Source organism: Mesoplodon bidens, assembly GCF_964165515.1.
Source record: "Mesoplodon bidens genome assembly, chromosome: 4".
NCBI classification, from domain to species: domain Eukaryota; kingdom Metazoa; phylum Chordata; class Mammalia; order Artiodactyla; family Ziphiidae; genus Mesoplodon; species Mesoplodon bidens.
Window position 1 is genome coordinate 154,519,109 of NC_138160.1, and position 72,089 is coordinate 154,591,197.

General features: G+C 40.2%; 1 protein-coding gene across 1 annotated transcript; it reads left to right on the forward strand.

Moving 5' to 3' along the window:
- Positions 1 to 16,786: 16,786 nt before the first annotated feature.
- Positions 16,787 to 38,166, forward strand: LOC308616434 (uncharacterized protein; the record flags this gene model as incomplete). Its single annotated transcript, XM_081232676.1, has 4 exons — positions 16,787 to 17,011; positions 22,043 to 22,169; positions 23,103 to 23,237; positions 35,702 to 38,166. The coding sequence occupies 4 exons, from the start codon at positions 16,787 to 16,789 to the stop codon at positions 37,264 to 37,266; spliced, it is 2,052 nt and encodes a 683-aa protein (XP_081088802.1). The 3' UTR covers positions 37,267 to 38,166.
- Between the last annotated feature and the right edge of the window lie 33,923 nt (positions 38,167 to 72,089).

Consider the following 72,089-nt stretch of genomic DNA (forward strand, 5'->3'; position numbering starts at 1 on the left):
TATTCTCTGGATATTGTAGCCTAGTAGATATTCTTAGTGTTCTGCCTGTAATATCTTGTCTCCTTGTGCTTGAGGGCAGAAAGCTAGGCTTTATATGAACTTTCTATCACATTGTCAATTGGCCTTCAAGTAGATGACTTTGTTCTCGGCATTGACCTTTTGTCACTTGAATATTGAAAGCTGGCTATGTCTAACTTATGAACTCTGATTCCAAATGAATCTGGTTTTCTAGATTAACTTTTCATTTGTGAGCCACACAGAGGTACACAGTGTATGGCCAAGCCCACCGTCAAAACAGGCCAACTTTTATTCATTCTAAACTTCAGGCATATCCTCTTGCTCATCAAAAACGACTGGTTCAGGTTCATCATGATTTCTAAATGTGAGATACAACTGATATAAAGGCACAAACTTGCCCCTGTATTGTGGGTGGATATATTTGCCAAGAAGGATGTGAGGTTATCTTTGTTGCATGAAAGTAGCTGCAGATGTCCCTTAAGAATTCAGACTTGATGATGCAGATCAAATCCCACAATACAAAGCCATGATTACAACACAAACTCCCTATAGAACCTAAAAAGACCAAAGAACTGCCTAGTGATCCAGTTGTTTCAAGAAATTTCTATCGTAAACAAATTCAGCTTATATCCTTAAAAATTGTCATAATGAAGCCAAAAGTAGTCTCAAGAAATCATATCTAATATAATATTTTGGTAAAGAAATCATTCAAAGCCAAATAGGTAAATAAATTACTCTGACTTTACTACATGAAGTGGGGAGGAGAGGATCAGGAAGGAGGGAACAGGGACATGGTATAATACTGATGACATTTATATGGTCAGGCCACTCAGGATAGGGGTTCTCTTCCTCTCTGAACATCCCCTGCTCAACCACTGCCTGCTTCCCCTATACCCTACTCACACGACTGAACTTCCTACATGCTTGCCCCAGGCCCAGGCTACTGATTGTCCTTATCAAAGGGGTAGTATGGGTCCTGGTAACTAATGCGCCAAACTGATGTAATTCCCTCTATAACTGGCAATCTACACTCCTTACCATCCATTAAGCCACTGATGTCTCTGTTGCTGACTCCAGGCTTCTTCTTTGGTCTTAAACTGGGCAAATGTAGGCCTTATAGGCCTGCTGGGTGCAGCCCAACAGTTGGCAGAGCCAGCCAGGAGAACAAGGAAACTCCAGTGAGCACTGAGATGTTGGGAAATACAGGATGGGGAATGGAATGTTGCAGGGGTTGTCCACTAGCTTGTGGGGCCTGAAGGTTGTGGGTTTTATCCCGGGGTGGCCGGCCATTCACACGTGGGGTCCAAAAGTTGAGGGGGTAATCCTGAAAGTTGCAGGGGTAGTACTGCAGTGGATGTCTACTAGTATGTGGGACCCTGTAGTGGCTGTGCATGATGAATGGGGGCTGCCAAGAGATCTGGAGAACAATGGCCCCTCATGGCTCTGCTATTGTATCAAAGTGAGCCTTCTGTTATTGGTTAAGCTAGCTCTCTGGAAGGAATTGGTATTTCTCTTCCTGTACCTTTGAGATGTATATGATCTACCTGGGTTCTCAGGAACTTTAATCTAATCATATGTGATCTCTAAGAGTACATGAACAAAAAGGAGCAAGGTTTTTAGAAATCTTTATTAGAATAATTATGCTTTGGGAAAGTCTATCTAAAATAGTCTCTCAAGATTTTTGTAACTTGAAACTAAACTAAGTTACATGAAGAGAATTCATTGACTAAGTCATTTCAAAAAAGGTAAAATAATGGAACATTAATTCCTGGGCAGGTCTAAGTTTAACTACTTTTGCCTGCTTAGGAGAATAAGACTAAAGCATTAAGCTTTCCAATCAGGAAATGCACAATTGTTTCTTGGTTTTTGCGAGAGATTAAGGTTTTTAAGGGTTAAGATTATAATCAGTCATAATTCTAGTTACTATAACCAAGATGCTTTATCGCATACATTGTGATAATATGTTTAACTGTGACTTTTTAAGTCTTTTGTCTTTTGTAGACAGTTATTGTTGTACTCTGATGCTTTTGCAAAAGTGCTTCATCTTCCAGATTCATAGGAACGACCTTTTGACAATAACAGGTCTCTGATAAATTTCAGATTACAGTTCAGAACTGGGTAAGAACTTAAATAATCCTAAAGGAAAACCTGATGGCTTCTTAAAAAGTTAATGGAAGGATTGGTTACTGAGTGAACTGGTGAATATGGTTATAATATTTATGGGTTTTGTCTGGAAAGTTTTGATCTGTGTTTTCCAGATAGAGGGATGCCCTTCCCCTCAAGTTAGTTGTGACTTACAGCAATTGGGTAAACTACTTCTGAGGGTAGAATTGAAACATTTTTCTTTTCTCTCTGCCCAGTCCCTCCAAAAACTGGGACTCTTGGTTTCTGAGCAGCCTTATCAGGTGAATGGGAAAGACTGTCTCCTGGCATGTGCAGGAATCTTGATATTTGGGATACCTCTAGAAGACAGAAATCCACTGAGGTGGAGGCTTATGGCCGTCTTTTGTCATGGTGTTCCTGACCTTGAGAGGCCTTTGGGGAATTCAGTCTGAGACTTCTGAGGACTTCTACCTCAGCCAGTTTGAAGGAGCTGATATGATCAATTACACACAAACTAGTTTTGATTTGCTGTGTTTGGTGGAGATGAGGGTTATTTCAGAGAGAAAAAAGACTATATTTTAGGGGATGTTAAATTCTAGTTCTGTTAGGTAAGGTCTGTATTTATGACGGTTATTGTGTCTGATGTTATTGCCCTGATGTTCTGAATGGAAAGAAAATTATCTAGCGAAATTTTCGCAGATTATGACTACTCATGAAACGTGACACTGCTTGCTTTAAGTCTGCTGCTAATAGCACATGTGCAATGCTTGTGTGACAATTGAGTGTAAGTGATAAAACGTATAGCATATATAGTGTTTCCTCATTAACATATCTCTGAGCCTGTTCCTGAGATCAGCTTAGTTTTCCTCCAATGTGAATGAATAGGTGAATATAAAGGAGACCTAACAGCGAGGGACATGATCTGAACCTGAGGTAGGAGCCAGCACCCCAGCATTGAGGGATAGATATTTTGAGCATCATTGCTTTCTATCAAGATTTGCAATCAAAAGGGGAAATGATGGAAAATATGCACATATTCAGGCATTGGGGAAGTCAGAGGGCTTATGCATGTTTTAACTTAAATTTTACCACCCATTTATGATAAAAATCCTGCAGAAAGTAGGCATAGAGGGAACTTTCCTCAACATAATAAAGGCCATATATGACTAACCCACAGCCAACATCGTCCTCAATGGTGAAAAACTGAAACCATTTCCCTAAGATTAGGAACAAGACAAGGTTGCCAACTCTCACCACTCTTATTCAACATAGTTTTAGAAGTTTTAGCCACAGCAATCAGAGAAGAAAACGAAATAAAAGGAATCCAAATCAGAAAAGAAGAAGTAAAGCTGTCACTGTTTGCAGATGATAATGTACTCTACATAGAGAATCCTAAAGATGCTACCAGAAAACTACTAGAGCTAAACAATGAATTTGGTAAAGTAGCAGGATACAAAATTAATGCACAGAAATCTCTGGCATTCCTATACACTAATGATGAAAAATCTGAAAGTGAAATTAAGAAAACACTCCCATTTACCATTGCAACAAAAAGAAAAAAATATCTAGGAATAAACTTACCTAAGGAGACAAAAGACCTGTATGCAGAAAATTATAAGACACTGATGAAAGAAATTAAAGTTGATACAAATAGATGGAGAGATATACCCATGTTCTTGGATTGGAAGAACCAACATTGTGAAAATGACTCTTCCACCCAAAGCAATCTACAGATTCAATGAAATCCCTATCAAACTACCACTGGCATTTTTCACAGAACTAGAATAAAAAAATTCACAATTTGTATGGAAACACAAAAGACCCCGAATAGCCAAAGCAATCTTAAGAATGAAAAACGGAGCTGGAGGAATCTGGTTCCCTGACTTCAGACTATACAACAAAGCTACAGTAATCAAGACAGCATGGTACTGGAACAAAACAGAAATATAGATCAATGGAACAGGATAGAAAGACAAGAGATAAACTCACACACATATGGTCAACCTATCTTTGATAAAGGAGGCAGGAATGTACAGTGGAGAAAGGACAGCCTCTTCAATAATTGGTGCTGGGGAAACTGGACAGGTACATGTAAAAGTATGAGATTAGAACACTCCCTAACACCATACACAAAAATAAGCTCAAAATGGATTAAAGATCTAAATGTAAGGCGAGAAACTATCAAACTCTTAGAGGAAAACATAGGCAGAACACTCTATGACATAAATCACAGCAAGATCCTTTTGGACCCACCTCCTAGAGAAATGGAAATAAAAACAAAAATAAACAAATGGGACCTAATGAAACTTCAAAACTTTGCACAGCAAAGGAAGCCATAAATAAGACAACTCTCAGAATGGGAGAAAATATTTGCAAATGAAGCAACTTTTTCAGTTGGATTAATCTCCAAAATTTACAAGCAGCTCATGCAGCTCAATAACCAAAAAGCAAACAACCCAATCCAAAAATGGGCAGAAGACCTGAATCGACATTTCTCCAAAGACATACAGATTGCCAACAAACACATGAAAGAATGTTCAACATCATTAATCATTAGAGATATGCAAATCAAAACTACAATGAGGTATCATCTCACTCTGGTCAGAATGGCCATCATCAAAAAGTCTAGAAACAATAAATGCTGGAGAGGGTGTGGAGAAAAGGGAACACTCTTACACTGCTTGTGGGAATATAAATTGATACAGCCACTATGGAGAACAGTACGTAGCTTCCTTAAAAAACTACAAATAGAACTACCATATGACCCAGCAATCCCACTACTGGACATATACCCTGAGAAAACCGTAATTCAAAAAGAGTCATGTACCAAAATGTTCATTGTAGCTCTATTTACAATAGCCAGGAGATGGCAACAACCTAAGTGTCCATCATCAGATGAATAGATAAAGAAGATGTGGTACATATATACAATGGAATATTACTCAGCCATAAAAAGAAATGAAATTGACTTATTTGTAGTGAGGTGCATGGATCTAGAGTCTGTCATACAGAGTGAAGTAAGTCAGAAAGAGAAAGACAAATACCGTATGCTAACACATATATATGGAATCTAAGAAAAAAAAGTCATGAAGAACGTAGGGGTCAGATGGGAATAAAGACACAGACCTACTAGAGAATGGACTTGAGGATATGGGGAGTGGGAAGGGTAAGCTGTGACAAAGCGAGAGAGTGGCATGGACATATATACACTACCAAATATAAAATAGATAGTGGGAAGCAGCCTCATAGCACAAGGAAGTCAGCTCGGTGGTCTGTGACCACCTAGAGCGGTCGGATAGGGAGGGTGGGAGGGAGGGAGATGCAAGAGGGAAGAGATATGGGAACATGTGTATATGTATAACTGATTCTTTTTGTTATAAAGCAGAAACTAACACACTATTGTAAAGCAATTATAATCCAATAAAGATGTAAAAAAAAAAAACTAAACATAGAATTATGATATGACCCAGCAATCCCACTACTGGGCACATACCCTGAGAAAACCATATTCAAAAAGACACATGCACCACACCCCAATGTTCAATGCAGCACTATTTACAATAGCCAGGTCATGGAAGCCACCTAAATGCCCATTGACAGATGAATGGATAAAGAACATGTGGTACATATATACAATGGAATATTACTCAGCCAGAAAAAGGAACGTAATTGGGTCATTTGTTGAGACATGGATGAATCTAGAGACTGTCATACAGAGTGAAGTAAGTCAGAAAGAGAAAAACAAATATCGCATATTAACGCATGTATGTGGAACCTAGAAAAATGGTACAGATGGACTGGTTTGCAGGGCAGAAATTGAGACACATGTGGAGAACAGATGTATGGACACTAGGGGAGGAAAGTGGCAGTGGGCAGGGTTGAGGTGACGAATTGGGAGATTGGGATTGACATGTATACACTGATGAGTATGAAATGGATGACTAATAAGAACCTGCAGTATATAAAAAAAATAGTGAGGGAAGCTGTGTATGTGGATAAGGTAGGAGGTATATGGGAGCTCTCTGTACCTTCTGCTCAGTTTTTCTGTGAAGCTAACACTGATTTAAAAAAGTAAAGTCTACTAAAAATGTTGGTAAAACTGGTTTGGGAGAGAAGATAAAACATCCAATTTAAAACATACTAAGTTTGAGATGCCTAAAAGAGACACTTGCTGTGAGGGTGAAAGAGATACTGTTAACTCTGTCAAATAACACTGTTTGGTGTGTTAAATACTGTCATACTATTATTTGGTAGAAAATTTCCTATAAAAATTCTATGGATACTAAAATGTTATTTTGATCAAAAAATCACCTAATTATTTAATAAATAAATTGGTTGTTAATGGCCCATTTTACAATATAAGTCCTGGTGACCAGGTATATACTAACCTGTCTTCTTTTCTGTATTAAAAAAGCTAACAAGCACATTATTGTACTATAGTTTTGCAAGATGTTGCCACTGGGGAAATGGTAAAGTATACACAGGAGCCCTGTGTGTTATTTCTGACAACTGCATGTCAATCAGTAATGATCTCAAAATACAGTTTAATGAAAAAAAAATTAACCAAAGAACAAGGGGATGGGTGATAGGTAATAAGATAAGGAAATCCTTTCTCTTTCTCTGTGAAAGAATTTGACCTTGGAATAGCATTTTAGCTCTGTTCCCCTGGTAACCACCCAAGAAAGTATGTCAACTGTGTTTCTGAACAATCTTATTTATGTTTCTGACTGCCTTGGTAACATGCTCAAAAGATTCATCAGCTGCATGATGAGGCAACATTGCTTAAGATAAAAATGACTCCTGATTGGTAAAGTGTATTTACACTGGGCAAGTCCCTTGCAGGAACCTTGGAAACTCAGCTGTTCTCATAGGCTGTTACAAGATACATTAGATCTGATAGGGCCTAGGGCTTCAAAGCCATCATGAGTCTTGCTTCCTTGTACCTGAGCTATCATTTGAAACATCTGAGGAGACAGCTGCTGAATAGTTGTATGCACCTCTGGAAAGACCACTCCCACTGAAGGGAAATATCTGACAAAGACCAGCTGGCACACTGCACTCCTTGTATCTATTCAAAACATAAATGAAACAATAAAATGGTGTGAAGCCAGCTGAAATTATGGCTGCTGGGCCAGAAGATACTTCTGGATACTTGGAGGATGTGGAGGATAATGGCCCCAAAGTTACACCTATCTAATCTTAGCTATATATTCTTGGATAGAAGGTATAAGATCTAAATTTTTCTGTATGTTAAGATGCATGGGTACGTTTATTAATCATAATTTTTTACCTTTACCTCTTGGGACAGAAAATGCTCACTTCAACTTAAAGACTATTCTCAGATTTGTCCTTCTGTGTGGGCCATTGTTACCTGGTGTCTGGAGGCCTTGAGAACACACAGAATCACATGCCTTATGAGCATAGTGCTTTAGACACAGGAGGAAATCTGTAAGGGGTATCTTGAAATCTTTACAAAATATATTCTGTGCTAGCAAGAGATTAATATGCCACAATTTGCTAAGTCACATTTCTTGGGCTGATGTATTGCTGAGCCAAGAAATGAAAGAAAGTGTTAATGTAATGTCATAAATGATGTGAATGAGAATAGAATAAGTGTGGATTACTTGTTAGAACTGGATCAATTTTAAATGTTTCAAAATATGTGCTCCTTAAACCTAGCCAATGATTTTAGTCCTATAGCACAAGATTAGATTTGGGTTTCAATGTTATTAATTGGTATAGGTATAATGATATGCAGTACTGATTACACATGCATGTTGTTATGTATTAGACAATTCATTAATTAAACCTCTTATAGGAAAAATTTTAAAGATGATGTAAGGATTCGAACCATGGGGATGACGTGCAGTGTGACCCCTGAAGTCTACTGGTGGTAGAGCAAGCAGTGTGCTTCCAAGTGGGGTCATCTGAAGACACAAAGCTATGCCACAGGTCTGGTACACAGCTGAGCAACGATGAACATAGCATATATCGAGAATGTAGAGTCTGTGCTCAGGATAAATTTCTTCTTTTTAATTAATTTATTTTATTTAATTTATTTTTGGCTGTGCTGGGTCTTCGTTGCTGTGTGCAGGCTTTCTCTAGTTGCAGCGACTGGGGGCTACTCTTCGTGGCAGTGCGCTGGCTTCTCATTGTGGTGGTTTCTCTCGTTGTGGAGAACAGGCTCTAGGCATGTGGGCTTCAGTAGTTGTGGTTTGTGGGCTCTAGAGTGCAGGCTCAGTAGTTGTGGCGCACAGATTTAGTTGCTCCGTGGCCTGTGGGATCTTCCCGGACAGGGCTGGAACCCGTGTCCCTTGCATTGGCAGGCGGATTCTTAACCACTGTGCTACCAGGGAAGCCCAGGATAAAAGTTCTTAACAGCATGAAACAACTGAACTGAGTTTTATATCAGTTTTGATATGAATTTTATCAATCTGAGTTTGACGAAATTCAGGGAGTCCTTTCAGAGGCATTCCCTACCTACAGAACCATTGTTTGACACACCTAAATTCACCAAGGAATATTTAGGAGCAGTTACTGTGACCAAAAGGCTAAGGGATAGTTTAAAGCATCTAGAGGTTTAGTAAAATTTAATTTATGTTTGGGAGAATAAGAAAAATAGCTCTGATGGAGGACATCCCACATCACTGCAATTCCTGACTCCCTTCAGATCTGCTTGTATCCTTTGGTACCAAGTAAATCATATTTCACAGAGACCTTGAAAACTGTGATAGTGACTTGAAAGAGACTTGAGCTGATACTTCACAAAAGAACATAGACAAGTGGCCCATGAGCACCTGAAAAGGGTCTCAAAATCATTAGTCTTCTGGGAAATACGAATTGAAAGTACAATGAGATGCCATTATGCACTCAGTAAAAGGCTAAAAGGAAAGTGATGACAGTGCCAAGTGTTAGTGAACATGTGGGAACTCTCCTGCATTGCTCCTGGGAGTGTAAAATGAGAAAACCACTTTGGAAAGCTAGTTAATAGTTTGTTATAAAGTTAAACGTCACCTACTGTTATGGACTGAATGTTTGTGTTCCTCCCAAAATGCATATGTTGAAGTCCTAACCCCCAGTGGATGGCATTTGAAAATGAGGCTTTTGGGAAGTAATCAGGGCTAGTTGAGGTCATGAGGGTGGGGCCCTCATGATGGGATTACGGCCCTTATAAGAAGAGACACTAGGGAGCTTGCTCTCTCTCTCTTTCCTGCACTCACAAAGAGATCATGTGAGCACACAGCAAGATGGCAGCTGCCTACAAGCCAAGAGAAGAGGCCTGAGAATAAACCCTACCTTGCTGGTGCCTTAACCTTACACTTCTCAGATCAGACTTCCCAGGACTTTTTAGCCTCAAGAACAGTGAGAAATAAATTTCTGTTGTTTAAACCACCCAGTCTGTGTATTTTGTTATGGCAGCCCAAGCAGAGTAATACACCTACCCCACAACCAGTTGTTCTAGCCTTAGGTATTTACTCAAGAGAAATAAATCGATGCCCACCAAAAGACCTGTGCACCAATGTTCGTGGCAGCTTTATTCATAATAACTTAGAAACAATCCAAGCGTGCATCAACAGGTGAATGCATAAATACTGTTGTACATTTGTGCAATGAAATACTACACAGTGGGACTTCCCTGGTGGTCTAGTGGTTAAGAATCCACCTTACAATGCGGGAGATGTGGGTTTGATCCCTGGATGGAGAACTAAGATTCCACATTCAGCAGGGCAACTAAGCCCGTGCAGTGCAACTACTGAGCCTGCACGCCACAACTAAGAGAGCTTGCACACAGCAACTAGAGAGGAGCCCACATACCACAATGAAGAGCCCACATGCCACATCTAAGACCCAATGAAGCAAAAAATAAAATTAATGAAATAAATACTTTTAAAAGAATGTAAATTCTATTGATATTGGGTATTTTTTAAAAAAGAAAAAATACTACACAGTAATGAAAAGAAGTATCGATACACAGACCATAATAAATTAATCTCATAAATAATATGTTGAGGGAGAGAAGTGAGACACAAAAAAGTACATACTATAAGATTCCATTTATATGAAGTTTTAGAACTGGCAAAACTAATATACAGCAAAAGATATCAGAAGAGTGGTTGCTTCTGGGTGGGTGGTTTTGAGTGGGAAGTAGTTTGAGGGAACTTTCTGGGATAATGAGAATGTTCCATGTTTTATTTGGGGTCAAACAAATTTATCAAATTTGACGAAAATGTACACTTACAAATCTGCATTTAAAAAAGAGAATAAATGAAAAGACAAGAAGCTTCATTAACATGACTGTTTCAAGTTGTTGTTTTGGCCAGTTTGTGATATTGTGATTTATAATAAGAAATATATATATATGATCTTCAACCAGTTTCTGGCACAGAGCTCCCAAAACCCTTGGGACTTCCTAAGTGGTAAGAGAGATAAATGTGTCTTTTGATATTCATAACAAGCTCTTGTCAACCACACCAGACCTTATGTTAATGAATTAATTTTTGGAAAACACCTAAAGATGGGGGCAGGTTGTCAGGGAACAACCCATGTTATTAGAGGGTTGAAGTAGCCCCATCCCTGCTCCCCAATATCAAGGGAGGGAAGAGGGGCTGGAGAGCTGGAGATTGAGTTCAATCATCAATGACCAATGATTTCATCAATCATGCCTATGTAATGAAGCCTCTATAAAATCTCAAAATGACTGGGGTTCAGAGCGTCCAGGTTGGTGAACTTGTGGAGGTGCTGGGAGAGAGGTGCTGAGAGAGAGCAAGAAAACTCTGCATCCTTTCCCCATACCTTGTCCTATGCCTCTCTTCCATTGGGCTGTTTCTGTATTATATCCTTTTATAGTAAACTGGTGATTTGGTAAGCAAAATGTTTTCCTGAATTCTGTGAGCAGCTGTAGAAAATTAATCAAACTTGAGGAGGGGGGTGCATAAACCCCTGATTTATAGCCAGTAGGCCAGAGTCACAGGTAACAACCTGAACTTGAGATTGGTGTCTGAAGTGGGGGTGGAATTTGGGGTGGTGGACAATCTTGTACGACTGAAGCCTTAACTTGTGGCATCTGATATCATCTCCAGGTAGCCTGTGTCACAATTGAGTTAACAGCTTGGTGGTGTTAGAAAAAATACAGGTTGGACATTTAATGCGCCCTCCTGTGGATGAATATGGAGCAGAGCTGAAGACAAAGTTGACGTCAGTGAGTAAGCCCAGTAAGTTTCTCTGGTTGGCATCCATTTTGAAATACTTTTCACATCATCTCTTGCAGAACGGTGCTTGCTTTAAAAAAAAAAGGTGTGGGCTTCCCTGGTGGCGCAGTGGTTGAGAGTCCGCCTGCCGATGCAGGGGACACGGGTTCGTGCCCCGGTCCGGGAAGATCCCACATGCCACGGAGTGGCTGGGCCCGTGAGCCATGGCTGCTGAGCCTGTGCGTCCGGAGCCTGTGCGTCCGGAGCCTGAGCGTCCGGAGCCTGTGCTCCGCAACGGGAGAGGCCACAACAGTGAGAGGCCCGCATACCGCAAAAAAAAAAAAAAAAAAAAAAAAAAGGTGTGTGTGTGTGTGTGGTGTGTGTGTGTGGCATTTTAATCATTCAATATTTTCTTTACCAGCGCCTTAATTGCATTGTTCTCACCATACACTCTTTCTTGAAAGCAGTACATTATTTGACAGTTTGTTGACTAGATGAGAAGGGACAGTGAAACTACCACGACTCTCAAATTGTAGAAGTATCTGGTCTCAGAGACTGCTAAGGGCCTATATACCCCATTTCTAACAGAAATGTGACTAACGACAGGGAAGCCCCATGTGTGGGGTCTTTCATTAATCAGAAAAGAAGTCTTCCTAGAAAAGATTCGTTTCAGTAGTCCTAGACTGTGGTACTCCAGAGAGTTTGACACCATTGGGCACTGAACCATTTTAAGAGTCCTCTGGTGAGTGGGAAGAGGGTTATTTGAAGGGAATGAAAATAGGAGAGAACCTTCCTTGCTCAAGAGAACACAAATGGAAATTGTGGCCTAGACATTCATTCCCTTACAACTATCAGTAACTATGCACTCTTGGGAAAGTCTTAATTAACCACAGGTACCTGCAAACTCTAGAAAAACTCATGAAAAGGTACATCAGCATGTACAGAGTATGTACAGCAGCATTTTTTCCAAGATTTTTATTGTGGTAAAATACACATAAAATTTACCATCTTAACCATTTTCAAGTGTACAGTTCAGTGGTATTAAATATATCCACAGTCTTGTGCAACCATCACCACCATCCATCTCCAGAACTCTTCATCTTGTAAATCTAAAACTCTGTACCAATTAAATAATAATTCCCCACAGCACCTCCCCCCAGCCCCAGGCAACCACCATTCTGCTTTCTGTTTCCATGATTCTGACTATTCAAATAACCTCATATAAGTAGAATAATAGAGTATTTGTCTTTCTGTGACTGGTTTATTACAGCAGCATGTTTTTTAAAGCTACTATTACTCTTACTTGAAAATGAAAAACAAACAAATAAATTTTGAGATAGTCTATCATGAGTCATTTGGTTAACGAGAGAGAAAGGATTTTGTTTAACCTTGTTTTCTGTTTCATGTTTCTTGTTCTGCTTCTCTTCTCTGGCCTTCTCGTATGTTACTTAAACATTTTTTAGACTTCCCCCTTGATTTATATAGTCTTCTTCAGTATATCATTTTGTATAATTTTTTAGTGATTCCTCTAGGTATACACACATAACTTAGCAAAGTACAGAAACCTCAATTCCACTGAGGTCCCTCTGTCTCCCCACTTTTTAAAATATAATTGTCTTAAGTCTTTCCTCTGTATACATTGGGCACCAATCGTGCTATCATTTTACTTCAACCATCACTTCTCTTTTAAGAAACTCATAGTTAGGAGAGTCAATTTTAGTTTTCCCTATTTTTACCCCTTCTGATGTTCTTTTTTTTTCTCTCTACAGTTCCAAGACTTCTTCTGTTATCATTTACTTTGTTTAGAATACTTCCTTTAGTTATTCTTTAAGGGTAGTTCTGCTAGCAATGAATACTCTTGGTTATCCTTTGTCTGAGAATGTCTTTATTTCCCTTTTACTCCTGAATTGTATTTTCACCAGATATAGAATTCATGGTTGACAGTTCCTTTTCTTTCCATTTGAGAAAAACATGCTGCTTCCTTTGGCTTCCACAGTTCAGATGAGTGGGGGGTGGTTTCCCACTGGTGTTTGGTTACAGTAAGGTGGGTATTACCAAAAAAGTTCTCTGTGTTAGGCCACCATTTTCCCCAGTTTCAACTAAGGGAAATAGGCTTTTCTTAGAGTTTTGTTTTTTTCTTGTCTGGGTCTGTTGTCGGTTCTGGCTTGTAAGCTTCTGCAACACCCTAGCTGAGACATACAGGAGGTGATAAGGAAAACAAGGGAATTTACCACATGTCCTTCCCTGGCTCTAAAGTTCTCAGTTTGCCTTCTTCCTTCCACATTTCAGTCTTCCTGTGCTTGTTTGTTGTGTTATGTCCATGGATTTTTAATTGTAAAAGGGATGACATGGGAGGAATGGGGCTACTCCATTTTGGGTCAAACCCCAGGTATGGAGTTTTCCTCAACATTTTATTATGAAAATTTTCAAATACAATGTAAAGTTGAAAGAATTTTACAGTGAACGCCCATATACCATCACCTAGATTCTACTAATAACATATTACTAAATTTGTTTTATCACGGTTCCTAAAAGATAAAACTCGGAAACAACACAAATGTCCGTTGACAGTATAATAAGTAAAGCTACCTGCAATAATGGGGATAAATCTGACAAAATGTTTGGAGAACAAAGCACACAAAAAATATGACTATATGACTCTATTTTATAAAGTTAAAAACAAGTAAAACTATTACGTAAGGATGTATGAGTAGGTAGTAAAACCATAAAGAAAAGCACAAAAAGGTCTATCTCAAAAGTCATGATAGTAGCTGATTAGTGATTAGGAAGAAGGTACTGAGTGTTAGTAGGGGGCTACCTCTCAAGTTGGATAGATGTTTACAGGGGTGATCTCTTTATAATCATGTGTTACACTGGATTATATGTTCTAATTGGCTTTCTGTATGTATATTTCACATTTTTAAAAGTATGAGAAATATGATTCTATTTTTGTTTCATACTCACAAATGTGTATATGCACATACAACAGCATATATGAATAGCATATAAACATGTAACCAATGTTTCTGATGGATTTATTTCTTTATTACATGTTTCTTCATTCCATACACTGTGTGTAAATTTTTTTAACAATGAATGCATTATTTTCATAGACAGGATAAACAACAAAGCACTTTTCTCTTTAAAAAATTGTGCATATACAGTATTTCAAAATGATACCAAAAGTTTTAACATTTCAATAGGAAATGGGCAAAGTACATATACAGGCAATTAATATATCTGCATGGTTCAATAAATATGATATTATATTTAATTTCAAATTAAATATAAAAATTTTGCTCTATTAAATAAAAAAAGAGCATTTTTTAAATCGTTAAAAAGAAAAAACCCAGAGTGGGCATGGGTGTCAGAAACTGCTTATGGAAATATAAATTGTAAAATCTTCCTGGAAGGCAACTAGGCAATGTACTTAGAATTCTACCAGTCCTTGATCCAGCAATTCAACTTCAGGGAATTTAAACTAAAAAGTAATTTTCGGGCTTCCCTGGTGGCGCAGTGGTTGAGAGTCCGCCTGCTGATGCAGGGGACACGGGTTCATGCCCTGGTCTGGGAAGATCCCACATGCCGCAGAGTGGCTAGGCCCGTGAGCCATGGCCACTTAGCCTGCGCGTCCGGAGCCTGTGCTCCGCAACGGGAGAGGCCACAATAGTGAGAGGCCCGTGTACCGCAAAAAAAAAAAAAAAAAGAAACGAATTTTCGAGCTTCCCTGGTGGAGCAGTGGTTGAGAATCTGCCTGCCAACGCAGGGGACACGGGTTCGAGCCCTGGTCTGGGAGGATCCCACATGCCACGGAGCGACGGGGACCTTGAGCCACAACTACTGAGCCTGTGCGTCTGGAGCCTGTGCTCTGCAACAAGAGAGGCCGAGATAGTGAGAGGCCCGCGCACCGCAATGAAGAGTGGTCCCCGCTCACCGCAAGTAGAGAAAGCCCTCGCACAGAAACAAAGACCCAACACAGCCATAAATAAATAAATAAATAAATAAATAAATAAATAAATAAATAAACATAATTTTAAAAGATATAGCTACAAGGATATTAATGGAGCAAAAAACTAGAAAAAATATAACTAACAGTAGGGGTAAAATATTAGGTAAATACATTTAAATAAATAAGTTTAAATATGTTTAACAAAAGAATTTATTTAAATGCAATGGTTTGTACTGAAGTCACTGAAAACACTACTGACGGATAATATTTATTGGCAAGTTCAAATATTCAAGGCATATTCTTAAGTGGGGAAAAAACCCACACATAATTGTAACCAACATAGGTTACAATTGCTATCTGCAATATTCCATTTTGTTAAAAACAGATTGGTGTGACTATCAGAGAGATTAATATGGAGTTCAAAGGGCTGCTAAAAGATGTTCACCAAAATGTTAACCATTTATTTTTGTGTGGTGGCATCAAGTGCATCTTTCTTTATTTTATTTATCAAACTTTCTAAATGGGCCATGTGTTTCTTTACCAAAATAAAAATTTGTTGGTTTCTCGGTGCCTGAAATGGCCCTCCTCTCCTGCACTGCCTCTGACTCTTCCCTCCATTCTCACTCTCTCAGTGAGGCCTGCGAGGAGCCACCCTACTCACTTTCCCAAATGAGCCCCAAATCCCCACCACACTGCTCTTCTTTCACTTTTTCCCATAACACTTATCTCCTAAAATGTTATATAATGATATTCATGGCTTATTGTCTGCTCTCTACCTCCTTCCCCCACCCCCACCTCCAAAAACTCTTCTCCAGAGCAATGATCTCTCCTTTGCCCACTGAGGTATTTCAAATCCTTTACAATGGGGCTTGGCACATAGCAGGTGATCCATACATTTTTTTTCGAATATAAGTTTCTTTCTTTATTTTTGGCTGCGTTGGGTCTTCGTTGCTGCTCACAGGCTTTCTCTAGTTGTGGTGTGAGGGGGGCTACTCTTCGTTGAGGTTCGTGGGCTTCTCATTGAGGTGGCTTCTCTTTCTTGCCGAGCATGGGCTCTAGGTGCACAGGCTTCAGTAGTTGTGGCACATGGGCTCAGTAGCTCTGGCTCACCAGCTCTAAAGCACAGGCTCAGTAGTTCTGGAACACAGGTTTAGTTGCTCCAAGGCATGTGGGGTCTTCTGGGACCAGGACTCGAACCCGTGTTCCGTGCATTGGCAGGCGGATTCTCAACCACTTAGTCACCAGGGAAGTCCTCCATACACTCTTGTTGAAAGACTTACGGGGAAATAGGTTTGTTCTTGGCGGTTGTCTACTTGCCTTGCTCTCATTTATGCAGATGCAGAGCTACAAGTGACTGCCCTGTAGGAACCTCGGTTTCCTCCTGGAAGAACCGGGAACCCAGGAGCCAGCAGCCCAAGGAGCTCGACCACGAACCCAGAATGGGGTCTGGACAAGTGATAGGCTCAGCCAGGGCTCTCCTCGCAGACAAGCTCGAAGAACTACATTTCCCAGAATCTTTTGTTCTCGCATGGACTACATTTCCCAGAGGGGCACGCGACTGTCCCTGCCCCGCCCCTCCCGGAGTTACGTGGGGCGTCGGGCGTCGGGCGTTGGCCGTTGGCTTGAGCTGATTACCCGCCAGAGGTCCGCCAGGGCGGCACCGCGTGGAGTCCCCACCGGAAGTTTCTGTCCGGCCGTGGCAGTTCCGGAGCCTCCAGCCTGCGGCCCGCGGAACCCCCGATGCCTGGGCGAGGTGAGCGGCGGGGGGTACGCAGGATGCGGGAGGGAGGACCGGGCTTCGGGAGGATCCGTCGCCGGGGCATGGGGCACAGGCCCAAGAGACGCGAGCCGGGTCTTTGTGGGCGCCGGCGGGCCGAGAGCCGGGCACCCCTGGCTCTGTTCGCCTGCCACCCCCAGCCATCCCACTGACGTGCCCCTGAACGAGACAGGTCGGGCACTTCGTCCCCATTGGCTGGACCCAGCCACCCTCCTGCTTCTTCCCGACCAGTTCCCAGCGCGCTACCTGCTCAGCGCCTGCCGGCATTTGAATTTGTTTCGGGCTGGCAGTGAACGTGAGAAAATTATTTCCTCCCCTTACCATCACCCCTGCACTCCCGAGTGACAGGCTTGTTTTACGCGAGAAGTGAGTCGCCAGCTTCTCCCAGTGGCAGAGCCAGGACTGGACCCAGGTCTTTGGTTTAATGTGCCCTTTCCTCAAGACAGCAGCCCCTCCCCGCCATAGGAGAGCTGATGTTTTCCCTTTTCAAAGCAGCTTTCTCTAGAAATCTGGCAATTGTTTCCTTGACAGGAGGGGGAGGAATTGGGTGGGAATGCTTGAGGTGGAGAAAAGTTGTCACATGCACGCAGGGAGGTTAGAGCAGGTGCTCTGGAGCCCGCGGTGCTTGGAACCCTGGTGCCACCCTCCCTGGCTGTGTGGACTGGGACAAGTTGCTCCCACTCTGCCCTCAGTTTCCTGATCTATAAAATGGGGTGCTGACAGTGCCAACTGTGCTGTGGGACTCGATGATGTATTGATAGGTAGTGCCTGGCATGCGGTGAGGCTCAGGGAGTTGCTGCTACTGCTGATAGAGTCCTAGGACTTTTCCTCTGAGCCAGGGAAAGAGCTGGGCCTGGACCAGGATGACCCAGCCCTTCTCTCTGGTCCTGTCTAGCCCTCGTTCCTTCTGACTTCCTTCTCTGGGGGCACTTGGCATCATTTTCAAGTGGTATAAAGGTTTCAGAGCTGCTGATTCTGAGGGGTGGAAAGCAGAAGGGGCTTCCTCCTGGTTCCCTTTTTCTTCTCTCAGATCTGGCTTCTGGAGACTTCTCCCATCCTAAGGTGAAACTGCCCAGAAAGAGGACATGGCTACTGAACAGAGGGAAGCAAGGTCTCAGGTGAGTTCATTGCCATCTCAGGTCTTAGAGATAGATGGGTTTTTTTTTTGTTATTTTACCCTTAAACTGAAGTTTTCTCCCCAATACAGTCTTCACCAGGATTTGGAGCCCATGTCCTTCTGCCTTGGAAGAGTTGGTCCACCCTGGTGGATGGTGGATTGCATAGGGAATGCTTGCCTCCAACCCCCCAATCCATGGCCTGTGTTTCTCTTTTTTTTTCTAATAGACACTCTTTTATTCATTAATCTCAATTCACTGTATGATTACTGAATTGATAGGTAAGATGCCACATGTCTTATACCACTTGGGGTCAGAACAAACAAGCAAGCACACTTGGCAGAGTTGCTTTCTGGCCTGTCTCCTTTGCTCAGTCGTGTCCCCCTCCCTACCCTTGGCCAGAATGCTTTTCTTTTTCTTTCCGCCCCTGAGAAATCCTCATGATACCTTCGCCAGGCTTTTCCCAGTCCATAGTTTTTAGTTTTTCTCCATCTTAACTTTCTGGATCATGTGCCTTGCTTCTGTCACTCTCTTGGAAACTGATGTTGACCTGCCATTTTCATCTTTATGTTGTGAGAATGAGGGTGGGACCCCATCCAGGTGAGCCACTGTGTGAACAAAGGATAGCCATGCTGGTGGGGATGTAGATGGAGAGGTCTTTTGACTCCAAGAGCAGAGAGAAGACTCCTCAGGAAGCAGCAGTGAGAGTTTCATGGGATATTGGTAGTGGAGAGGCAGTGTATACAGTGATTCCTCAGTGGGGCTTTTGAGCCAGATGGCCAGGTTTGTGCCCATCTCCTCTGTTGCTGTTAATGGGTCTTGGGCAAAAAACTCCACCTCTCTGTGCCTCAGTTTCTTACCTCTCTGTGCCTCAGTTTCTTCACCTGTAAAGTGAATACAACAACTGGGCCTACCTCAGAGGGTAGATGAGAGGATCCTGGGAGTTAGTGCATGGAAAGCATTCTTATCAGGGCCGGGCACATAGTAGATGTTCAATATGTGGTGGTTGTGGTAGCTAAACGATATTATTCTAGTTCATGATGTCTATCTATCTACTGTTGGTAGATAGAAATGACTATACAGTGTCCTTCCTTTACTCATCCTCATCTAACAATAGTAGTTAACGTTGCTAGGGAATATCCTGAGGGCTTCACCTTTGTTCTCACTCTCATAGCGAAGCAGAAGTTATTACCCCCATTTTACACTTGAAACTGAGGCTCAACGAAGTCAGGTAACCTGAAATCAAACCCAGGTATGTCTGGCCTCTAAGTTCATGTTAGTTATCATCCAGCCTTTCCTCTGGTACATCTTTCAGAACACAGGGCAGGCCTGGCTCCCAAATGACCAGAGTTCTCTGCAATGTGATGTTGTGTATCTTTTGGACCCATGAAATGTGGTAGTGGTTGATCTTCTGAGACTGTGGCTAGGACCTGCCTCTGCATATTTGGGCTACTGTTTTCTAAGCCCTTCCCATTCCATTCCAACAGAGCCAGGCTGCTCTCTTACCCAGAATCTTCTCCATCCCTGCTTGTGAGTCCTATGTGACATTTCTCCCTAACCTCACCTGCTGCCGATACATCAGTACTATGTGGACTTGTGTGTAAAACTCAGTGACAGGACGTTTAAGACCAGAGAGAGAATATACCTACCAAGTGCTGGGTTAAAAGAAAACTTCAGTTATCGTCTTGTCTCTGCCATTGGTAAAGTATGTGACCTGGTGTCTTAACTGCCCTGGACCTTGTGTTTCTCATCTCTAAAATGAGGATTGAACGAGGAAATAGTATATGGTCCTGTCCAGCGACACTTTTCTTGTTCAAATTGTTTCACGCGTTTTTCTTGTCTGCCAGTTGGATTGTAAATTCTTTTGAGGGCAAAGATCATTTCTTGTATTCCCTGCCATGTGCCAATAAATTTTCTTATTATACATGCACTGCATGTTAATGTTAAAAATCTCAGAGAATAAAAAAGTAAAATCACTCTTACCCCAACATCTTGAGATAATCATGGTCATACCTTTGGTATGCAGCCCTCAGAATAATTGTCTGTGTACCTTTATTTATTTATTATTTATTTATGTACATGTGTACATATGTATGTATGTATTTTTTATTTTATCATTTTAGCTTTTTATTTTGAGACAATATACATGAGATGAAATTTACCACTTTATCCATTTTTGAGTATATTGGCATTAAGTGCGTTCACAGTGTTGTGCTACCATCACTACTCTTTACCTCCATTGTATGGATTATCATTTATTACTTAACCCTATGAGATAGGCGTTGAGAGGCAGTTCCTTGGATTGGAATTCTACCTCTACCACTGACCAGCTGTGATATTGTGATTTATAATACGAAATATATATTTGGTCTTTGTCCCTGTTCCTGGCACATAATTTCCAAAACCCTTGTGATTTCCTAAGTGGTTAGTAATATGTGCTTTTTATCCCTGAAATTACTTCAGAGCCATGAAGGCACAATGGGTGTGTTTTGTATCCACACCAGAGTTTATGTTAATGAGGTTACTTTTGTACCCCACCGAAGGATGCGGGCTAATTGCCAGGGGAACCAACCTTGATTAAAGTGTTGGAATTTTCAGTCCTGCCCCCCAATAACCCCTCTTATCCATCTGTCACCACCCGAGGAGATGCAAGTTGCATCAGTCGCCAATGGTCAGTGATTTAATCAATCATGCCTATGTAATGAACCTCCATAGAAACCCAGAAGGGTTCAGAGTTCTTCCAGGTTGGTGAACATGTAGAGAGTCAGAGAGAATGGTGAATCCCGAGAGAGCATGGAAGCTGTGCACCCCTTCCCTGTGCCGCTCTTTCACCTGCCAGTTCCTATATCTTCTTTTATCATAAACCCGTAATCTAGTAAGTAAATGTTTTCCTGAGTTCTGTGAGCCACTCTGGCAAATTAATCAAACCTGAGGAGAGGGTTGTAGAAACCTCCAATTTATAGCCAGTCAGTCAGCAGCACAGGTAACAACCTGGACTTGTGATTGACATTGAAAGGGGGCCAGTCTTGTGGGAATCTGACACTATCTTCAGGTGTCAGAATTGAGTTTAATTGTAGGACACCCAGCTGATGTCCCACAATTGCTTGGTGTGTGGAAACCCCCCCACATCTGGTGTCAGAAGTGAAGTAGTGTTGTATTAAGAGTAGCGGAGACATGCAGGAGGAGTGAGTTTTCCCTTCATACCAGCTGTGTGACTTGGATAAATTTCTCTTTGTTTTCTCTTGTGTAAAATGGACACAATAATAGTACCTTCTTCATAGGGTTGTTGTGAAGATAAAATAAAGATATACACTAAAGGTTAATATAAAGCTCTAAGAATAGTACTTAGCCTGAAAAAAAGCATTCAATAAATTATAGCTATTTTAATTTCCATTATTACTGTCCTCAAGCTTTAGGGAGCACAGAGTGCCTTCAGTTATTTAAACTAGCTCCCTCAGTGATTATTGAGGTTGTTTCCATTTCTTTGCTGTTACTAACACCATGATAAATGTCCTTGCATGTGCATTTTTGTTCAGTGTTCATTATCAAACAAATATAGTAATTGGAGAGTTAAAGAGTATGCACATTTTAAAGCTTCTAATGTATGTTATCAAATTGCCAACAGGAAGATTATTCTAATTAACACTCCCACTAATGGCCTTAATACCTCCACCCATCTCTTGTAGCAGTTAACTCGGGGCCTGGTTCATACTTCCTGCTACTCAGTATCTATTTGTCATTGGTCAGTTGTTCATTAAGCAAATGACCTGGAACCTTCAGAACCTAGAATAATATAGAAGCATTTCATGGTAGCCCGTCTACTCCCCACTGCCGCCTTTTTCACCCTGTGTGATGGGTAGTCCTGGGTGAGCTGAGATGCTTGTCTCTACAGGTGTCAGTGACGTTTGAAGATGTGGCTGTGTTCTTTACACGGGATGAGTGGAGAAAGCTGGCTCCTTCTCAGAGAAACTTGTACCAAGATGTGATGCTGGAGAACTATAGTAACCTTGTCTCATTGGGTAAGGAAATTTTCCCTGTAGATACAGAGTTCAGAAATTGGGATACCTCAGCATCTGATTTCCTGGGTAAAAGCCCTGGGTCATTAAAAACTTTAGCTGAGTTTTGCCTTAGCACTGTGCAAACTGGATCTCCATAAATAAACCTGAAAACCTTTTTCTCCCTCGTAGGTATGGAATTGCCCCATGGATGGGACAATCTACAGAGCTGCACATTAGAAATTCCCTCACTGCAGGCAACATTTTCCCACTATGACTGAACTATGATGTGTTTGCTCATCTCTTAACAGAGAGCATCCCTCAACCTTTTTCTTTGACCCAACACTGGCTTTTTTCAATTCTCTTTTACAGGGGTCAGCAAACTTTTTCTGTAAAGGGCCAGGGAGTAAATATTTTCAGCTTTGTGGGCCACATATAGTCTCTGTAACATATTCCTTTTCTTTTTTTTTTGAACCATTCTTTGCTCAAGGGCCATGCATAAACAGACAGTGGCCTAGATTTGGCCTATGACCCATAGTTTGCTGACTGCTGCCATCTTTCAAAGGGAGTCAGATAGTGTTTTCTCATTTTAAACAAGCTACTTGGTACATAATCCTTTCCACAGATACCTGTTACAAATATTAATTTAATCTGTACATTTAACATACATTTAACAGTATATACATATTCCCTCTTGTATAGAAAGCTATTAGCACCCTGTTAATCAAGTCTGCATGTTTATCATACTTCACTAACATATAACTAAATGTTACATTGCCCCTTGCTTTTACCCTAACACACCCCTCACATTGTGGGGGCACAACTGGAGAATCCCACAGAAGTTCTCTGTATCATCCTTAGAGTTTTCCGCTCAGATCTCAGATACCTCTTTGTGTCAAGGCAAAATCAAGTCTTTTTTTTCTTTTTCTTTTTTTTTTCTTCTTTTTGGTCTATGAGCAGGACTCCCATATTCCAAATCCGAGGCGATCTCCCTGTTGCAGCAAGGAGAAGATCCCTGGAAGGTAGAGAAAGAAAGCCCTGGAGGCTGCTCTCTAGGTGAGTGGGTGGGGAATGTCTGCAGGCAGCAGTCTGGTAAATGAGTGCATGTGCAACTCGGAGATGTTGGTCAGGGAATTTTCTGCACGTTCTCAGTCCTCAAGAAGTTTTGGAGAAGGGATGCTAAGGCCCCGAGTCACAAGCTTCCTCTTCTTCTCTGATAATTACTGCACAAGTGAATCTCTCAGGATCTTTTCTCTTGTTATTTCCTGTTGTTTCAGAGGGGGGCTACATTGTCATGCTTTCATTCAGCAAACTTAGTGCATTTAAGGAACTGCAGATAATTCATTCAGACTGAAGCTCAGGGTATATGGGAAAAGAAAGAGATGAGGAAGGAAATGAGATTAGAGAGCCAGGTGGGGACCACACTATGAAGTGCCTTGGTACAGTTCTTAGGGATGGGAACTGTCCATGGTTGACTGGAGATAATTCAAGAGTTTCAAGCAGAAGAGTTGTATGGTTGATATTTTAGAAAAAATAGTCTGAGTCTGAGATACTTTAAACGTACTTCAGTAAAGGCTAAAGAAGCTGAGGTAGGTCCCTACACTGGCACACAACACCACAGTCAGAAAGCAGCAGCACTGGTGTGGGCGGAGCTCCAAGCTACGTGAAGGACTAAAGCAAGTTTCAGTGCATTATTATGACATATCGCCATTTATGTGTAAAGAAAATTACGTGGGTGTTTGTCTATATGCATTATGTGCGTGTAAGTGCCGAGAGAAAGGTCGGGGAACACCTAAGCTGGTAACTAGTTACATTTGGATTGGGACTGAGAATGGGCATTGATGAAAGGGGACTTTAGTTACATGCAATGTTATTAAAATTTTCACAGAGAATATATTCATGAGTCCTTATTACACAGTTTCAATTAAATAAGAATGGTTACTTTGGAAACACTGTTGGTCCTAGATTTGAAGTGAGGAAAAAGAAGAGGTGGGAACCTTCTGGAGATTATTCCATAATGTAGGCAAGACATTACCTGGAGGAAGGCATGTGCAGTGAGTTCAGGAAAGAGGAGAGGTCCCTTTATTAAGGGTATAGGACAGGTTCGGTGTGGGATGGGTTTCATTTGAAATGTTAGTGAAATATGGGTAGAGGTCACCAGTGGACAGCTGTAGAAGGTAAACAGGGTCAGAACTCAACAAGGACGTCAGGGAGCCATCAGTGCAAAGGTGGCATTTGAAGCCTTGAGCTGAGCAGATGAGGGAACGGAGGAGAGGACAGAGTCCCAGGAAACCTCAGTGTTTATGAGGTGGGTTAAGAAGGAAGAATCTGTGGCTGAGCCTGAGAAGAAGTCACCAGAGGAGAAAACGGGCAGATTCGGCTGTCATGGAAGTTGAGGTCTGAGAGCTGTTGACCTGGGGAGGCCAGGGCTATGGGGGAGCAGGTTCTAAGCCTCGCTCACTGCTTTCCTGTCCCGTGATAAACAGCAGTGCAACCTTGGACAGAAGGATGCAGGTCCTGCCCTGGCGGAGCTCAGTGGAGGGGGAGGCTAATCGCACACAGGGCTGTGGAATGACAGCCTCCGGTGAGGACCTTGGGGGAAGAGCTGCAGGTGCTGTGAGAACGTGGAACAGGAGGGGTGCTGTGGGCAAGGCTTCCCAAGGAAGGGCCGGATCCCACATTGTGAGAAGCGTTCAGGCACAGGAAGAGCATGTCCGAGAGTCCAGACAAAGGAAGCCGGCATGTGGAGACGGGAGCAGGGAGAGGGGGCCGGGACCTGAGAGCCAGGCATAGCCTCTGAGGAGTTGAAGTACCCTGGCCACGAGCCCAGGTTTATATTCTGCAAGGATCAGCCTGCAACCAATGTGGAGCCACCTGCCATAGACGTAGTAGGACTTGTCTGAGGTTGCTGTCGGGTCCAGACGAGTCAGTGATGACCCCTCACAATGCGGGCCCAGCAGAAGGGCTGTGGGACAGGCTGTCTCGATCCCTAAAGCACCCACACCTATAGTAGAGCTCGTTCTTCCCCGTATAATGTGAGATCTTTTGAGGTGGGAACCACACTTATCTCTCCTTATATCTTTTAACTGTCACTTGGGAGAAATATTCTAATTTTGTGGGAACTGCTAGAGACCACCACAAAGTAAACAGAGAACGCAGGCAGCAGGAAACCAGTGGAGAGTTTAGGAGGGGCGTCAGGTGTGGACTGAGTATGGCGTGGAAGATCAAAGGAAGAGACGGAAGAATTGTTCCCTTTCCATTTGCCTCGGGAGCCTCTGATCATGAGGAGTCCCCCTTCCTGAGTGAAGTGTTAGTTGGATTAAACTGAATAGAAAGTATGACTGGAGTCGAAAGCTGTCCAGAGAGACCCTGAAGACACCTAGTGGTGATGTCAAGTCCTTCTCAGGGTTGGGAAACTGTCCCCAAAGGAAAACTCTGAGTGGGTGTCTGGAGGAAGTAAGGCCATCAGAGCCAAGCATTGTGTGCATTTCTCTTGATGGGATGAACCTCCTCTCTTTGGTCAAAGGAGACAGTCAGATGGGGCGTCCTGGGTGTGCTGGCGTGTGGTTGTGTCTCTCCTGCACCCCTGGCAAGTCTCCCATTTGCCTGGACTAAAGTGCCCTTGGAACACTTTCCCTTCCAAGGGGAGCTCACTTCCCTGTGAGCTTAGGTGAGGGACCTGGATGTTCTTGGAAGTACCTTGATCATTAACTCTAGACCAGAACTAAAAACCAACCCTTTGAACAGCCGGTGACAGAAAAGCTTATGCTTCCAGGGTAGGACTCCTAGAACCTCTAATTGCCTCCAAGTGTATTTTTAAAATATAATTTTCACTTCAAAACTACTCACAAATAGGAAAAACAAGACAAAAAGGGAAAACAAACTGTCATCCCTGGATCTGTATGTTTCATGTTGAGAGATGGGAGGAAATGGCTCAAAGGGTACACGTCTCATCTGAATCTGTTACTTAAGAAATGAGTCCAAAGTCTAATCACTATTCTGGCATATTATGTATATAAGTTATATATATATAAAATAAGAATAATGTGATTCAATCAACTTGAAAGTCTCATGAGTTTGATTTACTCCTAACATGAAAATATTCTTTTATTAAAAAAATTTAAAATCCAGGGATGATCTAGGTAAACAGTTACCCCCAATGAAAAGGTGTTTTTCTTTCTTTGTCTTTTTCTCTTCCTTTGTTATATTTATGCAAGAATTCAGGGCAGACTGAACCTGGAAGGGTGGGCAGCTAAGGGGTTGCTTGTGGACTGCCTTCCACTCACCGAGACTTGCTGGGGCTTCATCTGCACAGAGAGTAGGGGTCTTTTTCTAATTTGCAGAAAGGTGCTGTAGGGGTTATAGCGGCAGCCTAATGAAATAACATGCAGTGATTTTAAGGAGTGAATTTCTTACAAGGTGAAAGTTGAGCCCAAATGCTCTGTAGCCCTGTTTACTATGTTTGATTTAGTCTTGTTCTCATCCCCTGCGGTCCTCTCCTGCCACCAACATCTACTGTCCTTGTAGCTGCCAGAATGGTCTATTTAAAAGATAGATCAGGTCATCTCACTCGCATGCTCAAAACCTCTAGTGGCTTCTATCACATAGAACACAATCCAAAGCCCCCAGCGTGGCCCTCAGAGGCCTTTGTGGTCTGGCCCCAGCTACCTCTTCGCCTTCACCTCCTTCCTCTCTGCCCTTCATTGGAGAACTCTAATCACCCTGGCCTCCTTGTAGTTCATCAGGAAGGCCAAGCAGGCTCCCACCTCAGGGCCTCTGCACTTGCTTTTTCCTTTCCTGGACCATTCTTCTTCCTGATGGCCAGGAGCCCACTTGACTCACTTCCTCACACTATACAGGTTTCTGCTCAGATGGCACTTTGTCAGTTGGACACAGCTCATCCTTTGTTCTTTGTCCTCCACAGGACACAGGTCCTTTGTCCTCCACATTCTTTATCCCCTCACCATGCTTCATTTTCTCTCAGAGTACTTATTACTGCAAAATAGTACATATTTATTTATTATCAGCTCTTCCTCTGGATTGTAAATTCCCCCATGCTGGGTTGTCTGTTTCATTTGTTCCCATGTCCCCAGTACCTAAAATAGTGTCTGGTCAGAGTCAGCTTCCAGTTAGTGAATGTATGAATGACTTGGTTAGGTAGTCGTGATGGAGACAGAAAAAAGGGAACCAGTTGCAGAGATATTTGGCAGATAAAAGCAACAGGACTTGGAGATGGTTTAGATATGGAAGATAGAGGAGATGGAGTTGTCAAGGATGCGTGGTTGTTTTGTGGTTTGTTCTGGGATGGACAGTGATATCATTCACTGAGATAGTGGTGCTAGGAGATCAGATTTGGGGGATGGTATAAATATGGTTTTGGATGACTTAAATTGTCTTTGGTTGACCCAGTTATTCAAGTGGAGATGTCAAATAGCCTGTTTGATTTGGAGTTTCACACCTTATAATATACCCTGGGCATTAAATGTAAATTTGGGAGACCCTGTCACTAAAGATAATTGAAACAGTGGCTGAGTTTGAGTTAGCCTGTGGAGTGGATTCAGAGTACAGCAAGAGCAAGAAAGAGCCTAGGACTCAATCTTGAGGAACTCTGGCATTTCATGGCTAGGCAGAGAGAAATGAACCCATAGGGAAGACAAGGATAAGGTGTACTATAGAAGGAAACTCGGGAGTCTAGTGTCATTGAAGTCAAGTCTCATAAAGGATGGTATCAGTAGAGGTAGGGAAAAGTAGATGAACTTGAGACATATTTAGATGGCAGAATAAACAAGTCTTGGTAATTGATTAGCGGAGGGAGAGGTGTGAAGGATGCCTTTTAAAGTTTTGATTCAGAACTGGTGCCAATTACAGACAAAAAGGTTGTACAGGTTGGGGGGAGGAAATAATCATAAATTCAGTTGAGCTGTCTTTGAGACACTCAAGTTGCTGTTTTAAGCTGGATTTTGTATAATTAGGTATGGAGAGTAGAGAAGTCTTGCCTAGAGTATGTTTATAGTTGAAGCTGGCCTGTGGAAAGAGTACAGAGTGAAAAGAATCAGGGGCCTAGCACTCAAACCTATGGAACTCCAAGGATTAAAGATCAGGTAGAGGAAAATGAGCACACAAAGGAGATTGAAGCTGGTGGAACATGAGAAGAATTTGGAGTTAAGTTCAGGGTCACTGTAGCTTAGGTAGTGAGCATCTGAAGGAAAATGAGGGGTCACTATCAGATGCTGCTGAGAGGTAAGTTAGGTGGGGACTGAAGAGAGCATCTTGCCTTTGTCACATGAAGGTCATGGTTGCCTTAGAGTAATGGTAAGGACAGAAGCCAGAATGGAGCCCATGAGGGGTGAGTGAGCAGGAGGAGATGAATATGTGTGGGATACGACAAGGTGAGATGTGACAAGGAGGCAGTAGCTGGAGAGCTCTTCTATGCAAATATAAACAAATATTTCTTGTTTTTCTCTGTCCACTCAAATTATATTATACAGCACACATTATTCTGCCCCTTTCTCTTGATATATATTGAAACTCTTTCCATGTCAGTACATAAAGAGCTTCCTCATTCTAAGGAGTAGTTCTACGGCCTTCAGCTAGCTCTCTTCTTGGCTGGCAGAAGAGGTGATTTTGGTTGTATGTGGCTTTGGATAATGTTAGCCCATTGGGTCCAGTTTGGGCTAGAATTTTATAAATGCTATGGTTTCTAATTAGCAATATGGATATTGGTTTAAAGCTGTACCTTTATCGTGTACCCATATGATGTCCTGGTGTATTACAGTTAGAGTTAATCCAACTGTCCATCAAAGGAATCTGGTTGAATAAGCTGAGGGACATTCTCATGGTGGAATTCTCACTGTAAATAAGAATGAGGAAGAATTCTGTAAATTCCACTGTGGGGTGATAATATTACTAAGTAGGGGAAAGTGCAGAACAGAACAGTGAGAGTAGGAGTTTTATCAAAGGAAGGAGGAGATACCAAAAAAGAAAAAGTGTATATTTGCTTATATTAAAAAAAATAGAGAAGCCAAATAAAAAAAGGATAAAAGCAGATCTATAAAAATGGTTACCTATAAGGTGAAGGAAGGAAAAGAAAAAGTATTGAGAGAACAAGGATAGAATGTAGAATTTTTTTAGGTATCTTGTTTTTATAATGTTGACTTTGAAACCATAAAAATGTTTTATAGGGCTTCCCTGGTGGCGCATTGGTTGAGAGTGCGCCTGCCGATGCAGGGGTTCGTGCCCCGGTCCGGGAAGATACCACATGCCGCAGAGCGGCTGGGCCGTGAGCCATGGCCACTGAGCCTGCGTGTCCAGAGCCTGTGCTCCACAGCGGGAGAGGCCACAACAGTGAGAGGCCCAAGTACCGCAAAAAAATAAAAAAATTATAAATTATAAAACAAGATTAAACAAAAATGAAAAAGTGTTCCATAAATATTGAAAGCAAAATGAAACAAATGACCCTAATTGTGTTTCAGGTTGTTGGCTTAGTCACAGAGAAAAATAATCTCAAATGCTTTTAAATCACAGCAGCTTGAATAAAGATCCTTAGTGATTTATATAAATATTATGGTTTATAATAAGACATATATATTTGGTACAGAGCTCCTAAAACCCTGGGAATTCGTAGGTGATGAGAGCCACAACGGTGTCTTTGTTATGTTAATGAGGTTTCTTTTGGACCCTATCTTAGGATGGGGCCTGGTTGCCAGGACCAATCATGTGATTAGAGGTTTGAAAGTTGACCTCCAGGGAGGGGAGGGGGACTGGAGGTTGAATTAGTTGCCAGTGGCCAATGATTTAATCAATCATGCCTTTATAATGGCGCCTCCATAGAAACCCAAAAGGACAGATTCAGAAAGCTTCTGGGTTGATGAATATGTGGAGATCTGGGGAGAGTGGTGTACTTAGAGAGGGCTTAGAAATTCCATGCCCTTTCCCCATACATTGACCTGTGCATCTCTTCCATCTGTTCCCAAGTTATATCCTCTTATAATTACCTGGTGATCTAGTAAGCAGAATGTTTCTCTGAGTTCCATGAGCCACTGTAGCAAATTAACCAAACGTAAGAAGGGGGTTGTGGGAACCTCTGATTTATAGCCAGTTGGTCAGAAGTACAGATGATAACCTGGGTTTGTGACTGGTGTCTGAGGGAGGCAGGGGGCAGTCTTGTAGGACTGAACGCTTATCCTGTGGGATATGATGCTATCTCCAGGTAGATAATGTCAGAGTTGAGCTGAATTGAGGACACCCAGTTGGTATCCAAGAATTGCTTATTATTGATGTGGAAACCGCCCCCCCACCACCACATTGGAATTGGGTGAAGAACATGTAATTAATGCCTTACAGGCAAAAATAACTTCAAACAATAATGTTGATTTTGGTGGTTATAATAAAAATATGTGGTTATGTTTACAAATAGAGTTCTTATCTTTGAGAAATGTGTCTGAAGTATTATTGATGAAATGATATAATACGGAGTTAGTGTACTTGAGCATATGCTAATGAAAGAGATGTAAGGGAGTTGTATTAATTTTCTCACCTGCTCCAACAACGTGCCACAAACTGTGTGGCTTTAAACAACAGAAATTTATTGTCTCACAGTTTTGTGGGACCATGCTCCCTCTGAAACTCCAGGTAGAATCCTTCCTTGCCTCTCCCTACCTTCTGGATGTGGCCAGTGGTCCTTGTTCCTTGGCTTGCAGCTGCATCACTCCAGTCTCTGCTTCTCTTGTCACTTGGTGTTCCCCTGGGGTATCTTGACATGGTCTTTCTGTGCTTGCCTGTGTCCAAATTTCCCTTTTATAAAGACACCAGTCATATTAGAACCTACCCTAATCACCTCATCTCAACTTGATTGAATCTGCAAAGTTACTTAACCTTACCAAATAAGGTTATATTCTGAGTTATTGGAAATTAGGACTTCAACATATCTTTTTTGGGTGATGCAATTCAACCCATAATAAGGTAATAGATGAAACAGCATTAGTGATTGTTGATGCTGGCTTGGCAATTCATTGTACAATTCACTCTACTTTTGTACATGCTGAACATCTTCCATAATAAAAAGCGTTAAAAATCAGAATTACCAACAACAGAATTTCTAAAACAGCATTTCTCTTTTTCACCAACACAGGCATTCTGGAATACATTTACAGATGTGTAGTTCTGCCCCCATCGTGGTGTTGTGTGTAATTCTCAGCATATAGCTCCCTCAATTCTCTGACTCTAGAAAACCTTATGAGACTGCAAATGCATGTGACATTTTTATAGGAATAATTTTGAATCTGACCACCTGTAGGATAAGGTGGGAAGGATATAGGTCTGGAAAGTTGGCTTGGGTTCAAAGATTTTGATGCTGCCTTTAGCCCTCACACTATCCCTCCATCTAATCTATGGCTAATCCTTTAAAATCCCATTTTAGACATTTCTTCCCCCAAATTCTGGCCACCACTAGTACGCCTTCCCAGGTTGTACTTGCTACTATCTGAGGGTAGTTTGGATGTTGTTGTAAGCTCACATTTTCATCCATTTCTGTCTTGTGTTTTTGTTGTATAAATGACCACACTTCTCCTTTTTTGTCTCTAATGCCAAACTGGGAGCTCCTTAAAGAAGTTAACTGTTTCTTTTCATTACCAGATCTGGAATGTCTTGTGGATCACATGCCTAAGATAGAGCCTGACATGCTGTAGGTGCTTTTTAAGTATTTGATGAATGAATTAAATAAGGAGCAGTCAGTGCTTTTTGAAATAATAAGAGGAGTTCTATATAGTAAGAAGGTTAAGTTCAGTGGGAAGTAATACTAGAAAGGTGAGAAACAGGTCAGAGGATCAACTTGAAGGTCAATAGCAATAGTCACTATTGAGTAAGGAGATCCTGAACTTGGATGTATTAATGATGGTTGTTAGAGACATCTTAGTGAAGAGATTCAAGGGAATTTGATGACTGACTAGACTTGGAATGCAGGGGAGAGAAGCTTCTGAGATGAAACTAAGAATTCATTGCAAAGGAGCTGAAGAAGTTATGATATAATTCTGAACTTGGAAACAGAAAAAGAGTTTGAAAGGAATGCACTGGATTCGGATTTGGACAAGCTGAATTTGAAGAAAAATACTCAAATGAAGAGTCTAGCAGGCAGCTGGAAATCCCTCTGTAAAGTGTTTTGAGGCTCAGGATAGTCATTCAGATAGGAGGTGTGGGAGTGGATGAAATCATCTAGGGAGAGAAGGTTGAAGAGAGACTCACAGAGATTCATAAGCACCAAGGGAGGAGAAACTAGACCTAATGACAGGAACTAGTCAGGGCGGTGGTCATTGGCAAAATCACCTGTACTCTAAACTTCTGACCTAAGTCATAACCTTGTTCATGAGTTAGCTCAGGCCCAGGCTTGATTCTGGGAGAGAGCAAAAGTTGAACTGCGCTTCAGGAGACACATCTTAGACCTACAGAAAACTTTAAGCAGACCATAAAGAACAGTTAGGATGTCCATAATCCAGGACTCATGTCCCCTTCATTGGGAAACATGACTGTTTTAAGTTATTAGTCCCATTCTGGACTAAGGCATTGGCACTTGAAGTAGAGTCGAGGTGAGTTTCCCAGTATTGGTATGGACCCTTGTAGCTATAATTACTTCCATTAAAAAATAAAAACTCCCCATGTCCTGTTTCTCTATTCTCCTTTAAACAGAACTTTTCAAAAGCATTTCTATACTTGATGTCTCCATGTTCTCACCTCCCATTGTTTCTTCTGTGCACTCCACTAGGGCTTTCTTCCTTACTATTCCATGAAAAGCAGTTATTAAATCCCAAACAGTCTCCATCTTGGCACAATCAGGGTTAAGTTTTTAATTCTTAAATTGTTTAACAAAGTTGATCATTGCCTCCTCACTGGAGTACTTTCTTCCTTTGGCTTCTGGACCACCATATTCTTCTGCTTTTCTTCCTTTTCTTGCCCTCTAGTATTACAATGCCTAAGTAATTTTTTCAGTTCTTCAGCTTTTTTTCTTTTTTGGCTGCGTTGGGTCTTCATTGCTGCGCACGGGCTTTCTCTAGTTGCAGCAAGCGTGGGTTCTTTGTTGCGGTGTGTGGACTTCTCATTGTGATGGCTTCCCTTGTTGCAGAGCACGGGCTCCAGGTGCACAGGCTCAGCAGTTGTGGATCATTACCTGGTCCATAGTAGGCAGTTAATAAATATTTGTGAATGGAAAGGATGTCTCCAGCATATGCAAAGATAACAAAATAAGAAAAAAACATGTAGTGCTCCAGAAACTGCATGTAGTTCAGCATACATGGCAAGCAACCAGGGGAGGGAGATGAGTACCAAGGCGAATGAAGATCAGATCATGAAACACCTTGTTGACTATGTTAAGTACTCTGGACCTTACTTATATACAAATCATTGAAGATAAGTTGGAGGATCTTACAGAAGTTTGCAACATGGTAAGATGTGGATTTTAGATTACTGTGGCTACAGTGTGGAGACTGAATTGACAGCAAGATTTGAGGTGGGGAGACTTGTTAGGAGTCTATGGTGGAACAGTAAAGCATGAGAAACAGAGTACCATTTAGGTACGCGAGCCCAGTGCTCAGGGCTCTAGTAAAGTTGTTGGTTGTAAAACTGCAGTCTTTACATACAGACCTAAGGCAGGGTCTCTAACTTTGCCTTATAAACTACAATCCAAAATTTTGGAATCTTGCTATCTTCTTCCCAGCTCGTGTAGTAACCTAGAACCAATGACTGATGAAAGTACTCCATTTTTACCACTGCCTCCCACACTTGTTCCCAAATAATGTTATTGAAATTTGGATCACTTAAGCAAGACTTAGATGGAAAAGGAAATTGAAAGGTGTTGAACAGAAAATAAAGAACTCCTCTTTCTGTTACAACAAATAGTAAAGATTAGAGAGCAGATAGGTTTTGTGACTGGCTAAGTGAAAAAGAGCTATTACACAAAATGCACATTATGGTCTCTTCCAGAAGATGTGGTTCCTAATTTAATGAGTGATTTATTGATACTTATCTATATATGTATTTTAAAATGAGTGTTATTCTCACTTGCTCGGCTTGGCAAATATCAGTGCCTTAAAAAAATAGTAAAGATGGGTGCATATAAAATTAGTCAGAGAGGGTGTGTAGAGTGGGGGGGAAAATCCCAAACCCTAGGGAAAGCAGTTTTAAAGTGGAAATAGAAAGTTACTCATGAAGGAAACTGAGAAGTTAACACTGGTAGAAGAAAAGAGAAAAGCAGAATATATTATGTTCACCAAGCAGAGAGAATCTGTAAACAGGTGAGAAAGTGAATGTCAGATAGGAATCTCAAAATACAGTGAGTTGCAAAGGAGCCCTTTAAATGGTTACTCTAGCCCAGGAGAAAATGCCAAAATATATGTATACCTATTCCCCACCAGAATTTAATATTCAATGAATTGTGTCCTTACCCAACTTTAAAATTTATTGAATTTAATTCTGTTTTTTACCACCTTATCATGTTAGCCCTTTTTACCTTTTTATGTTTATTCCTGTCTTATTGATCTTTGACTCTTTTCTGTGCTGCTTGCATAGCATCTCCTGCTTGATAAATGAGCAAGGCTGCTTTCTTATCTTGCAACTTTTGGCTTCATGCCTACCTGTTGGCACCTCTGTAGATTAATTCAGTAATTACTTCCTGTTTGAACTGGCTCTGAAACCCTCCCACTGCTTGTATAATGTACTGTCCTGGAAGGCAACTTCTCATGCAAGTCTTGAATCCCCTGTGTGTGTGTGTGTGTATGTGTGTGTGTGTGTGTGTATGAAATTAATATATAAATAATTGAGATTATTTGACATTGTTCAAATTAGGTATATATAAGTTATTAAGGAAGGTTAACAAAACAAACATTTTGTGTATAATTCAGATGCCATTAGGAGGATCTGTAGGTGAATAGGGCATGCTAATCTGCTTGCAGAGAACATTAGGGTAGAAAAGGAAAGTGAAAAATATTTAGATATAGATATATATAATTACATATATAGAATATATAGATATATATTTTTAACACTGTGGTGAGTGCCTATAATAACAGGAATGCTCTATGGAAACTCACAGTCAAGAAGGGGCTCAGAGCTAACTTTTGAACTGAATCTGAAGGATACAAAGGAATTTGGCATGAGGGAAAAGGGATGAAGACTTTCCAGGTTAGGAATGATTACACAAAGAAGAAAAATGTCATGAAGATAATTTAGGATTCTATCATAGGCTTTGGACTCTGATCCCAGGCTGCCTTTTCCAATTCATGGCTCCCCTTTGAATCCCTCTTCTCCATTTTCCATTAGCCAATTCTTCTGATCACTCTTACACTCACCCTCTTTAAATGTGTTGTTTAATCTTTTCTCCACCCTGTTGTTCTCAACTCCTGTTGATTGTTTCTCTGTACTGCTTAAATCTCCTAAGTTTTTCTTCTTACTGTTTTTGGCCATATACCAAGACCTTATTTAAATACCATCATTATTCAGTCTATACATTAGTCTCAGTAGCCAAATGCTGTATCACATGGAACATCTTCAGTTTTTTCTTTCCCTTCCAGGATGGAAGAACAGTTATAAAACCAAAAAGTCAACTCAAACACAAGGTTCTTCATTTCAGGAGCTGATAATGAAAAGATCCAAAAGGAGTGGACCCTGGGACTTCAAATTAGAAAACCCCTGCAAATATGAAGACAGATTAGAGAAAAAGCAGAAGAAAAAAGAAAGTGTTCAGATAGTTTCAGTCGCTCACAAAAAAATCCTCACTGTAGAAAGAAAACATAAAAATTCTGAATTTGGCCAAAACTTCAGCCCAAAGTCAGTCCTTGTTAGGCAACAGATGGTTCCCAGAGAAAAAAACCCACCAAAATGTGAAATACAAGGAAACGGCTTCAAACAGAATTCCAATTTATTTAATCAACAAAAAATCAACACAGCCAGGAAACGTTATAAATGTAGTATGTGTGAGAAAACCTTCACTAATACTTCATCCCTTCGTAAACATGAGAAAAACCATAGTGGAGAGAAATTGTTTAAATGTAAAGACTGTTCAAAAGCCTTTAACGAAAGTTCAGCTCTTATTCAACATCAAGTAACTCATACTGGAGAGAAACCATATATATGTAAAGAATGTGGGAAAGCCTTCACTCTCAGTACATCCCTTTATAAACACCTAAGAACACACACTGTGGAGAAATCCTATAGATGTAAAGAATGCGGTAAATCCTTCAGCAGAAGGTCAGGCCTTTTTATACATCAAAAAATCCATGCTGGAGAAAACCTCTATAAATATAATCCAGGTAGGAAGGCGTCTAGTTGCAACACATCCCTTCCTGGATGTCAGAGAATGAATTCCAGAAAGAAGTCCTATTTATGTAATGAATGTGGCAATACCTTTAAGTCTAGTTCATCCCTTTGTTATCATCAGAGGATACACACAGGAGAGAAACCTTTTAAATGTAGTGAATGTGGGAGAGCCTTCAGTCAGAGTGCATCTCTTATTCAACATGAAAGAATTCACACTGGAGAAAAGCCTTATAGATGTAATGAATGTGGAAAAGGTTTCACTTCTATTTCACGACTTAACAGACACCGAATAATTCATACTGGTGAGAAGTTTTATAATTGTAATGAATGTGGTAAAGCCTTAAGTTCCCACTCAACACTTATTATTCATGAAAGAATTCATACTGGAGAGAAACCATGTAAATGTAAAGTGTGTGGGAAAGCCTTCAGACAAAGTTCAGCTCTCATTCAACATCAGAGAATGCATACTGGAGAAAGACCCTATAAATGTAATGAGTGTGGGAAAACATTCAGGTGTAACTCATCCCTTAGTAATCATCAGAGAATTCACACAGGAGAGAAACCATATCGATGTGAAGAATGTGGGATATCTTTTGGCCAAAGATCAGCTCTTATTCAACATCGAAGGATTCATACAGGAGAGAAACCCTTCAAATGTAATACATGTGGGAAAACTTCTGGACAAAGCTCATCACGTATTGCCCATCAGAGAATTCATACTGGAGAGAAACCCTATGAATGTAATACATGTGGGAAACTTTTCAATCACAGGTCATCTCTTACTAATCATCATACAATTCATATTGAAGAGAACCCCTAGAAAGTAGGTTTGCATGTGTGACATTCTGAAAGCAAAGCTCATCAGAATACATGAAAGTGATGTAATAAATGTAATGGATATGAAAAGCCATTCTACGATTTAGTCATCAAATAATAAATTCCAAGGATAAACCTATGTAATAGATAATGAGAAAAGTGGAAATTGTTCAGTCCTATCAGACACTTTATAATAACCTAAAATGAAGAATTCCTGACTGGAGACATTGACTTTGGGCATTTGTAAAGTAATTGTTTTCTCTACAGCATCGCATGCTGCATATCATATGTCATTGTTGTAAACATCTGGGTGATGAGGGGAAGTGTGCACTGGATTTCCTGTTAAACTGTAAACTTAATACTTTTAAAAAAATAACTGACATTGTAATAGTATATAAAAGATGTGGTCAAAGAAATTATACATTTTTAGAGAAAAGGACCAAATGAAAGTTAAAAATGAATTGTAAACTACCTCTGACTTTCTGGGGTTTGTCCTTTTCGTGACTTGATGTCATACTTTGTGTCTGGATTTCATTTAAAAGTAGAAATAAAAGTCTGTTCTCTTCCTTTGTTCTAGTAATTGCTGTGAATTGGAAATTTTCTACACAATTTTTAATTCTGTTCTCAGAATTATTTTTTTCTCTGAAGTCATTTATTATGAAATTATACATGCTATATACTGTGAGCTGTCATCTTAAGTATATTAAATGGAAAAATAAGCAATTTTCAAGTTTAAAGCTATTAAATTATATTTAATATATATTATACATATATATTTAATAACATATATTCTAAATTCACAGCAGAAGGGGCTGTCAAAAGTAGTTTAATGAATCTAGCATATGTGCCAAAATATTGAAAGGTACATCAATCACTTCATGAAATAAAGAGTATGTTTTTCCTACTTGGTGTTCTCTAGTGTCAAACAATTTTAAGAAAACAAAAGGAGTAATTTATAAGCAACTCAGTAGTTTGGTTGGTTGGTTGCTTGAGTCCCAGCTTTGGGACTGCACACTGGGAATTTTAAGAAAAAAGTCACAGGCCTTCAAGAAGCCATGAATGGAGGAAAGGGGATGGAGGACTATCAGATGAGTAAAGCAAATTATTATGTCACTGTATGTAAGTGTGGTTGTTTTAACAGGCAGATAGATAGGTTGTGACAATATGTTGCAGTGCAAGAAAGTTGTAGAGATGTGGACATGATGAAGGAGAGATTGAATGTAACCAAGGAAACCTGGTGACATCAGAGAAAGCTTTCCAGAGGCAATGATGCCTGAGCCAGGTTTTGAAAGAATAATAAGAACTCTCCAGAGGATGAGATAAGCATTCCAAATAGGAGAGGTAGAGGTGAGTAATACCATGACACCTTTATGGAAACTCAAGTATAGAACTAATGAGCAGGAGAATGGCAGATGTTAAAGTCTGAGTAGAAGGCAGAGGCCAGATAACAAAGGGCCTATTTGCCATGAAAAGTAGTTTGGGGGCCTCCCTGGTGGCGCAGTGGTTGAGAGTCCGCCTGCCGATGCAGGGGATACGGGTTCGTGCCCCGGTCTGGGAGGATCCCATGTGCCGCAGAGCGGCTGGGCCCGTGAGCCATGGCCTCTGGGCCTGCGCGTCCGGAGCCTGTGCTCCGCAACGGGAGAGGCCACAACAGTGAGAGGCCCGCATACTGCAAAAAAAAAAAAAAAAAAAAAAAGTAGTTTGGATTTTATCCTGAAATTGATGGAGTCAGTTAAAAATGTTAAGCAAGGAACATTGTTCTGGCAACGATGTATAGAGGGTGTGTTTAGTATGTATTAAAGCTGTATAGACTGATGCCTAGAAATCTGGGCTATGGTAATTCAAGTGATAGGTGAATGAGAGTCCAAACTCAAGCAGGGATAGCATATATGGAGAACAGGAGACAAGATAATGGATTAGAAACAAGACATGGTATTCAGAAGCAAACAGATGAGGTTGGTGAATGAGAAGGCTAAGCTGACTTGAAGGTAGGGTTGCCAGGTATCCTGTGTATACTGGATATGTCTCGTATTGAATGATTTTGAACTGCATCCTGTATTGATTTTGTCAGGTCACCCTTATTGTAATAAGTTGTGCTTTTTCCCAGTAATGAAAATCGAGCAGTTGAAACTATTTTTCTGCTTCAGTAATTGGCACTTAAATGACTTAGGTGGCAATGCTAGCTGAAAATTGTATCTCCACAAAGACCGAAACAATCCCTTATAGTCTCTCTCGTATTTTTGGCTGAGGAAAGACCAAAGTTGGGGGGGCGGGGTGGTTGTAGGAGAAGGTAAATAAGAATTGAGAGTCTTCTTTTCCATATTAAAGAAAGGAAAAGACTTCTTTTTGTCAAAGTCTCAAGTTGTAAGCAAGTAATCACCATTAATTAGAGATTACTTTGGATCAGTACACATGCCCTGAAAATCAACAGTGGCCATGCTTCTGACAGTTAGCAAGTTAAAGAGACTGCAGCATCTGAAAGTCAGCCAATTTGTTACTATCCCATGCCTGTAGACAAGTCAGTCAGCAGATACCTCAGTCTAGTGACCATACTTCTGAAAGTTTGTCAGTCAATAACCGCCTTATTTCAGTGATCACACTAACATAATTGAAAGTCTGTCAATCAATAAACACCCCTGCTTCTGAAAATCCACCAATCCTTGAACCAAGCTTCCCAAAACCTTGTATGAGATCAGCTGTGGCTTTCTTTGGGAAGGTTCTTCCTTGCGAATACAGCTCTCGCTTGCAGCCATACATGATGTCCACCTTTTCCGCATCACATATCAAAGTTCAATTTATTGTTAGTTGGTAACAACTTCTACAGTTCAACCCCAATTTACTGTTATAACTTTAGCCTCGTCAGTGACAAACATAATCATGATGCCATGAGACTATCAAATTCAATATTTTCAATTTCTGTGGTGTTTGCTATCATCTAGTATTTGAATCCCAAATGCAAATGTAAATTCATGATTAATTTTCAGAATATTGTTTTTCTATTAAATGAGGGAAAAAATCCTTTTGAACCTTTTCCACAGCATGAAACTGTTCATTCAATATGAAAAAGTGATAGAAAGTCATTTATAAACCAGTATCTATTAACAGCTAAACCTAAGAGATATAGGATTATCTCAGCTATAAACAGATAAAATACATTTTCTAATTAAAACAAATTCGGATGAAAATAAAATAATCACAGCAGAAGTTGTAATGACCGTCCACCTTGTGTATCATCATTATCAATCTTTTCAGCACAAATGACTGGTCAAACATACCAGGAGTATTTTCTGATTCTAAAATTGCAAAAAAAATTTAAGTGCCAGGATAAAATGCTGCAACAATTAAAAAATGTAATAGCTCTATTTACTATTACAGAGATTATTAAAGATCTAAAATGCCTTGTCTTTTTTTTTTTTTTTTTTTTTTTTTTTTTTGCTGTACGCGGGCCTCTCACTGCTGTGGCCTCTCCCGTTGCGGAGCACAGGCTCCGGACACACAGGCTCCGCGGCCATGGCTCGCGGGCCCAGCCGCTGCGCGGCATGTGGGATCTTCCGGGATAGGGGCACGAACCCGTGTCCCCTGCATCGGCAGGCGGACTCTCAACCACTGCGCCACCAGGGAAGCCCATGCCTTGTCTTTTTACAACACAGCCCAAGGTGCAAGTAATCACAATACTGAAAAATAAATCCCTTTGCTTGTATGTTTTTCTCGTGAAAAAGGCTTGCTTAGAAGGCTGCTGCTCACTTATTGAGTTAATGAGAAGTGTACTGCTTTTCATAGAGATAATACAAATGCAAATTATGGTGGATGTGCAAAAGTGCAAACAAGTTATTCAAAGTTGAATCAAAGTGTAATGGATTCTATGCAGGGTGTTGGCTATCTTGCCCATATTCTGCATTCCTGCATAATTCTGCACAGACAACACCTGATATTCTTTCTGTTGACACTGGAGTACTTATTGTGAAGCTGTTGCATTACTTCAGCATTTAAACATTTGAGCAGTTAAAGAATTTTTGTGATTTTGTTTGCATTTCATAATCTTCAACTTTCTAGCATTCAAAAACTTGTTTGGAATTCCTGTTTCAGCTATGACATGTAAACAGCATGCAAGTGATTGCTTGTATCCTTACAACAAGAAAAATTTGGGCAGGCTGAAAATCAGTGACTTTTCTTTTATCTTCCTGAGAACTGAGGTTGGTGGGCAAATTGCAACACTGAAATCTGGAGAGACAGGCATATCCAGAAAGATACAGCCGAGATCTGCTTACCTGGAACAGAAATTACTGAAGCCATAAACTGGTAGAAAGATTTAAATGCTCATTTTGATAAATTGCTGAATGTTGTGTGGACTGTCTTGAGAGTGAGAAACTCCTGGGGGGGCCACAGTCTTAAGAGTCCACCACATTTCCATTGTCATTAGATCCAGAAACCCGGTTGGATTTGCATGGTGGCAACCTGAGGAATATTCCCTCAGGGCTCTAGTGGAAGAAGAGTAAACATTGTGAAATACACCCAGAGCCTTCTCCACCAAAAATGCCTACTCTCCTGGGGAAAAGAGTTTCTAGAGTCTTATGCTAGCTGAGGTAAGGACACTCCTCCCACTTTAGCCCCCTCTAACCTTCCTGTCTCACTAAGGAGGAGAAAACAGTCAAACAGATGGGGTTGGGGGGGATTCAAGGAAAAAGATTGGGAATGCTGCAACTAGAGGAGGGAGTATAGGGCAAGGAACTTGGGAAAAAGCTATACCACCCGATAAACATTTGCCCTAGACATAGGCCTACTAAAACTGAGATTTAATTGGAAGATTATAGAATCCTCCTCCCCCATCCCTACTCCCACCCTTACCCCACAACTTGCCAACATACCAACAACACTGGATTACAGCAGAAAGAGAGATACAGACTCTCCTTGAGGAGGAGTGTTTAGGGAGTCTTTAGTGTTTTGCCAATAGTGGAGACAAAAACAAGGATACTAGAGGAATTTGAAGTCTCTGGCACCTATGGCTGCCTAACTCCTAGCCAAATTAACATAAATCTAGCGGGATAAAGCACCATGACCATGTGCGCTTTATCCCAGAAATTGAAGATGTGTACAGCATAAAAAAAGCAACCAATATAATACATTGCATTAGTAGAATGAGAGCAAAACACACACACACACACACAACCATCTTAATGCAGGAGAAACATTTCACAAAATGCAAAATCCAGTCATGTAAAATTACTGAACAATTCAGGAATAGAAGGGAATTTCCTTAACATGATAAAGTACAGTGATGAAAAATCCACAGCTAACATCATATTGAATAGTGAAACACTGACAGCTTTCCCCCTAAGATTAGGAGCAAGACAAGGGTGCCTGATTTTGCCACTTCTATTCAACAGTGTACTGGAAGTTGTAGTCAGAGAAGTTAGGCAAGGAAAAGAAATAAAAGGCATCCCAATTAGAAAGGAAGAATTTCTCAATTTGCAAATGGCATGACTTTATATATAGAAAAGCTGAACAACTACCAAAATTCAATTAGAATTCATAAATGAGTTTAGCAGTGTTTCAGGATATAAGGTCAACATGTAAAAATCAGTTTTATTTCTATATGCTAGTAATAGAAAATTTAAACGGAAATTAAAGCAATTTCATGTATAATAGCATCAAAAATGATAACATACTTAAGGAGAAATTTAACCAAGTAGGTCCAAGACTTGCACACTGAAAACTACAAAGCACTGTTGAAATATATTAAAGAAGACCTAGACCTAGACCTAAATAAATGGAAAGATATTTGATATTCATGGTTTGGAAGACATAGTTAAAATGACAATACTACCAAAATGATTTACAAATTCAATGCAAATCACTATCAAAATTCCAATAGCGTTTTTGCAGAAGTGGAAAAGCAGATCCTAAAATTCATATGCAATTGCAAGGGATCCCACATAGTGGAAATAATTTAGAAGAAGAACACATTTGGAAGAAGAACACTTCCCAGGTTCAAAACTTACTACAAAGCTACAGTAATCAAAACAATGTGGTATTGGCATATAGAAAAACGTATAGCTCAGTGGAATCCAATTGAGAGCCTACGTATCTATGGTCAATTGATTTTTGACAAGACTAAAAAGACCATTCAATGGGGGAAAATATAGTCTCTTCAATGACTCGTGCTGAGACTACTGGATATCCACATGCAAAAGAATGAATCTGACCCATACCTCACAACACATACAAAAATTAACTCCAAATGAATCAAAACCTAAATGTAAGTGCTAAAACTATTTTAAAAACTATAAAATTCTTAGAAGGAAACATAGGTGAAACTCTGCATGACCTTGAATAGGGCAACATTTTCATGGATATGACACAAAACACAAGCAAACAAATTCAATAAATTGAACATCATCAAAATTAAAACAAAAAAATTTAAAACTTTTGTGTATCAAGACACTATCAAGAGAATTAAAAGACAACTCACAGAATGGAAAAAGATATTTGCAGATATTTTCTAAAAGCCTCATGTCTGAAATATTTTTTTAAACTCGTAATTTGACACAATCCAAGTAAAAAACAATCCAATTAAAAAGGGGCAAAGTAATTGAATAGACATTTTCCTAAGGAAGATATACAAAGAGCTAATAACCAAATGAAAAGATGTCTGACATCATTAATCATAATGCAAGAAATGCAAATCAAAACCACAACGAGATATCATATCACACCCATTAGGATGGCTATTTTTTAAATAACAAATGTTGGTAAGGATGTGGAGAAATTGAACCCTTCGGCATTAATGGTGGGAATGTTAAATGGTGCAGCTGCTGTGGGAAACAGTTTGGTGGTGTTAAATACAGAATTACCATAGACCAAGAAATTCAACTCCTAGGTATATACCCAAGAGAATTGAAAACATTTGTTCACACGAAAACCTGTTCACTACTGTTCATAGAAGCACTATTCACAATAGCCAAAGGATGGAAATAACACAGTATCCATCACTCAATGAATGGATAAACAAAAGGTAGTATATCTATACAATGAAATATTATTCAGCAAGAAAAAGGAATAAAATGCTGATACATGCCACAACATGGATGAATCTTGTAAACATTATGCTAAGTGAAGGAAGCCAGACACAAGACCACGTATGATTCCATTTATGTGAAATATCCAGAATAGGGGAATCCAAGAGACAGTAGATTAATGGTTTCCAGTGCTGGGGAATGGATGAATGAGGAGTGATTGCTTCATTGGTACAGGGTTTTCTTTGGGGGATGATGAAAATGTTCTGGGGCTACATAGTGTTGAGGGTTGTGCAAAAGTGATTGTACTAAATGTCACCAAATTGTGTTGACTGAAAACAAATAGACTGCCAGATATTTCTCCAGAAAAAAATAGGTTTATTCAGCAGAGAATTACAGTTCAGGGTCTGCAACCATGGCAAGTCACATGCAAGTCCCCCAAATAGTGAGAGAAGTAGAACTCAGACATCATCTGCTTCAATTCTGGGAAATCTTTACTTTCAGGTCACCAGATGATGTACAGGTCCAGTCAGGGTGGGAATTTTAGAGTCTTCAGTAAGACTGGGTTGTTATTTGGTCCAAACCAGAGCATTCTCTTGTTATCAAAAAAATAAATATTGAATTTCCAGTCTTGTTTTTCCTTTTTTCAGGCCAATTGTTGAAATTCTCTGGTCCAGTTTTCCTCAGTTATCATTTGGGGAACTATCCCTTTGGACCATGACAGAGGTTTGGCTGGTTTTGGTCCCTTTAATAGCAGCATTCCTTGTGGAAATGTCAGTAAGATAAATTTCCCTTAGCTTCTAGAGAGTCAAGTTTAGAATGTCCTGAAACCTTAATGGCTAAAGTGGCAGGTCAAAGTGTTGCATCCAATAACACCTAAACATAGGGACCATTTTAAATTTTATTTCAGCTGGAAGTAAGGAAACCATGTTGCTTCTACCACATTCCAAAAGCATGAGCTACACCAAAAGCATGTCTACTATCAGTATAAGTATTGGCAGTTTTGCCCTTGGCTAAAGTACAGGCCTGGGTAAGAGCTGAAGCCTGTGTAGGCCTATTAGGCTGAATTACCCATAAGTAAAGATGCTGCCTCAACAACCTCAAAGGAAGTTGCAGTAGAATACCCAGCACGATATTTGCCACTGTCACCTTTTAAATAAGAACCATGGGTGAACCATGAGAAACCACTGTTACCCAAAGGAATTTCCTGCAAATCATCAAGTGGAGTCAAGAGGAGGTTTTTCAAGGCTTCCCTGGTGGTGCAGTAGTTAAGAGGCTGCCTGCCAATGCAGGCAACATGGGTTCGAGCCCTGGTCCAGGAAGATCCCACATGCCACAGAGCAGCTAAGCCTGTGTGCCACAACTACTGAGCCTGTGCTTTAGAGCCAGCGAGCCACAACTACTGAACCCGTGTGCCACAACTACTAAAGCCCACGCTCCTAGAGCCCGTGCTTCACAAGACAAGCCAGCACAATGATAAGCCCGTGCACCGCATCAAAGAGTAGCCCCCGCTCGCCAAAACTAGAGAAAGCCCTTTCACAACAATGAAGACCCAATGCAGCCAAAATTAAATAAATAAAATGAATAAATTTCTAAAAAAAGAGAAAGAGGAGATCCTTCAGCGTTAAGCAGTTGTGAGGGACTTCATTGGTGATGGAGGGGAAAAGAGTAGTAGTGCTAAGGTTATTACAACATAAAAGAGTTATATGAGGAGCAGTTAACAAAAGGACTTCATAGAAGGTGAGGTGGCTAACTGAGAAATGTTGAGTGTGATGAGAATTCAGGAGGGTTTCTACTGCATGAGGTACAAGGATGATTAAAGGGAATCCCACAATGATTTTCTTGGTGGCCTCAACCAAAAGGGCAGTGGCTGTAATGGCACTAAGGTGTACCACATGGTCCACCTGCTGGCTTTAATACCCTATGGGTCAATGGTATCCCAAAGGCATTCCCTTCCTTTTCATATACAAAAAAGAAAAAGAGGATCTGATAACTGGGATTCCCAAGGGCAGGTGGGTTTCTCAAGCTCTCATTTAAGGTGAGAAAGTTTGTTTATGCTGTTTGGCTCTTCCCATAAAACTGGGTCAGAGTTGTTGTTGTTGAGTAAGACACACAGAGGTTTGGCTATAAGAGAGAAATTTGACTACTGAGAACCTGCTGTATAAAATAAATAATTAAATTTAATTTAAAAAATAGAGAAATTTGGAATACACTTTCAGCAATAACTGAGTAGCCTGAGAAAACCTTTCAGTCAATGCTTAGATTGGGGTTTTGGGAAACTCAGGACACCATGAAAGCTATCTGGAACTAGGTATAGCTTTTGTTCTGATATCAGATGCCCTAAATATCAAACCTGGGTTTGGGCAAATGGCAATTTTTCCTTGGCAAGCTTGTGTCCCTTTAAGGCTAAAAGCTTTAGGAAGTGGGTGCTGTCTTCCTGTGAAGCGGTCTGAGGAGAGCAAAGAAGCAAATCGTCCACATGTTGCAACAAAATAGAACTTCTGGGAACTTTACATTATCCAGATCAGCCTGAGAATTTTTGAGAAATAAGAGCTCAGTAAAACCCTGAGTCATTACTGTCGCAGTGGATTGTTTTTCTTCCAAGTGAAGGCAAAAACAATAGACAAGAGTCCATCTTCATCAACTGGAATACTAAAGAATGTACTTCATAAGTCAAATGACAGTAAAAAATTTACATCCAGTGGGAATGGATGTTCGTGAAATACGTGGATTAGGAACAACAGGGTGTGGAGGGATGACAATGTTGTTTATTGCTCTGAAGTCCTGAACAAACCTCCACCCTCAGCCCTTGGGTTTCTTCATTAGTAAAATAAGGGTATTGCAGGAACTCTTACAATAAATAATGAGTCTTTGAGACTTGTAATGTCCTATTATGGGTTCTATGCCATGAAAGGCTTCTTTACTTATAGCATGTTGATTAATTCTGGGAGAGGTTTTGAGGGATCTATTTGAATTGATGCACTGTGAATTTTGCCAATATTAGTTGGAGATTTTGCCTATAAGGGAGGTGGTTGTTGATTCAATAGGGACAAAGGATCAGTGTTTCCAGAATCAGCTCAGAGACAGATCTGATAAAAGATGTCAGAGTCATTTAATTCATCTGGTTGGCTGCTTTGATAACTACTGTCAAATTCCAAAATTATTTTCCCCTTTCAGGGGAGAGAAATTTTAGCATGATGCTTCTGTAAGAAGTCTCAGCCTAATATAAATGGATAGTGGCAGAGGAACTAAGGAGAAAAGAGTGTGTGTTTCTCAAAGGGCCTAAACGAAAGGGAATCAGTTCACAGGCAGGAACCTCTTGAGGTTCATTAAAGATGCCCACTGTTTGAACTGTATTAGTACTTCGAGGCAGGGGCTGCTTTATAGTAGTGGGGTTGAGCACCGAGAGGTTGGCTGCAGTGTCAGTTAGGATGAGAAGAGACCCATCCCAAATCTGAAGGAATGTTTCTCCAAGCTGATTAAGAGGGAGGATTGGGAAGAGCCCCTGTATTTCCTTGGAGCCCCACAACTGGGAATTGGGAGGAAGTTGGAAAGCCTGGTTAGAGGGCTGATGGTGACTGAAGGGCTTGTATCTGTAACAATCTCTTTTCCAGTGCCCTGGCTCTTTGCTCTAATAGCAGAAACTAGGAGAGTTTTTGTTTCATTTAGGGAACTTTATTTGCTGAAGTTTACGATTAAGAATTTTGGCAGTTTTCCTTTTAGGTGACTCATCTAGAGTGTGAGAGAGCTGGTTTGTAAGATTAACTAAATCTGGAGTGGACATCATTTCCTATTCCATCCTGTTCTTTTTTACTAGTAAGGAAAGACCCTGGTTCAGACCATTAATAAACAGAGTTAAATCTACCTGGGTGGGACCAACATCTGAAGGAAGACCAGACTTTTCTTTAAAATAATCTGAAGTTGATTGTAATAGCTATGAACAGATTCATCAGATTTGTGTGTGTAAGCCTGAATTTTATTCCAATCAATAGGCTTTGGAAAAGCCCTAGGAATTGCCCGATGAAGTCACCTAGAAATTGCCTTGGCCTGACCATATAAGTTAGCAGGTTGCTCTCCTGGTTTTAATTCTAGAGACCTTTCAGGGCTTTCCCAGTCAGCGATTTTCATCCAATGCTGGGCCTGGCCTTCACCAACAAGCATAAGACCTAGCTGATGTAAGAGCACAAGATTGGTAAGATTGTTATATTAAATTCCTCAGTAAATCTGTGAGGATCTTTGGTTACTTTGGGACACTCTTTAACTATGGCTTGCAATTCAGTTTTAGCCCAAGGAATATTTAAAGTTAAGGGTTTAACCTCTGGATCCTCAGAAAGCTAAATTCTAAAGGGACAGGTTCTGATAGATTCAGAGGAAAATGGGGTGAGGAGATTTTCAGGGGGAAAGGGAAGTTCAGCGAGGGAGTTAGTGTGGAGGAACTGAGGGTACAGAGGAGGAATAGGCAGTATAAAGGGGAAGGAAAAAGATGGCCCTGAAGGCAAGGCCTGAGCCCAAGGTCCCAGAGGAGGGGAACAAGATGGCGCTAAAGGCAGAGCCTGAGACAAAGAGGCTGCAGAAGAAGAACGTGAGGCTTCAGAAGCTATTTTTTCCTTCTTTAATCATGTGTTTGCCTCAATTAACCTTAAAATCTTATTTTGCAGAGAGGCAATTTTAGGCTCCTGCTAACATTTGGAAGCCTCAAAATACCAATAAAAATAAGCGTTTTGTTCAGTTTTAGAAGTTTTATAGGTAAGGTTGTTCAGTGGGGTTTTAAGAAAAGTAAGTTTGGGGATTTCAACGGTTTCCCGTAATTGCCTTTGGTTAGGTTAGTCTAATTTCAGAGTGCAGTGAGAAGCATCTGGAAGCAAGACCATGATTGAACCCTGATTGCAGCAGTGAGAGTGCCAGATCTTAAGCACTAGATCAGGAGGGCCAGCGGATAAATTCTGAGCCCCATTTCTTGTCTGCCTTGAAAAAAATTTTGACAAGGAGACAGAAGGTAGAGAGGAAAGTAGGCATATATTAGAAAAGCAGAGTACATGCCAACTCAGGCAAGGTTGAGTTCAGAGAAATGTCACGCCTCTGGGAAGTTTAAATCATTTGTAAGGGGGCAGTCTTCCAGGTCTTTGTTTTTCTCTGGCCAATCATCTTGCTTTGTCCTTTGACTCAGGGCCCACCCCTATGTGCACCCCTATGTGCACACGCATACTTTAGCCAAGATGGATTTTAGCACAAGGACCTTTGGGAAGTTAGTAAAACTTAGTATAGTCTGGTGTCCCCTCCCTTTTTGACCCCCGAGGATCCTATCTGCACATGCGCAGTCAAGATCTCCCTGACCCCAAGGATGAGAAATATGTGACCTCTTGATCTTTTGCCCAGGCAGTGCTTAGCCTATTCCTGTTGTTATTTCTATCTTGAAGTATAAACAGGAGGCTGGCTGTAAATGTCTAATCTGGAGCCCATCTATACCCTGCCTCAAGAAATATGTACAGGAGGCTAGTTGTAAATGTGTGGCCTGGGGCCCATCTATCTCCTGCCTCAGGTCCACATAGAAATGCACATGAGGAAGGACCACAGATTTTAAACATAAAATCAGCCAGGGCCCCTGTGGTTGAGGGGTGGGGGGGAATGCTCCTTCAAAATGTTTAGATAACTGGGATCCTATTTCCCAGAGGTCTTTCTCTAGAATAGAAGGATAAATGACAAAAAACCCTAACAGCTCAAACAGCCTGTAGTCCTAACACCAGCCAGTTCCAAGGGCATGGCCTAGCTCTGAAAGACTCAGGCCAACTGCTTAACAGCACAGATCCAACAGAAGAGCCCCTGTTCCAATGGGAATCAGGCTGAAGGCAAGGGAATTCCAGTTGGAGCAGCCTGATTGCAAAAGAGCCGGGTCAATGTGCCAAATAAACAAGGCTTTAATCAGAGAGGACAAAGCCTTAATATAGATCCTGAATAAAACCTGGAGATCCTCAAAGTAAAGAGGGCGGAAGCTCAGATCCAGGAGAAAGACTTACCCTCAAACCCCAGGGTCCCAGCAAGCATCAATGAGGTTAGTGTTGGTATCACACTTGTTTGCTTGCCCACCTTCCAGTTGTCGGGGGTCTTCTCTGGGTCCCTGTGTGGGCCAAAATTGTTGACCTAAAATAGACTGCAAGTTATTTCTCCAGCAAAAATGGGTTTACTCATGATCATCAAAGAACTGCAATTTGGCGTCTGCAACCATGGCAAGTCACATGCAAGTCTTTCACATAAGGAGAGAGGGGGAAAGGAAGTTGGGAGGGTTTTAGTAAACAAAGAGTTCCTTAGAGGGATTGAGTATTAAGAGTCTAGTGGCTTCTCATTTACTGAATTGTGACAATCGTTCGTTGGCTGAGCTCTTGCCAGACAAGAGGAGGAAGTCTTCTTCCTTTGGGGTTCCACTATGGTTGTAGAGTGTGAGAGCTTCCCTTTCTGGCCCCCTGGCTCTATTTTAGTTGAGGTTTCTGTTTATTAATTTTTTTTAAGATTTGTTTATTTTTGGCTATGTCTGGCCTTAGTTGTGGCACGTGGGATCTTTGCTTGGGGCACGTGGGATCTTTCGACGTGGTGTACGGGCTCTTCGTTGTGGTGCGCGGGTTTCTCTCTAGTGGCGTGCAGGTTTTCTCTCTCTAGTTGGGCTCCAGGGAATGTGGGCTCTGTAGTTTGCAGCATGCTGGCTCTAGTTGAGGTGCACGAGCTCAGTAGTTGTGGCATGCGGGCTTAGTTGCCACGCAGCGTCTGGGATCCCAGTTCCTCAAGCAGGGATCAAACCTGCGTCCCCTGCATTGCAAGGGGGATTCTTTACCACTGGACCATTAGGGAATTCCCCTGTTTATTAATTTTTACAGGCATCATCATCCTTTGATTGAGCATTCCTGGGCCTCCTGTCCCTCCTGGCAAAGTTGCAGCAGGTGCTTCTTCCTTCACAGTTTCTTTGACCATCATAACATAGATACATGTTATTATCTCTGTGTCTCTTTCATTGCTTCCTGCACATGTCCTAGGAGATATTTGTCAAAAACAAAACACTTCTCCTCTGTGTCGATCCCACTTTCACAAGTCTTCCTCTTAAACAACTTTTACTGTCATTCACACACACACACACACACACATGCACACACACAAACATGTCACTTTATTTTCACTTTCCTAACAATAAAGAATATAAGGCAAAAAATATAAGAGAATTGTATCACTTGTCCAATATTGCTTTTCAGGGGGAGATTATGAGCTTTGTGAGAATTTCACTTGAATGTGTGGCCAACTATAGGGCTCCATTCACTAGTCCTGAAGGTGAAAAATCCTTCAAGGAGGTCGAGACTTTGGGCTTGTTTGGGAAATCCCAGGTGATTGCTGGGGCTCTGCCAGGTCCCTTGGGTGTGTACCAAGGACACGTTGATAGGCCACATAGGAAGGTGTAGTCACTGGCATACCAGGATGTGGTTGTAGCACTCCAACCTGGGCTCAGTGGCCCTTCCCCATGGGACTAACTCTTGGTGCTGAAGGGAGCCATTGTGCCCTGAGGAAGATTCCCAAGAGCTCCAGATCCCCCAAGGATGCCAAGACCTTCAGTGGCTCTCCTCCAGAGAGCAGACAGAAGAAGCAGACCCAGGCTCACCAAGGGCTCTGGGGGCTGCCACTGGGGTTTTCATCTATAGGCTGGGAGCTTCCTGGGACGGAATGACCCTAACCCTCATCCCCCTCTCCCTGTTCCACATCTGCCACAGGATGCTAGCAACAACCTCACACTGTTTGAGGGCATGGAAGTCTCCATGAGTCTCAGTGGAATACCATGATGCCCTGTTGGCATGATGACCCAGAAGCCAAGGGCACCTCTTACCCCACAATCTCCCAGAAACCAGTCAGGGGAGTCAAGATGCCCTAGATTTTAGGATGTGTCTCAGGAGCACCTGACTTATGCTCATAATTTCCTCTATCTTGTACAAAGGAAATAGTATATTTATAACTGATATATAAGGCTCTTGTCTAATTTGGTCATCAGTGTCTTCTCTGGATATGCTTCTATTGATTAATTTATTCTTGTTATTGTTGGAACTGAAGTATTTTATTTTTGAACTGAGAGAAATGCTGTCAAATTAAATTATTTTTTAAAAATTCATGTATAATAGCTCAGAGGAAGAAGGTTGTCATCATGAACCTTTATATACGGTGAGCCCTCAAAACAACCATTGAACTTGGGGAAATAATTTATTTGTCCATTTTTTAACAGAATTCAGGGAAAAAATAAGACATAACTATATATTTTTTTAATCCTCATTGCCCTTTGCCTCTAGGTTTCTTTCTATACATTGAACAGATCATCTTCATACCACTTCAGGACCTAGGCATCACCTGTCCTTGGAATGTTCTCCAACAAGAAACTTTTTTTTGTCAATTTGTTTGGTTTTTTTTTTAATTTTTTATTGGCGTATAGTTGATGTAAAATGTTGTGTTACTTTCTGCTGTACAGCAAAGTGAATCAGTTACACATATATCTGCTCTTTTTTAGATTCTTTTCCCATATAGGTCATAACAGAGTACTGAGTAGAGTTCTCTGTACTATATAGTAGGCCCTTATTAGTTATCTATTTTATATATAGTACTATGTATGTGTCAATCCCAATTTCCCAATTTGTCCCCTCCCCCATTTCCCCTGGTAACCATAAGTTTGTTTTCTACATCTGTGACTCTATTTCTGTTTTGTAAATGAGTTCCTTTGTACCATTTTTTAGGTCCACATATAAGCACTATCATATGATATTTGTCTTTCTCTCTCTGACTTACTTCACTCAGTATGACAATCTCTAAGTCCATCCATGTTGCTGCAAAAGACATTATTTCATTCTTTTTTATGGCTGAGTAATATTCCATTGTGTATATATATATATATATATATATATATATATATATATATATACCCTATCTTCTTATGCACTCCTCTGTCGATGGACATTTAGATTGCTTCCATGTCTTGGCTATTGTAAATAGTGCTACAATGAATATTGGGGTGCATGTAGCATTTCAAATTATGGTTTTCTCCAGATATATGCCCAGGGGTGGGATTGCTGGATCATATGGTAGTTCTATATTTAGTTTTTTAAAGAACCTCCATACTGTTCTCCATAATGGTTGTACCACTTTACATTCCCACCAACAGTGTAGGAGGGTGCCCTTTTCTCCACAACCTTTCCAGCATTTGTTGTTTGTAGACTTTTTGATGATGGCCATTCTGACTGGTGTGAGAGGACACCTCATTGTAGCTTTCTTTTTCAATTGGGGTCTAGTTGTTTTACAATGTTGTGTTAGTTTCTACTATACACAGTAGAAGTGTAGAGTTCCCTGTGCTTTACTGCAGGTTCTCATTAGTTCCTCATTGTAGTGTTGACTTGCATTTCTCTTAGAATTAGTGACGTTGAACATCTTTTCATGTGGTTTTTGGCCACCTGTATGTCTTCTTTGGAGAAATGTCTATTTACGTCTTCTGCCTATTTTGTGATTGGGTTGTTTGTTTTTTTGACATAGACCTGCATGAGCTGTTTGTATATTTTGGAGATTAATCCCTTGACAGTCACTTCATTAGCAAATATTTTCCCCCATTCTGTGGGTTATCTTTTCATTTTGTTTATGGTTTCTTTTGCTGTGCTAAAGCTTTTAAGTTTAATTAGGTCCCATTTGTTTATTTTTGTTTTTATTTTCACTACTCTAGGAGGTGGATCAAGAAAGATATTGCTGCAATTTATGTCAGAGAGTGTTCTGCCTATGTTTTCCTCTAAGAGTTTTATAGCCTTATATTTAGGTCTCTAATCCATTTTGAGTTTATTTTTGTGTATGGTGTGAGAAAATGTTCTAATTCCATTCTTTTACATGTAGCTGTCCAGTTTCCCCAGCACCACTTATTGAAGAGGAGTCTTTTCTCCATTGTATATTCTTGACTCCTTTATCAAAGATAAGGTGACCATATGTGTGTGAGTTTATCTCTGGGCTTTCTATCCTGTTCCATTGATCTATATTTCTGTTTTTGTGCCAGTACCATACTGTCTTGATTACTGTAGCTTTGTAGTATAGTCTGAAGTCAGGGAGCCTGATTCCTCCAGCTCCGTTTTTCTTTCTCAAGATTGCTTTGGCTATTCAGGGTCTTTTGTGCTTCCATTAAAAATTGTAAAAGTTTTTGTTCTAATTCTGTAAAAAATGCCATTGATAATTTGATAGGTATTGCATTGAATCTGTAGATTGCGTTGGGTAGTATAGTCATTTTCACAATGTTGATTCTTCCGACCCAAAAACATGGTATACCTCTCCATCTGTTTGTGTCATCTTTGATTCCTTTCATCTTGTAGTTTTCTGAGTGCAGGTCTTTTGCCTCCTGAGGTAGGTTTATTCCTAGGTATTTTATTCTTTTGGATGCAATGGTAAATAGGATTGTTTCTTTAATTTCTCTTTGTGATCTTTCATTGTTAGTGCGTAAGAATGCAAGAGATTTCTGTATGTTAATTTTGTATCCTGTAACTTTACCGAATTTATTGATGAGCTCTAGTAGTTTTCTGCTGCCTTCTTTAGGATTTTCTATGTTTAGTATCATGTCATCTGCAAACAGTGACAGTTTTACTTCTTCCTTTCCACTTAGTATTCCTTTTATTTCTTTTTTTCTCTGATTGCTCTGACTAGGACTTCCAAAAGTATGTTGAATAAAGTGGTGAGAGTGGACATCCTTGTCTTGTTCCTGACCTTAGAGGAAATGCTTTCAGTTTTTCACCCTTGAGTAGTATGTTATATAATACATAATTTTTAAGTATGGCCTTTATTATGTTGAATTATATTCCCTCTATACCCACTTTGTGGGGAGTATTTATAATACACAGATTTTGAATTTTGTCAAAAGCTATACCTGCATCTATTGAGATGATCATGAGTTCTTTATTCTTCAGCTTGTTAATGTGGTACATCACATTGATTTGTGGATGTTAAAAATCCTTGTATCCCTGGGATAAATCCCACTTGATTATGGTGTATGATCCATCTGATGTATTGTTGGATTTCGTTTGCTAATATTTTTTGAGTATTTTTACATCTATGTTTATCAGTGATACTGGCCTCTAATTTTCTTTTTTTGTGTGTGATACCTTTTTCTGTTTTGGTATCAGGGTGATGCTGGCTTCATAGAATAGGTTTGGAAGAATTCCTTTCTCTGCAGTTTTTTGGAATAGTTTGAGAAGGATGGGTGCTAACTCTTCTCTAAATTTTTCATAGAATTCACCTGTGAAGCCGTCTGGTCCTAGAATTTTGTTTGTTGGAAGTTTTTTTCTTAAAATAAATAAATTTATTTATTTATTTATTTTTAGTTGTGTTGGGTCTTCGTTGGTTCATGCGGGCTTTCTCTAGTTGTGAAGAGCAGGAGCTACTCTTCATTTCAGTGCATGGGCTTCTCATTGCAGTGGCTTCTCTTGTTGCAGAGCATGGGCTCTAGGCACATGGGCTTCAGTAGTTGTGGTACGTGGGCTCAGTAGTTGTGGTTCCCAGGCTCTAGAGCATAAGCTCAGTAGTTGTGGCACACGGGTTTAGTTGCCCTGCGGCATGTGGCATCTTCCTGGACAAGGGCTTAAACCTGTGTCCCCTGCAATGGCAGGTGGATTCTTAACCACTGCACCACCAGGGAAGTCCCTGTTGGGAGTTTTTAAAATTTTTCTTTATTTTTTCAATTTCATTAATAGTAATTTGTCTGTTCACATTTTCTATTTCTTTCTGTTTCACATTGTACATTTTGGTAATTTGTCCATTTCTTCTAGGTTTTCCATTTTATTGGCATATAGTTTTTCATAGCAGTTAATTATGATCCTTCGTATTTCTGTGGTTTCAGTTTTAACTTCTTTTCTTTTTCTGATTTTATTAATTTGAATCCTCTCTCTTTTTTCTTGATGAGTCTGGCTAAAGGTTTATCAGTTTTGCTTATCTTTTTGAAGAACCAGCTCTCATTTCATTGATTTTTTGTTTTGTTTTGTTCTGGTTTTTTAGTCTCTATTTCATTTATTTCTGCTCTGATCTTTGTAATATCTTTGTCTCTGATTACAGTCTTTGTTCTAAACTCTATTTTTATTATATAAGTATTGCTACAACAGCTTTCTTTTCATTTCCATTTGCAAGGAATACTCTTTTCCATCCTCTCACTTTTAGTCTATGTGTGACTTTAGATCTGAAGTGAATGTCTTGTAGGAAGCATATTTATGGGTCTTGTTTTTTATCCATTCAAGCCACTCTATGTCTTTTGATTGGAGCAAAAATTCATTTACATTTAAAGTAATTATTGATAGGTATATACTTATTGCCATTTTAATTGTTTTGGGGTTGTTTTGTAGTCCTTTTTCATTTATTTCTTCTTTTCCTCACTTCCCTTGTGATTTGATGACTATCTTTGGTGTTATGTTTGGATTCCTTTCTCTTTTGTGTGTGTGTATCTATTATAGATTCTTGGTTTGTGGTTACCATGAGGTGTATATGTAACAACCCATATATATATATATGATTATTTTAAGCTTAAAATCTCTTAAATTCAAACACATTTAACAATGCTGAATTTTTACTCCCCTCATCCATTTGTACTGTTTTCTGCATCATATTTTACATCATTTTGTTTTGTGTATCCCTTAACTACTTATTATGGGTATAGATGATTTTACTACTTTTGTCTTTTAACCTTTCTAGTAGCTTTATAAGTGGTTGATCTACACCTTTACTGTATATTGCCTTTACCAATGAGGTTTTTCCTTTTATAATTTTAATATTTCTAGTTGTGATCTTTACTTTTCCACTTAGAGAAATCCCTTTAATAATTCTTATCAATCAGTTTTGTGGTGCTGAATTCTTTGAGCTTTTGCTCATCTGTAATATGCTTTATCTTTCCTTCAAATCTAAATGATAGCCTTGCCAAGTAGAGTATTCTTGGTTACAGTTTTTTTCCTTTCATCACCTTAACTATATCATGCCACTCCTTTCTGCCCTGCAAAGTTTCTGCTGAGAAGTCAGCTTGTGGTCTTACAGGAGTTCCCTTGTAGATATCTAGTTGCTTTTCTTGATTCTCTCTTCATCTTTAATTTTTGCCATGTTAAGTACAGTGTCTTGGTGTGGCTCTCTTTGGGTTCATCTTGTTTGCAACTCTGTGCTTCCTGGACCTGGATGTCTGTGGTCTTTCCAAGGTTAGGGAAGTTTTCAGCTATTTTGTCTTCAAATATGTTATCAGTCCCTTTCTCTCTCTCTTCTCCTTCTACGACCCCTATGATGTGAATGTTAGTATATGTGACATTGTTTCAGAGGTCTCTTAAACTATCCTTATTTCTTTTAATTCTTTTTTTTTCTGTTCAGCTTGGGTGATTTCCACTATTCTGACTTCCAGTTCACTGCTTCATTCTTCTGTATCATCTAATCTATTGTTGCTTCCTTCTAGTGTATTTTTTATTGATTGTTGTATTATTCAGCTCCATTTGGTTCTTTATATTTTCTAACTCTTTGTTAAATTCTCACTGTGTTCTTCCATTCTTCTCCCAAGTTCGTTGAGCATCTTTATGATTATTTCCTTGAACTCTTTATTGGGTAGACGGCTTATCTCCACCTCACTTAGTTCTTCTTCTGCAGTTTAGTCTTGTTCCTTTGTTTACAACACATTCCTCAATCTCCTCATTTTGCCGAATTCTCTGTGTTTATTTCTGTGTTTTAGGCAGTTCAGTTATGTTTCCCAATCTTAAAGAAGTGACCTTAGGTAGGAGATGTCCTATGGGGTCCAGCAGCACCCTCCCCTCTGGACATCAGATGTATATGCTCTAGGGGTGCCCCCTATGTGGGCTGAATGGGCCCTTCTATTGTAATGGGGCTGACAACTGTGGGCATGCTGGTAGGCAGGGCTAGCCCCTGGGCTTACTTAGCTGTTAGGCCCTGCTTTGTGTGGAGGCTGCCAGCTTGCTGATGGGTGGCATCAGTTCACAGTGTGGCTGGCTGCATGGCCTGGGGGAACTGGAGTTGTGGTGACCCACTGGTGGAATGGGCTGGGTCCCAGCAGCTGGCTGTGAGCCTTGAGGGACAAGGCCCAGGACTGGTGCTGGCCCACTGGTGTGCAGGGCTGTGTCCCTCATGGCTGAATTCTGAGCCTGGGGAGTCCTGGGACTGGTGCCAACCAGTTGGTGGACAGGTAAGCTCCCAGCACTATTAGGCCTGAGGGAGGACTCCAAATGGGGTTTGCCTGCACCAGTGTCCTCATGGTAAAACGAACTTCCATAAATGGCTCTCACCTGTGTCTGTGTCCCCTGAGGGAGTCCCAGTTGCCTCTTGCCTCTCCAGGAGGCTCTCAAAGATCAACAAGTGGAGTTAACCCAATCTCCTTTCAAACTACTGCCCCCACACTTAGTCTTGAAGCATGTGAGATTTTTCATGCGCTGTATAAGAACAGAGTCTCTGTTTCCTACAGCTCTCCAACTCTTCCATACACAAGCCCCACTGTCCTTCCATGTCAGGCATTCTAGGGGCTCATCATCCAGGTGTAGGACCCCTAGGCTAAAGAGCCTAAGGTGGGGCTTGGACCCCTCACTCCTTTGAGAGACCCTCTGCAATTATGATTATCCTCCAGTTTGTTGGTTGTGGATCTTGACCATACCTTGTCTCCACCCCTTCTACCCATCTCATCGTGGTTCCTTCTTTATATATTTTGTTATGGAATATATTTTTTGGCTAGTCTTTAGGTCATTCTCATCAATAGATTCTCGGTAAATAGTTGTAATTTTGCCTTTCTGGCAAAATATCTGTCTGGCAGAACATCTTCTGTCCATCTGTCCAAATATCCAGTCATCTGAGGTTTGTCCTTCTGTCTGATCATCCATGTGTCAGAACAGCCATCTGTTATTATGTCTGTCCACCGTTTGGAACATTCATCTGTCTCAACATAGGTCTCTGTGTTTGAATACAAGCATACTGTGGAGATATTGTAGGTTCAGTTCCAGGCCACCACAATAAAGCAGACAATGCAGGAGAGTCACATGAAGTTTTTGGTTTTCCTGTGCATATAAAATTACATTCATATTGTACTGTAGTATATTAAATGTGTAATAGAATTATGTCTAAAAATAATGTATATACCTTAATTTAAATGTACTTTCTTGCTAAAAATTGCTAACCATCATCTGAGCCTTCAGCAAGTTAGTTGTAATCTTTGTGCTGGTGGAGGATCTTGCCTCACTGTTGATGGCTGCTGACTGATCAGCATGGTGGTTGCTGAAGGTGACTGGGGTGGCTGTGGCAATTTCTTAAAATAAGATAATAATGAAGTTTGTGGCATCGATTTACTTCCTTTCACGCATGATTTCTCCGTAACATACAATGCTCTTTGGTAGCATTTTACCAAGAGTAGAACTTCTTTCAAAATTGTAGTCAATCCTCTAAACCCTGCCACTGCTTTATCAACTAAGTTTATGAAATATTCTTAATCCTTTGTTTTCATGTCAACAATCTTCATAGCATCTTTACTAGGAGTTGATTCTATCTCAAGAAACCACTTTTCTTGCTCATCCATATGAAACAACTCCTCCATTAAAGTTTTATCATGAGATTGCAGCAATTCAATCACATCTTCAGACTCCACTTGTAGTGCTAGTTTTCTTGCTATTTCCACCACATCCGCAGTTACTTCTTCCACTGAGGTCTTGAACCTCTCAAAAAGTCGTCCATGAGGGTTAGATTCAGCTTCCTCCAAATTCCCGTTAATGTTTATATTTTGACCTCTTCCCATGAATCATGAATGTCCTTAAATTTACTTTGCCAAGATCCATCAGAGGAATCACTACCGATGGCATATATAGCCTTACAAAATGTTTTTCTTTCTTTCCCTTTTTTTTTTTGCTGCGCTGCATGGCTTGTGGGATTTTAGTTCCCCAAAAAGGGACTGAACCCAGGCCCTTGGCAATGAGAGCATGGAGTCCTAACCACTGACCACCAGGGAATTCCCAAAATGTATTTCTTAAATAAGAAGACTTGAAAGTCAAAATTACTCCGTGACCCAGAAGGGATGCAGCCATGAAAACATTAATCTTGTTATACATCTCCATCAGAGCTCTTGCATAATCAGGTGCATTGTCAGTGAGCAGTAATATTTTGAAAGGAGTCTTTTTTTGTGAGTGGAAGGTCTGAACAGTGGGCTTAGAATATTTAGTAAACCATTTGAAAACAGATGCGCTGTCATCCAGGCTTTGTTGTTTCATTTATAGAACACAGGCAGAGTAGATATAGCATAATTCCTAAGATCCCTAGGATTTTCAGAATGGTAAATGAGCATTGGCTTCAACTTCAAATCACCAGCTTCATTAACCCCTAACAAGAGAGTCAGCCTGTCATTTGAAGACTTAAAGCCAAGCATTGACTTCTTTCTAGCTGTGCAAGTCCTAGATGACATCATCTTCCAGTATGAGGCTATATTAAATTCTGTTGTTTGATATAGCCACCTTCATTAATTATCTTAGCTAGATGTCCTAGATTATTTGCCGTATCTTCTACATCAGACCCTGTACTTTGATGTTATAGAGACAGCTACTTTCCGTAAACTCATGAATCAACCTATGCTAGCTTCAAACTTTTCTTCTGTAGCTTCCTCACTACTCAAAGCCCTCATAGAATTGAAGAGAGTTAGGACCTTGCTCTGGACTAGGCTTTGGCTTAAGGCAAAGTTGTGGCTGGCTTAATCTTCTATCCAGACCACTAACACTCTTTTCATATCAGCAATAAGTTTGTTTCACTTTCTTATCATTCATGTGTTCAAAGGAGTAGCACTTTTACTTTCCTTCAAGAACTTTTCCTTTGCATTCACTACTTGGCTAATTATTTGGCATAAGAGGCCTAGATTTTGGCCTATTTGGGCTTTTGATATCCCTTCCTCCCTAAGTTTAATCATTTCTAGCTTTTGAGTTAAAGTGAGACACATGTGATTCTTCCTTTCACTCAAATATTTAGAGGTCATTGTAGGCCTCTAGATCGACCTAATTTAAATATTGTTGTGTCTTAAGGTAGAGAAAGGCCCAAGGAGAGGGAAAGAGATGGGGGAGCAGCCTGTCAGTGAATCAGTCAGAACACACACATTTATTAATTAAGTTCACCATCTTGTATGGGTGCCACTCTTGGCACCCCAAGACAATTACAATAGTAATATCAAAGATCACTGATCACAGACCACTATAACAAATTAAATGATAATGAAAAAGTTTGAAATATTGCAAGAATTACCAAAATGTGATACAGAGACACTGAGTGAGCAACTGGTATTGGAAAAAATGGCACAGATAGACTCACTTCATGCAGGGTTGCCACAAAACATCTGTCAGCACACCTGTCTGCTGAAATGTCTGTCAGAAGAATTGTTTGTCTGAACTTCCCTCTCTGTGAATAACTGTTCATCTGCCTAACTGTCCGTTAGTGGGAACATCCATCCATCTGAATACTGGTCTGTCTGAACACCCATCTGTCCACATGCCCATCTGTCAGAGAGTCTGTCTGCCAGAAAGGTTCTCTGTCAGAATGTGTGTCCATGTGTTTGAATGTCCATCTGTAAAAATGTCTTTCTGAATATTAATCTGTCTAAATATGAATCTATCAGAATATCCATTTTTCAGAAAGTCCATCTCAGAACATCTGTGTGTCAGAACACCCATCTCTAAGAATGCCCATCTGTCTGAATGTGTATCAATCTGTTCCAATGTCCATCTGTTGGAATGTCTATCTTTCTTAACTTATGTCCACCTGTCTGAACACCCACCGTCCGAACATCAGTCTGTCTGTGTGAACATCCATCTGTCTGCATGCTTATCTGCAAAAATGGCTCTCTGTCTGAACATCTATCCATCTGTGCAACCAACCATCTGTCTGAACATCTGTTCATTTTTCTGAATGTGAGTCTGTTCAAACGTCTGTCTGAACCCCTGTCCATGTGTCTGATAATCGTGTTTCTGAATGTCCATGTGTCCAAACACTTGTCTGTCTGAACATCTGTCAATCTGTTGAAATCAGTCTGAACATCTGTCTGTCTGTTATACCAAGCAGGACTCTTTAGGACCCTCTCAGGTATACAAGCCCACCACCCCGTGCTCCAGCTCTCTTAAGTAAAAGGCTTTGCTTCAGGCTCTCCTGAGTCTCAAAAGCTGGCTCAAGAGTTAATGATTAGGAAAATGTGAACATGTAGAAACAAAGAATAGCTGTCAGGCAGGGAAACTGGTAAAAATTTAAACAATAGATCAGCCATATAGCAGAGCCACCAGACCTTCCATTTCTCACTGAAGGACATAGATAATAATGTCTGATGCACATTCCTAAGTTGTTTTTACAGAAACCAGATTCCCACCAGATGGAAACTGCTGACCACAAGTGCACAGACTCTGAACTCATTGGGACCAGAGGTTGATGACTCAGATTCTTGAAACTTCACCCTTGTACCTCACCACCAACCAGTCAGAAGAGTGTCCATGAGCTGATCAGACACCCTGAAACCCACACCCCATGTGTTGCCTTTAAAAACACTTCCCTGAATGCCATTAGGGAGTTCTGGTCTTTTGAGCAAGAACTGTCCTTTGTCTTTGCTTGGTGCCTTGCAATAAGCACTTTACTTTCCTTCACTACAACCAGTGTCAGTAGATTGTCTTTGCTACATGAAGGGCATGTAGATCCAAGATTGCCAGTAACATCTGAACATCTGTGTGTCTGAACACCCATCTGTTGGCACACCCACCTGCCAGAAAGTCTGTCAAGGGAGGCATGCCTCATTGGAAGGCCATCTTTGGAGAAGAGCCTCCACACACCATTATTAGCCATTCTGGAGGCAGAATTGTGTGGTCTGCCGTTTATTTGGGGCTGTGGACAACTTTCCTATTCTCATACATCAGGCCGCTCCAGGTTTTCAGTTTTTGCCTTAGTTTGTAGTATGTGGCCTCATGGCCAAGAGATGGTACTCAAGGACCCTTTAGATTTAAGGTTTGTTTTACATTTCATGAATCATTACCATTCTGATTTAAGGTTCTGTTTTACTGGATTCCTTATGCCACTTACAGAGCCTGGCCACTGACAAACAGTTCTGGTTGACAAATCAGCTGAAATATGTCATTACCAGAATTCAAAGCCATGCCTAATGCTGGTGTCTGTGGGCTAAAGTACAGAGATTAGTGCATGGGGAAGCCAACTTTGCTCAGAACCAAGGGTCCAGTTAAAATGCTCATGTGCTCTTCTCCTCAGATTTTTGCCAGCAGACACATAAGAGATTAGGAAAAACAGAAAAATATAGAAGACAACACAAGCAAAACATTCTCTGACATAAATCATAGCAATGTTTTCTTAGATCAGTCTCTCAAGACAATAAAAATAAAAGCAAAAATAAACAAAAGGAACCTGATCAAACTGAAAGCTTTTGCACAGCAAAGGAAACCATAAAACTGGGAGAAAATATTTGCCAGTGATGTGACCAATAAGGGCTTAATTTTCAAAATAGACAAACAGCTCATACAACTCAATAACAAAAAACCAAACAACCCAATCAAAAAATGGGCCTAAATAGACCTAAATAGACATTTCTCCAAAGAAGACATCCAGATGGCCAACAGGCACACAAAAAGATGCTCAATGTTGCTAATTATTAGAGAAATGCAAATCAAAACTTCAGTGAGGTATAACCTCACACCAGTCAGAATGGCCATTATTAAAAAGTCTACAAATAATAAATACTGGAGAGGACTTCCCTGGTGGTGCAGTGGTTAAGAATCTGCCTGCAAATGCATGGGACACAGGTTCAAGCCCTGGTCTGGGAAGATCCCACATGCCACAGAGCAATTAAGCCCGCATGCCACAACTACTGAGCCTGCGCTCTAGAGCTTGCGAGAAACAACTACTGAGCCCACGTGCCACAACTACTGAATCCCGTGCACCTAGAACCCATGCTCTGCAACAAGAGAGGCCACTACAATGAGAAGCCTGTGCACCAAAACAAAGAGTAGCCCCCACTTGCCACAGCTAGAGAAAGCCCGCATGCAGCAACAAAGAACCAACGCAGCCAAAAAGTAAATAAATAAAACAATAAAATAAATTTTAAAAATAATTAATTCTTTAAATAAACAAATAAATAAATACTAGAGAAGGTGTAGAGAAAAGCGAACCCTCCAACACTGTTGTTGGGAATGTAGATTGGTACAGCCACTATGGTAAACAGTACGGATGTTCCTTTAAAAACTAAAAATAGAGTTACCATATGATCCAGCAATCCCACTCCTGGGCATATATCTGGAGAAAACTATAATTCAAAAAGATACATGCATCCCAATTTTCATAGCAGCACTATTTACAATAACCTAGACTCAGAAGCAACCTAAATGTCCACCAACAGATGAATGGATAAAGAAGATGTGGTATATATATATATATATATATATATATATATATATGTATATATATAATGTGGACTATTACTCAGCCATTAAAAAGAATGAAATATTGCCATTTGCAACAACATGGACCGACCTAGAGATTATCATACTAAGTGAAGTAAGTCAGTCAGAGAAAGACATATATCATATGATATCACTTATATGTGGAATCCAAAATATGATACAAAATGAACTTATTTACAAAACAGAAACAGAATCACAAACATAGAAAGCAAACTTGTGGTTACCAAAGGGGAAAGGGGTGGTGGGGGATAAATTAGGAGTCTGGGTTCAGCAGATACAAACTACTGTACATAAAATAGGTAAACAACAAGGTCCTACTGTATTGCACAGGGAATTATATTCAATATCTTATAATAAACCATAATGGAAAAGAATATATATATATATACACACACACACACACACATATAACTGAATCACTTTGCTCTACACCAGAAACTAACACAACATTATAAAGCAACTATACTTCAATTTTTCCAATTAAATTTTAAAAAAGAAAAGAAAAAGAGTAGACTGGAAATGTAAGGCATTTTTGACTCTAAATTAGAGGATGTTCAAGGATTTATTGTATTTCTTATTGGTGCATATTTGAAGAAAGTTTGTTTTGCTTTTCTCCTAAACATTACTCCTATAATGACATAAAATTAGTATATATGTAAGGTTACCATCAAAACACTAAATGCTGCGGTACAGAGGCCCTTACAGTCAGCTCTTACTTTAATAGTATTAATGTTGATGATTTATGTACTTTCAGCTAATTCTTCTCTGTGTAAAGCTCACATTTTTCTCTGAGTTTTTCCCCCAGGTTCATCACTGTTAGCAAACATGTTGATGTATTGTCATGAAAACAACCGTGCCAACGATAATAATACGTACATAAGTGTAGGGTCCTGCAAATAAGAGCAGAGGATTTAGGAGACTGGAAGGTGATGAGACTTATGGCACATGTCAACAGACACAGAGAAGATGAACTTCATTTAGGAGATGAAAACCAAAGGAGACATTTACAGACAGCAGGAATTACATGTTCTGATGTCCCTAAAAGAGCTCTCATGAGTAACAGAGATTGGATGAAGCCAAGCAAGGGATTGGGAATTCCGCCAGGCACAAGAAGCTTCCTTCATCTCTCATAGGGTTTTGATCTCCTCCCCCTAGCATCTCTCCTCCACACACAGACATTCATAACTGTTCTCAAGAATGACTATGTGTGTTCACCCTCTCAACAGATATAAGGAAATGGCACACTACTAAAACACCAGTTAATAAACAAAAGTTTGAACATATCCTGTCTTTAAGAAGAAAGGTACCATTGAGGGTGCCTGGGAGGGGATATATTGTCAAGCAACTGTGAGGACACATATACATATGCATACATTTGTATGCATACATACAAATCTGTTGCATGTGCATGTGTGCATTATTCCAGAGAAATAAACTTTTGTCAGAAATTTCATTACCGGAGTTCAGGAATACCCTCTAGAACCTTGCTATTTAAAGTGTGGTCCTTGAGCAAGCACCATCATCACCTGGGAGCCTTTTAGAAACTCTCAGGCTCTAACTCAGACCCACTGAATCAGAATCTGCATTAACAAGATCCCTTATGATTCATGTACAGATTAAATGTTGAAAATGCTGATCTACAATACTTTTTTCAAGGAGCCTAATAATCACTCATGAAATCAGCTTAGGCTGTTGGAACCAGCCCTTGGAAGAAAAATCAGGACAGGGGGATGGAAGAAGAGATGGCAGGAGACGGAAAGAGAAATGGAGAGAAGGTGAATCAAAACAAATAGGAGATATGAGAGCATATTGCAGTTAATATGGATAAGTATTATTTCATGAGCATGTGGTTTCCAAGGTCACCATAGCAGAGGAGGAGATATGGAGGCTGCACACTGACTTTATACAGCCTAAACCAGAAATCTCTGCATGCCCACAGTCCATTGGCCAGATTTAGTCACATGGTTCCAACCTCACTGCAAGGAATGCTGGGAAAAAGAGAGGAGCACATGAATATTCAGTGAACACTGTCTCCTCCACAACCCATGCACTGTTTTACCCCACAAACTTGAATGTGACTTCTATGAGAGATTTATCTGTTAGGCCTCCCTGCTGGATCCCCAGCCATGAGCTCTGTACCTGGCACAGAGTATGCCCTTGTTAAATGTGTAGAGAATGAATAAATGTGCCTTTACCATTAAGTTAACTAGATACTGAGATTACAAAAATAAATCTGATGCCGTTCCTCTCTTCAATGAGCTCCCAGGATTCTTCTCTCACATTTTGGAAAAAAAAAACAGGTTTCAGAAAGTTCACCTTGCCATCTCTATATCGCCTAAGAACTTCCTTTGGCCTTAACTACATCAATCATCACTTCTCTCCCTTGGTCACTACTCTTACTCTACACATACAGAATTCTCCTGCTGCTCTCCAAGCGGCTTCACATCATCCCAAACCTAAAAAAAAAACCTCTCCCTTGGTCACTACTCTTACTCTACACTTACAGGATTCTCCTGCTGCTCTCCAAGTGGCTTCACATCGTCCCAAACCTAAAATAACCTTCTCTCAAAGCTGCTTCCCCTACATGGCTCCACACCTCCCATTCACATGCCACAGTCTTCTATCCTCACCTATTTATACTCTATTTAAAATGCTTCCTCAAAAGCTATTGGTGACATCCTAATTTTTAAAGCAGATTTATTGATATATAGTTCACATACCATACAATTCACCAACTTAAAGCTCAAAATTCAGTCATTTTTAGCATATTCACAGATATGTGCAATCATCACCACTCAATTTTACAGCATTTTCATCGCCTCAAAAAGAAACCCCATACACTTTAGCAATCACTCCACATCTTCCCACAATCCCCTACCAGCCCTGAGCCATCATTAATATACTTTCTTTCACTCTATTTTCTTTCATATGAATGGAATCTTATAATATATGGCCTTTTGTGACTGGCTACTTTCCTTAGCATAATATTTTCAAGGTTCACCCATGTCGCAGTGTGTATTAGTACTTCAATGCTTTTTTTTTTTTTTTTTTTTTTTGGTGTACATGGCCCTCTCACTGTTGTGGCCTCTCCCGTTGTGGAGCACAGGCTCTGGACCCGCAGGCTCAGCGGCCATGGCTCACGGGCCTAGCCGCTCCGCGGCATGTGGGATCTTCCCGGACTGGGGCACGAACCCATGTCCCCTGCATCGGCAGGCAGAGTCTCAACCACTGCACCACCAGGGATGCCCCCTTCAATGCATTTTATTGCCAGATAATATTCCATTGTATGGATATGCCACATTTTGTTCATTATTCATCAGCTGATGGACATCTGGATTATTTCCACCTTCTGGGTATTATGAATAACACTGGTGAGAACATTCATGAACAAGTTCTTATGTGAACATGTGTTCATTTCTCTTGGATATATACCTAGAAGTAGAATTACTAGGTCATATGGTCATGTGGTAACTCCATATTTAACATTTAGATGCTATCAGACTGTACCATTTTAATTCTCTCAGGAGTGGACAAGGGTTCCAGTTTCTACATGTCTCACTAGACTAGTTATTCTCTAACTTTTTGATTTTAGCCATCCTAGGGGCTGTGACATCATACCTTATTATGGTTTTAATTTGCATTTCCTTGAAAATGAAAGACTTCCTAACTTGTTAATTCATTTTTTCCCTCATTCTTTATCCAATGTGTCCTTTCTTTAGCTTTTAACACAATTCTTGACACAACTCAGTTCTCTCCCCTTATATGGTACCTGAGATCTGCTCACCCCAGGTTCTGTTCCTGAATCTCTGGCCTCTTTTTCTCAGTCTCCTTCACTGTCTCTTACACCCACCCCATAAACTCTGCTGCCCCCCAGGACTCCATCCTCACCCATGCCCATGTCCCTCCATTGTCCGTCCACTGACCCTGTCCATGCCTGTGCCTCCAACCATCACCCAGATGGAACTTTGGAATGTATATACTTCCCAGGTCTTAATACCAAATTTACTTTTAAATTAGTTTTAATAAGAAAACCAATTAAAAGTTCAATCAAATATTAATAAAACGTTCATGGCTAAGATGCACAGAAAATATTATAAACTATAATTAGTGATATGATCCCTTCATCAAGCTATCAGTTAAAAATAGGTACATAGATAACATTATATATTAAAAGAAATCCCCAGATAAAAGAACATTAAGTTGTAACGTACTGTTTTCTCAGTGTCTTTGTGGTCCAAGAAGGCAATTCATGCTCTAGCCCAGGAGTCAGTAAACTTTGCTTAAAGAGCCAGATATTCGATATTTTAGGCTTTGCTGGCTATATGGTCTCTGTCATAACTTATCACTCCATCTTTGTAATACAAAAGCAGTTATACACAATATGTAAATAAATAAGCAAGGCTGATTTCCAATAAAACCTTGTTTCTAGAACAGCCAGCCAGCCAACGGGTTGTGGATTCCTGCTCTAGTGGATGTGATGACATCTGCATCACAGCCATCAGGAGGAGGAAGGAGAATAGAAATGTATACCTTCAACATTTAGGAACATTTCTACTTACTTATCATTGCCTGAAATTTGTTCACAAGGCCTTACCAATCTGCAACAGAGTTGGCAAAATAGAGTCTTTAGTCTGACTATCAGCTGCTAAATATTGGGGAGGAGAACTATTACTGAGGATGTAGGAAAGAGTAGATTTAGGGACAATTAGCATTCCCTGTATCAGTAAGCTATTTTTATGGGAAAAAGACACGTACTATATGATCTCACATGTAGAATGTTTAAAAAAAACAGAGTTAATCGATACAGAGAACAGATTAGAGCTTGCCAGAGGTGAAGGTGTGGTGAGAGGTGGGGAGGGGGAAACACAGTGTGGGGGGAAGGCCAACATAGGTGAAGAAGTCAAAAGGCACAAACTTCCAATTATAAAATAGATAGGTCATGGAGATGTAACATACAGCATGGTGACTATAGTTATTAATACTGTATTGCATATTTGAATGTTGCTAAGAAAATAGATCTTAAAAGTTTTATGACACAAACACAAATGTGTAACAACATATGGTGATGGATGTTAACTAGACTTCTTGTGATCATTTTGCAATATATACAAATATCAAATCATTACATTGTGCACCTGAAACTAACATAATGTTAGTCAGTTATATGTCAATAATTTAAAAAAAACGAATATCAGGTAAAAGGGAAAATGAACCCCTACCATCAGAACATTCCACTATAGCTCCTGAAAATTAATATACTATTACTATTCCTAGGTTCATTTTACATTGGAATAAAATGAGAACATGTATCTTTAATAAAAAAAATCATTATTCTTATGTTCTAATTTTTCTGAAAAGTCTCTCTGGTAAACTTTCCCCAGCTTGGGATTGGCTTAAGAAATCAGAAGTTATGGAAAAATATGGTCACTGAAGACAACTACATGGCACATGAAGACATGAACAAAAGCATCAGCATTAACAGAATTCTTTGCCAAAAGCAGCCACATTTCTTATTTAAGGAAAATAATATGAAAGTGACATAATATAACTTCACATTAAGGATGTTAACCAACAATGGGACCCATCCCTTCACTAGATGCAGATATGGCTCTTATATTCTAGTTGGGAAGCCTACACCTCACTCTAGTGGTTATATTTTCCAGTTCTATCATCTATTTTTCTCCACAAAATACTCTCTACCCTATAAGAAAGAGAACAAAAATAAGGAAAAGTGAGCTGTTGGCTCAAAAAGGTAGCTTCAACCTGATTGAGACCAAGAAGACCTAAAGTTGTCACCAGCCAGCTCAAAAACTTCTCTCAGGAGCTTCCATTCACTGAATTCCTTAACTCCCCGTCTGAAATATCCTATCCCTAAATCTCTCAGAATGCCACCGCTTCCATATGTACCTAAGAGCCTGAGTTCCCTGTGATTCAGCTCAAAATATGACACTACCCTCACCCTCCTTCTCAGCTGTTTAAAAAGGCAATACTTATAACAAAGCAGGGAAGGGGGAAGAGGAGCAGGGAGAAAAAAAAGAATATAGATCTACCACAGCAAAAAGGATGCAAAAAAAGGCCAGTTTTCCCATCACCCTTGTAAAATATCTTCATGCATTACCATGACATATCCCTCCCCCTTCATTAAACACGCACACAGACACACACACACACACACATGGAGGAGGGGGCTGTAGCTACCACCTCTTTATCATTCCCCAAAGAATCCACCCCTGTATTAGACACATAACCAGAATTGTGTGTTAGTGAATATGTTCATGCACAAACCTATTCAATCTTCTCATGTCTAGGTAAAGATCTCCAGTGACCCATCTGCTCTTTTACATGCCTACACTCCCATGTTAAAAAGGTATTATGCCCCTGAATGGTAAACACATATCACCTTTCCCTTGAACAAGTCACCTCATTTAACTCTCCCCAGTGTTGCCCTATTCCCAAGGTCATGTCTCAGATACAGAAAAGAACTTTTCAGATCACTTTTGATGGCCCTCAGACAGCTATCTTGTGGTGCTCCTTGGACTGATGAATTAGCCTGCAGCAATGTGAAAGGGGGTAAGACAGTGAGACAAGATTTATGAGGTCCAGGTTTCTCTAGTATGACTCAAGTAATTCCCAAGACCAAATTATAGGCTATTGTGTGATGTCTCCACCATGAAGGGCATTTGTAAATATTTAGGATGGTTTTATACAACAAAGAATTATTAACATGAAAGCATAATAATGGCATGTAATATATACATTCTCAGATTATGTAGATAACAGAAAGTTTTTTTTTTCATTTTAAATTGTGAGATATAATGCATGCACAGAAAAGAACATAATGAAAAGTATAAGCAACGTTTTTGAAATATTTGGGGTTTTTAAGTTGTAACAGATATGTTCATTTAAAAGCAAGGTATATTTTTTGCCTATTGAATTGGAAAACATAAAAAAATATCATCTTGTGATGTAAAGTTTTGGGGGTATGTATCAGAAAGTCTTAAAAAATGTGTACACACTTCTACTGGAATTCCACTTCCAGGAAGTTATCCCAAGGAAATAATCTGACCAATGTATAATTATTTAGTTACAGGGATTATTGTTATGTTTTTAAAAAATCATATTCCCAAATTGGACAAAAATGTATCACAGAATCAATGAAATAAGTATAAAAGCCAATGTAAGATCTGGGAAGAAAAAAAAAGAAATGTATAAGCAGGGTGGACAAACTTTTTCAGTATAGGGCTAGATAGTAACTATTTTAGTCTTTGTGGATCATTCAGCCTTTCACAGCTTTTCAACTCTGCAGTTATAGTGCAAAAGCCACTATAGAAAATATGTGAGTGAACGAG